At 45.9% G+C, this 71,545-nt stretch overlaps 1 protein-coding gene and 1 long non-coding RNA gene across 5 annotated transcripts; one reads left to right on the plus strand and one right to left on the minus strand.

The window, feature by feature from the left end:
* Positions 1-1,592: 1,592 nt before the first annotated feature.
* Positions 1,593-13,477, minus strand: LOC309348142. The gene is made up of 2 exons (XR_014159231.1): positions 10,709-13,477; positions 1,593-2,253 (listed from the first exon to the last, which is right to left on the minus strand). It is a non-coding gene; the product is annotated as an uncharacterized lncRNA (long non-coding RNA).
* TFAP2A (transcription factor AP-2 alpha) lies at positions 8,087-37,505 on the plus strand. 4 transcript variants are annotated; one of them, XM_081873096.1, is made up of 8 exons: positions 13,549-13,716; positions 18,004-18,030; positions 19,285-19,719; positions 23,508-23,559; positions 26,541-26,772; positions 28,985-29,103; positions 33,549-33,690; positions 35,673-37,505. In XM_081873096.1, the coding sequence occupies exons 1-8, from the start codon at positions 13,666-13,668 to the stop codon at positions 35,959-35,961; spliced, it is 1,347 nt and encodes a 448-aa protein (XP_081729222.1). In that variant the 5' UTR covers positions 13,549-13,665; the 3' UTR covers positions 35,962-37,505. The 4 variants fall into 4 exon arrangements, with proteins under 4 accessions (XP_081729224.1, XP_081729222.1, XP_081729223.1 ...); XM_081873098.1 differs by lacking the exons at positions 13,549-13,716; positions 18,004-18,030 and adding an exon at positions 8,087-8,241; XM_081873097.1 differs by lacking the exon at positions 18,004-18,030 and having other exon boundaries at positions 13,550-13,716.
* The last annotated feature ends 34,040 nt before the right edge of the window (positions 37,506-71,545 follow it).

Consider the following 71,545-nt stretch of genomic DNA (forward strand, 5'->3'; position numbering starts at 1 on the left):
CGACACCCACATGTCGGGTGCAGCGTTTGCCTTTTTCTAGGGTTGTAATCCACCCCAAAGCATGGTTTTGGAGTAACTCTAGTAGAACTCTTACAGCCGGGTTTCAGGGAGATCTCACCAGAGTAAAAGGCTTGCAGAGCAACATTCGTGCCCAATAAACGTCACGGGCTGGAAGGTTGCGCAGGACGCAAAGCGAAGCGCTCGTTGAATCCCATTTACTTCAATGGACGCTTCACATTCCAGTTAAAATCAAAGGGGCTTCAAGGTGGTTTGCTTTTATTGCATAGCTCGAGTCTTTTCGGATTTGTTTTCTTTTTCTTTTACGATTGTGTATTTAAAACATTTTTTTAAATTTTCCTTAGGGGAAGAAAGCAACACTCATACAAAACGGTTGGAAAAGTGTGTAAAAGAGAGGAAGACCCAAGTATAACATGGATTGCATTTTAACATGGCATATAATCTCGCTCTGTTTACTAGCACTGACCTACCTCTCAGGGTTGTCTTGAGGATGACAGCATAATTCACGAGGGTTACTCTAAATGTACATATTATTTATAACTAATGCTCAGATTATATGTTAAAGATAAGTAAACACAAAACTGGATAAGAGAGGGTTCATATACAATACATAGAAGCCTGTTGGTCTTCCCCACTGTAATGTGAAAACCTGGAGGGGTGGGGCGGGGTGTGTATACACACACATATAAACACGCACACACACACACACGTACGTATATCTAGGGACAATTAGCCCTGCCTGAAGGCGTATCAGTTTCCCTTATAAGCAAAAAACCGAGGATTGTTTACTTCCGAGTAAATATGTTTAGGATCGAGCCGTCACCCATTGGTCTTCAGCTCCTCATTGCCTCCAGGTAAGTGGGTTTGTCACTATAACGAGGGCACTAATGTGAGCAACAACCCGTCCTCTCTATCTATCGCTCAAATTACACATCAAACCTCATTCAGTTTAGACCTTAACATGTTCCGGGATCCAGATCCGGTTGCTTGTCTGGATTGCTCGTGACCCAGAACTTTTTTTTTTTAACAACTCATTTCTTCCACTCCCAAATTCATCACGTGAAGTGAACCGACAGGACCACGATCTCTAGCCAAAAGGCAACTCCGGAGGTAAACCCTGCCCTGAGAATCTTTGCGCAGAAGCAGCACTGAGTGAGTCTAATGGGGTTCACAAGCGTGTGCGCCTAGAACCTCAATCCCCTTCGCTTTCTACGGAGGCGTATTTGAGCCTCCCCCGCTGCAACCCGTGGACGTTTCACGACGGAAAACAGTGGGAATTCCCAGCTGAACTCCTAGTCCATTTATAAGGATCCTTGTAGAACAGGGAAGTTCTTTATGGAAAGTATTATTGCCTTCCCTCTGATTTTTGAATGTGATCATTCCGCAACAAAAGGCTAAGGAGTGGACGCTTCTATAAACTGCCTCAAACATTTCCCTATCAGCGCAATCTTATACAACTCTACCCCGAAGAAACTCAATGGGAGTTCAAGGGGCTTCCAGATAAATGAATATAGGATTGTAGATAATGTCTTTCCTTCTAATGTCTTTTCTTATTTTGGGGGGTGAAAATAAAATTACGCAGCAGACAATGGATTTATTGAGGGAGGGCATCTTGCTCCACGGGCAGCCTTTGCCAATATTCAAATACGTTTTAAGTCACAGATGAAGCTGCGTTTTGAAGTGTGTCCTCTGGTCTCCTCGCCTCTTTCTCTCTCCCTGCACAAGTATTTATACGGTTTTTCCTCCAGGGCGGATTAAACTTTTGACAGGACCGATAAGTGGTGATTTCGCCTCCTTTGATGCCGGGATTGCTGTGTAAACAGAAGGAAAATCTCAGGCTGATAATGGCCATGCCTCCGCAGCAACTTGCGAAAGCTTACAGAACAATCCTCCCGCTCCAATTGCGCCGCAGGGGAGGGGGAAGAAACGCGCCCCCCCCTCCGCGCGCGCACTTTGAAAGGATCCACAGAAAAAATAATCTCTGGACAGGGGGTGAGGACCCAGTGCTGGGTTAGTTGTATTTGTTGGCGGATGTAAACCAAAATACTGGGGATTAAACCAGTTTTAATCCCTTGCCCCCATTGGGCTTTAGTTTAACGGAGTTAGATCAGGCTGCCTGGAAGGTCGAAGTCCACGCTTGTTGGCTGCAGCGACTCCGCTTCCGGACAACTGGTTATCTGTTTGGGATCGGGCGCAACGTTCTCTTCTGCGGAGATGGCAGTTCTTAGCCAGTTTCTAGGTAGCAAACGGGAGGGTGCGAGAGAAATAAACCATAAACCAAAGGAGGAGCTGGTAGGCGATATAGTAGTTTTTGCCAATATATTGCGGGTGAAGTGGAGGACTCAGACTTCATACAGTGTACTGGGGCCAGAAAACCCCCTGACACCCTTGTGTTCACGTGTAGGTTACATGAGAGGGAACCAGCGGTTTCAGAGCTGCAATCTAGGAAAACATCAATGAAATCCGAGGAGATTTAGGCAGGCACGACGACCCAGCCAGCCAACTATTTTTATGTTTTCTTGATTTCGAAGGGAGGCAGTGAATCCCCCAGCTGAAGCCAAAGAGATCTAAAACAGTTCAGTGTTGGGTGGATCGTGTCCTTTCTCCTTTCAGTTATATCTGTATAAGTATCAAGATTAGATTTTGGCTAGTCTGCACTGAGTACTGTGGAAGAAACCTACTGAACGCAGCACTTCAATTTTGCTCAATTAATTTTGCTACGAGGCAAGCCCTCCCCTCAAGGCTCAAATCTCCAAGGTGCAAAAGTGTAGGCTCCTTTGAGGTGTCACCTTCAACCTCCTTTCCACTGCCAAAGAGGCGCGTTTATGGTTCTTTCCCAGATCCTTGCTAACTTTTCCCCGCCCTCCTCTTTTTCCTTTTTTTTTTTGCCCAGGGTAGAATCCCACCTTTGAGAGCGGGAGAGAAATTAATGCAACGTCTCTACCTTGCCGGCTGTTACAGTCCGACGACCTAAACGTATCTAACCTCGTATAATGGGGATCGCGTGCTTCCCGGTTCACTCTAACTGCATCCACAAACTGCAGCAGGTCGCCGCGAGGCGCTGGGACTGGGATAAAGTCGAATAGTTTCTGCATGGGCGTGGCTAGGCTGAGAAATTCCCGGGACCATCCATCTACGAAGGTCCGCGCGATTCCCCGGGAGATTGAGGATTCAATCCACACAGCCCAAGGGTATTTTCTGCCTCGGACCCCATCCTAAGACTAGCTTGGAAATGATGTCCTGTTGAATTGATCTTGGCGGCGATCTAGGTGAAGTTATTGACGGCTCGGTTTCCATGGAGCACAGGGCATCCAGGGCTGTAATACGCATTTACCTCCGAGTAAATCCCCTTGGATTTAGTGGGACTTCCTTCGGGATGCATAGGCATAGGATTGAATCTGGCTTCAGCAGGAATAGGGAGCAAGACTAGGACCAGTATGTTGTTCTGACGACGATGACTATCACCCAAAGTCCAGTATTAGCCCAGATTCGTGGTCCCCCACGTAATTGGGGGAAGCCGCAGGGCCTAACCCTATTATTGGCTCTAAATGTATGTTAAACAGGAGCTGCGCGATTCACACGGACTAGCACCTCAGTCACATTTATTTGCTTGGGGCAGATTTGCGCTTAGTTTAGCCCACATACTTCAGGGCTGGGGATTTGTTGTATTTTTGTAAATGCAACCGTGAGGTCCTCCACCAATCAGAACAGGGTGCAAAATAGCGACTCAGTTAACAAGTAAGTAAAGATGTGCCTCTAAGAACACGAGGAGCTAAAGAAGTGTGATCAGTACCAGAATCAAGCTCCTAAGTCATATGACACTAAATAAGTGAGTCAGTCCACTCCTGCTCCCCTCACCCCATAAACGCCCTTCCCCTAGCAAACTAATTTTGCTGCTCTTGGGATTTGGAAACCCTTGCTGATCTAAATCATCCAGAGATCTACCAGTAGATCCCAAACTACCTTTTGCTCATCCTGACGAGAAGCAAGATAAGAAGGTCATAACGTTCTAAGAATGCAGATAAAACTTTTTCCTACTTGTCCCATATACTCAAATGCAACTGATTGGCCGTCAGTTGCAGACTAATGAGATTGCAGCACACCAGAAACTCGTCCGTGTGTAAGCTGCGATCCTATGCCCACGGATTTGGCAGTAAGCCTGGCTGAGCTAAAAGGGTCGCTAGATGTGGCGGTAGCCGTTGGTTTAGACGGCTAAAAAGAGAGATGTGTAGGGGGGGGGGGAGTGTCTATCGCGAGGTTTTCCAAACGGAATGATAATTCAGTGGAATCTCCACTAACAGTAGCAGTATATCTTACTGGGAATCAGCAAGGAAAGGTTGCCAGTTTCATGTTCTAACAGGCAGAAACTGGAAAAGTGGAATATCGGGTAAGTTTCATACATTCTTGAATCAAATTTCCATTGTTGGCAATAGGAATTTATAATCCAAGCAGTTGGTTGGTGGTTCACGAGGTACATCCCACTGAGGACCCTACTGCATCTCAGTAAAGGGTTTGAAGTCCCGCTATATATTTTTTAAAGCAGGTACCCAAAATAGAACACTACAGGGGTCCCAGCCGACTTGCACCCACAACTAATAATAATAATAATAATAATAATAATAATAATAATAATAATATTTATACCCCGCCCATCTGGCTGGGTTTCCCTAGCCACTCTTGTCAGCCTTCCTGCGTTGAAGTTCCTAACGACTCTCACCTGTTGCAGCGCCCTCTGCAGCGCCTACCCTTCAGCGGGGTATTCGCACTATTGCTGTCCATGGAGAGAAATCGGGCAGACCCGGACGCTTCTTTTCCGATTAAACGGCGTCCTCCCGCCCTCCTCAAAGGGTTTAGAGCCACTTAATATAACTTTTTTTAATAGGACGGGCCAGGTGCAGAGGGCAAATGTGATGCCACAGAGATTCGCACATGGGACTGGATCTAATCGGAGATCTAATCCGTTTCCTTTCCTGCTGGTTGATTTTAAAAGCTTGCCAGTGGGCGTTGGTGGAACTGAGACTCACAAGGGATTTCGGCCGGAGACCTTTGAAACCAGCAATCCCAATGGAGAATTGACCAGGGGGGAAATCGGTGAGCTGGATTCAGTCAGAGCATAGCTTGGTTCTGAGCCCTCCTGGCGCTCAAAGCACCGTGATGAAGATGATGCTAGTGTTTGGTGGTGATAGTCATAGGTGGCTGTTTCGTTGCAAATATCTGGCTGGGCCCGGATTTCTACTTCCCAGCCCGCCCTGCAACCTCCGCAGGGATAGAAATCTCGTAATTGCTAATCGGATGAACTCTTTGCCCTTCGGAAAAATAAAGGACGCTCCCTTAAAATAAAATTTAAAAAACGCTTAGCTACCGGAACCGCACTTTAGGGCACGTGCAAAACTTCCCTCCTTTCGGGGAAGGGATAGTTTCCCAGGAAGAAAGAGTCCCCATGAGAAAAACTTGTGTAAAAACTAGGGCCCCGATCCGCAACCCAACGCAGCTGATGTAGTTCTGGTGACTTAAAGGGTCTCTTATTCCCTGCTTAAATTGGGGTTGTTTTGAGCAGCAATGGTACAGTTAGGGCGCTGTGGACTCTGATTCGTGGTCCCGCGAGGAGGGGAGGGCGCGAGTTCCCTTTTTAGACAGGTGAGGTATTTTGCTTCAAAATGTGAGAAGCCGGACCTGTTGCCCTTGGGAAGCTCTCCTGCTCCTTCTGCTGGTTTTGGTGGGGCCTGGATTTCCGTCCCAAGGTCCTGCGCCCTGAAGGCATCACTGGTGAACAGGATCCAAAGAGGGTCTACGACCCCGATCAAGCTAGAGGGCACTTTAGTCTCCCTGACTCGGAGGAGGCATATTCATAAATCTGTTAAGCAGAAGCAGCAAGGTTTACGCCTGCTAGGTTGCATTGCTTCCGAGAAGAGTGTTCAGGATCAGAGCGCGCCTTCAGTCAAATCCTATATACATGGCTAGCTCTCTCTCTAATGCCTTCCTTCCTTCCTTCCTTCCTTCCTTCCTTCCTTCCTTCCTCTTTCTTTCTTTCTTTCTCCCTCCCTCCCTCCCTCCCTCCCTCCCTCCCTGATGTCTCACTCTTGTTGAAACTCAGAAAACGGGACCATGCAACTGTTCCCCCTAATTCTGAAATTGACCAAAGTCTCTCTGTCTACCCAGAGAGAATCACCTCGCGGCTATGCAGGTTCTTTCCTGTCCTTCTTGCCAGGTATTTAGGGAGAGGGCAGAATCTACAGACGCCACTGACCCTAAACTTTTTACGGAGCTACTCTAGAGTAAAACTTATTTCCTAGCCAAAGCGGGCGCCCATCTGGTCGGAGATCCGGCTCATCGCATCGAGACCAGAGCTGAAAAGGAGAAAGGAGCGTGACTCTCTTTTTATTACCGTATTTCCCTTTCCACGTACAAAGTTTCATCTTGATACAAGCACAGTTCCGCGCAGATCTCTCGTCCGATACTTGCACACAATGGCGTCACAGGAAATGCGGCTCCCCCCTCTTTTTTTTTTTAACTCTCGGGAAAAGAAGGCTTTGAAAACTCCTAGACCTTGTCTTAAGATTTGTTATTTATTTATTTTGTGGGAGGAAGTTTAACATTTTGTGGAAAGTCTCTGAAAGTTGGTAAAACGAAAACTACAGCTTGCGGTGATCTGCTCTGGCTCTGCTGCTCGCTCGCCGTAATTAGGTGAAAAATATCCTTTCATACATATAAGCAGACCCAGCTCCTTCTGGAACAATAGTGGAAGCCCCCTTGTTCACTATGGAAAAGTGAAGTCAGACGCGTTTGAAAAGACCCCGAACACTTAAAATATTAAAGGCATAAAAGATGCTGCTTTTAGTTGTCTTATACCCCTTTCCTCCATTCTATTATCACTCCAACAGCTGCATTGTTTCGGTAAACAGAGTCCGTGCAGAATTTAACAACCCGATCCTTAATTTGAATTAAACCCATGAACGGCGACGATTTAACAGAATCGTGCCTCTCGCTGTAGCAACTGGAACCCGCAATTCTGCCGCGTACGCAGCACTGCTTTTACTGCCTCCCGCGCCCCAGGCTTAGTTTTCCAAAAAGTCTTAACTGTCTTGCTAACGGATACCGAACACATTTTAAAACAATCCCCGCTTTATTTGAACGTGAGAGACCCGGTGTATATCATCTCTGCTGCTGCTCTGGCCCTCAACTCGTCCTACAGCCCCGGCTATTTTGCGCCGAAGCCGATCGAGTTCCAATCTGGACTCGACGGGCGCTTCTGCGCAAGTGGGTCGTCTTGGCAAAGGGCCGTTGAAAGGATGCCGCGCAGACAGAGCCGCGCGGCCCGCCAACAGAGCCAGCGGACGGGGAATCCTCGCCAGTCATGTCTCGAAGCCGGGGAAAAGAAGGGGGGGGGGTCTGGAGAGCAATTGCCCTCCGTTGGAAGCGGGGGGGGGGGGTTTGCTTGTCCCAGCAGACAGTCTCTCTCTAGCGAAGTCTTTATTTTCCCCGAGCAACAGGAGACCAAAAGCATCCAAATCTGCAACTGAACCCCTGTGGCAGCTGCTTTTTCGGCACACAACTCCTCGTCTCTCCTTATTTCGGTCGTTGCCCCCGCCCTCCCCCCCCAGCTCAAAATCAGGTTGCCCAGCAGCGCCGGCTCCACGTTCCGGATCTCTGAGGCCCGCGGGAGTTAGCTGCCGGTCTCCATCTCTCTCGTTCTCCTTTTTCTTCGCCCACCCACCAATATACACCCAATTTCACTCCGCTGGCTTTTCTCCACACTGCAGCAAAGCCAAACAATAGGAGGAGAGTGGGGGTGAGGGGAGAAAGGCGACGAGAGGGGAAAGAGGAATCCCAGCAGCTCCTCTGCCTCCCTGCTGTTTTGATCCCCTCCAGGAGGAGATCAGGACGGCTCCCCGGAGGTGGGAAGTCAAGAAACTCCGCTCCAGAGAGCTGCTGTTTGCTATAAATCCATCATCCGCGGAGACAGGTTGCGAGCTCTGGAAGGGAGCTGGTCGAAATGCATTCCTGCGCCAGTGCGCAGGCGCGGGCAGGCAGCACCCTGCCTTTTTTTTTTTTTTTTTTTTTTTTTGACCAGGTGAGCTCCTCAGGCAGGTAAAAGAAGGCTTTGCCTAAAGAGATCGCAGGAGAGGCAGGCGGGCAGATCACTCCTTCCATGACCGGCAGGGACCTTGTGATAGGCAGCCCGGAGCCAGAATGTCACTCCTTGCGAAAATGGGAGACTGGCAGGTAACGCGATTTCTCTTCTCTTCTCTCCACCCCCGCCCGTCTTTGCTTTTCTTCCTCGTTTTGTCTGGGGATAAGGATAGGGAAAACTAAGAGGCTCGGATCCAGACCCAACAGACGAAGAGCGACTTGGGGTTCCTCTCTCGGGACATTTTGGGGAGGGCAAGCCACCTAATAAGGACAATTCACAGCGCGTGAAATTCTTTGCGTAAAGGAGAGCTTTGATGGCTGCTCAACAGGTGGGGGAAGAGAGCCCACGGAGCAGCAAACGGCGCCACGGGCTTCCTCGTCCACGACAATCGCCCCCCAACGACATTTCGAAAGAAACTTGCCGCGTGATCGCTGTTGATGTCAAACCACCACTGATCTGGCAAACCGGTGGTGGAATTCTCCTGTAAACTGGTTCTCTTTATGTTGGGCGCTAAAAACTAGTTTGTGTGAAAGGTTTTTAAAATGGTTTTAATACACCCAGCCTAAGTTTTGCAGGAGTTCTAACTCTTTAAAGTGCTCCAATTCTGAGCACTTTCAAAGGCGAACGCTGCTCCGCGCTAGACTAGGCCTCGCAGGCTTTTACTGGGTGAAAGGTAGGGGCCTTCTTTTCCAAAGGGGATCAGGGTTGGGAAACTCTCCCTCTCCGCGTCGAACTTCCATGCTCAACCTGTGGCCGAACTTGCGCCGCTTCCTTGTGGCTCGCGCCTTTTTTTCTGATTTCAGGACCCGCAAGCAGGGAAAAGTGAACTCGGTGCGCCATTGAAACCGGTGGCTTTTGCTCTTCGGGTAAACGATCCCGAGGAAGTTAAAATTCAGCGCTTACCTTCGGTTCCTTTTATTCCGAATGGTTTTTCAGTACCCCAATTATCCCTTGGGATCGACCGTAAACAGGGAACTTCACTGGAAAGGTTTACCAGAAGCTAAACTCTCTCCAACTGAAAATCTCCAGGGACTTAAGAGTGCTTAACTTTGGCTGAGTCATGGAGAGCAATCCTAAATCTTTAAGGCATTTGCTGGGGGGGGGGGGCACACACCTGACATTTGTTTGAATGGAGCATAATTTACCTATAAGAAACCTGATCCTAAGCACACTTCCGTGGAAAATGTGTCCAAATGAGGCTGGATTAAAGTTAAGGTCTTTTGTTTTGTTTTCCTATTTTGTCCCTATTTAACAGAATGGCATTGGCTTAAGTACAGCTATGCAGATATTGATCGGGTCGCAAATAGTGTATGTATAGTATTCTGAGCCTAACCCCCTCGGACTGATTCCTCCCCCCCCCCCCACCGCGAGACGGGTAGCCATCCAAGTAGATCTTATTCCGGACTAGTCCCAGTTTCATCTTAATCATGCTTTCCCCATAGCGCTGTACAAACACTACAAACAGTATGGGGATTGTCACAAAAGGTGTGGGCTTTGCAGCACCCCTTCCCCACTAATTCTAAGGAAGGAAGCGCCACTGATTTCAGCTCAAGGGGACAGAAGACCCCAAGCGATTGATTAGGACCCCGCGTTTTCCTTACATTCCCAGGGCCGGCCATTCTTTCCACTTACTCCCAAGTAGTCGCCTCGCTTTCGACCTGTGGCTCTGAAGTCAACTGGGACTCATCTAGCCGCTATCAGGCGGGCAACAGAAGGAAGGCGCTGCGAGGGAGAGGGAGGGGAAGGCGACGCGGCGCCTTGAGGCCCTTCGCTCGCTAATCTTTATAGATACGCGCGTGTGATTGCGCGCGTGAGTGTGTGTGTTTAGGTCGGTTTTCTTCAGCCACCTGGTGAACTACTACCACTAGCTTCGGTTCCTGCGAGGGCTTGAAGCTCTGTCCGGGAATGCAATTCCCCGAGTCTTGCAAAAGCTGCACGACTCTAGCTCTCTGTTGGGTTTCGCAACCGCCGAAGTCTTCGGCGGGAGGGAGCACCCAAAGCTTTGCGAAGTTCCCACACGGCTGTGCCGCCAAGGAGGCCGGTTGGACTGATTCCCTCTCTCTCCGGCAGCGGAAGACTGGAGAGGAGCAGAGAGAGAGAGAGAGAGAGAGAGAGAGAGAGAGAGAGAGAGAGAGATCCACCCCCTTCCCGTGCGTCCGTGCAACTCGCAGTAGTATTGAGTTGTGTGTGTCTGTGTTTTTTTTTTGGGGGGGGGGAATCTTCCACTCCCGTTAGAGCCTGGGAGCCCAGTGGCACAATCGCCGCTGGAAGGCGCAGGACCGCGCGCGCGCACACACATTGATCTGCCACCGAGCGCCCTGGCGTCAAGGCAATGGGCGTTTTAGACGGACCCTGGACTCCTATGTATCGGAGGGGTGAGAGGAGGGAGACCGCGCCTTCGTCGGAGTGGCCTCTCTCTCGCCACCTCCCCACAGCTCCCTTGGAAGTGGACCATCAACGGACAGTGCACCGACTCTTTTATTCCTAGGAAGAGCCCAGAGGTGGCGAGGGAGCCAGCCAGGCGCGGTGGTCCTGCAGAATCCGAAAAAGGGGGCTCACCGTTTTGTGGCCGTCCAGAATCTCTGGGGAAACTCGCCGTTTCTTGGATCGTCCAGAATCTCTGGCTCCGTGGCGTTGACTTGTAGATTTCTCTCTCTCTCTCAAAAAAAAAAGAAAATCCCTTACCATCCCGATCTACAAGCTGCTTAAGCCGGAACAAACCTGAGTCGATGCCAAATTCTAAATTCTCCAGTGGACCTTAATCCAATTTCATCCGGTTTAACTGGCTTGAGTTCTCCTTTTGGGGGAACTTCAGAGTCTCCCAGACAGGCGAATCGCAGTGCGTTTCCCGTGCAAAGGATGCCTCTGCCTCCTTGGACCTGTAGATCTCGCTGTGGTTCAACAATAGGAGCGCATCGCGGAAGGTTGGTTCTATTCAGGAGGCTGGTCTCGAATTGCAGCTCTAGGTGGCCTCTTTATCCAGACACGTACAGACCCCAATGAGAATGTACGCATTCTGAATCCGCCAAATGCGACGATTCGCTTATAAAAGGGCCGGCAGCACACCTGCCTTGACACCTGGTGTCTTTTGATCCTGACCTGCAAAGATGGGAGAGTAGGAAAGATGTTGCTTCTTTGTCTCAGGAAGCAGGGTTTCTAGTAAAAGACAGAGGAGGACCCCAGCCTGAGCGATCCGAAATGAATCCGGATTAAAAATCAAAAAGTGTCAGCCAAGGCAAAAAATAAATAAGACCCAGTCCGAAGGGATCTATTATGAAACAGTGTGTTTGAGCTATACAAAGCAAATATAAGAAAGGAATCGGGTGTGCACTCGGGGAGCTGGAGAGGAAGGGGGCGCAGCCGTTCCCATTAGAGCTCAAGGTTGCAGTCCTCACTATATTTAGGGGCAGGTTCACATATGCACCTACCTGTCTGTCCCTGGTGTCAGTGCTGATTAAAACAGCAAGTTCCGAGACCCTAATTGAACCAGTCAGAATGCTCTGCAACCTGCTTTCTAAACCTGAATGCTGCGGGGACAGAGTGCTGTTGAGAGAAAAACACTCTGCACATGCTTATGAGGCACTTTCCTTTCTAGTATGACTTCACATGCTCCAGCATTCGCCCTCGGGTTCCGAAAAGAGAGAGCAGTCAGAAGCCTTCACATAAAAGAGGGTGAGAGTAACGGGAACTGAAGCTGGATCTCGCAGCCCCCAGTTTAAGCTCAGATGGCATCGACTCCGGTGGTACCACTGATTCTCCCTCACATCCTCCATCCGACCCTAAACACTGCAGTCTTCCGGAAGTAAATCCTATTGCCTGTCTGTACTCGTCTGAATGCGGTCTGCTTAGGATCACCGCGCAAAATAGCCTGCGGGCTAAGCGTTTATGCCTTTCTTCATGTGGCTGAGAGAAGGGTTTGCATAGGGTTCAAACAGGTAGAGTAGGAGACCACTCCCCACCCCATCCCCCAACTTCCTCCACTGTCCACTGTCTCTGCCCTCTGATCGGTTCCTAATACTGTACTTCAGTGGTGCCCTCACAGGGCAGGATTGGGGGGGGGGCAGAAGAATTCAGGACTCCACTCAGCAGAATGAGTTGAAGGGCCCCCAAATACGTCAGGGCACATCTTGAAGTAACGATATATCCCCCCCCCCAAGTCCATTAACTCCGGAGTCTACAATTCCCCGAACTGCACCGCCGACTTTCTTAGCCACAGCTCTCCTCGATTTCTGCCGAACTTATTCCGAAATAATTGCGCTCAGGATCCCACGTTTGGACAATACTGGCGCAGTCTAGGATTATTTGCACGAATGTATCTTTCAGCCCAAGCGTCGCTTGTCCTTAGACGCAAAGAAAACCACACAAATACATAACAGACTCTCGGTTGTCCCCACGGCGAGGCGGGGAGGGGGAGAGATGTTAAAAACCCCAGGAAGTGGGCGTTGTTGTTTTCGTCCCCTAAAAGGAGCTGCTGGTTCAAATCTGGTCCTTACGAGGTGGGGGGGGGGAATAGGCCTCAGTTTCGCGAAACAAAACCCAAATCAGAAAAGGAAGGATGGAGTGCTTTGCTGGGAACTCCTAAACGCCTTAGCGTCCTTAAGTCAAAAGAACTGCAACCCTATGGAAAGGAATCATATCGAACTCGGTGAGATAGGACTCACTTCTGGGTAAACACGAACAGGACAGGGCTGCGCGGGTAAAACCTTATCACAATCGGGAGTAAACTAGCGCCACTCCCCGTACACTTGTAAACATGCATAGGATCGGGTTGCACGTTGAGATCCGTTGGCGCCCATGGGAATGTTCCTTTTGACAGCTTTGCATGTAAAACTGCATCTAGTTTAAAGTTTAAAAGTTATTTAAAGAGGAGGGAGAAAGGGAGAGGCAGAGAGCAATTAGATAGCAAAAGTAAGAACAGAAGGACGTGAGAACGAAAAAGTAAATGGACTCAAAGAAGAAGATCGCAAGAATAGTGACTTTAAAACACACATACGCCCCTCCATCACAATAAACCCCTACCCTCCTCTGTCTCACCTCCCTCCCTCTCGCCTGCCAAGAGTCCTGCTGTTTAAAAGTAGCTTAGCCCAACCCAGCCCAAACGCGAGGGTGGCGGGCGTTTTCTTGGCTACCTGAGTCCATTCGCGCGCAGGTTGTTGCGCAGCGGAGCAATTGGCCTATTGTTGCTATGCTAATGAGGCGATTAGGCTGTTGGTGAAAAGACGCGCTTGGAAAGAAAAAAGGGAAAAGTTTCGACCATTAGAGGGAGATCTCCGAGCGGGCACGGGAAATCTCCTCCTCCTGCTGCTCTTCCTCCTCCTCTTCCTCCTCCTCCTGCTCAAGCACTCCAGCGGGCGCGCTCTGCATGCCAGAGGAGAGCGCAAGGCAGGCAGGCAGGGCAAAAGAGCCTCTTCTCTCTCTTTCTCCTTCTCTCTCTCTCCCTCTCTCTCCCTCCCTTTTTCTCTTTCTGACTCTGTCTGTATCGGTCTGTCTCTCTCGTTCTCTCGCCACGCCAATCCATGAAAATGCTTTGGAAACTGACGGATAATATCAAATATGAGGAATGTGAGGTAAGCGCTTTCCCGCGGCTGGGGCACACATCAGAGAGGATCTCCCGGTCCCCCGTCCCCCAATCCGTCCAGCCTTCCCCACCCCCGCTCCACCTAACAAACAAACAGAAAACCCAGCTGTTTTGGGGAAGCACCTTGCAGCAGCTAGCGATGTCGTTGGAAGACCAACTTCTGCGCTAGGCGACCGAGCAGACTTCGCAGACCCCCCTGTGGTGGGTTTATACCTGGGTGCCAGGTGGAGGAGGCTACGCGTTGAGGAAGGAAGGGGGTGCTTAGGCAGGGTGGGGGTGGGGGAATCGACCTCCTCGGCCCAAGGAGACCAGAAGGAGATAGGAAGCGGGTGGGGTGGGAGGAGGAAGCCCAGGGAGATCTTTCTGCACCAGTGCTGAAACAGTTATTGAGGAGAGGAGGGGGAGAAGATGGAATGGATGAGCAAAACGAATGAATGAGGACGATCGAGACGACCCTCGAGTCAGCAGAAGGAGCCCCAAGATGTCCTAAAGAGGACTGCCCCCGACAGAGGTCTTTTTGAGCCACAAGTTCTGCTGAGGCGCACTGAGCGACTTTTTTCTCTGGTTTGGACCGTTGTCACTCCGGCGTCAGATCTTGCTGGCTGCAATTCTTCTCAGCCAGTTGGTGAGGGTTTTAACGACTTGCTGGGCTTTTAAGAGCACGCCTTTCAAACTCCAAAAGCCTCCTCGAAGGCTATTGGGAGATGCTCCTCGCACAGGTCGTGTGGAACAGAGACAGAAGCAGATCAGGGGTGCCTTCTGCGCGCGGTGGTAGAGAAGATGCTTACTCGTTCCTTCGCTTTACAAGACTCTTGATATTTATTAGAGGTATATAAAATGTAACTAGAGATGATGTTGGAGGTTGATGAAGGAGACGGAGTGATGCATATATGTGATGTCTGATGTTGATTATTATTTTTTAAAAGCCAGAGAGGTAGGTGCATAGACAGGCATAGATGGATAGGTTGAACCGCTAGGGTGACCTCAAGGATGCTTTTCAAATAAACGCATCTTAGAGTGGCTGTGTACAAGAGCTGTACTGTTGAATACTTTAAAATATTTGTTTCCCTGGTGGGATTTGGTGCTTCAAAACTCTGTTTTGCAAGTCTTTCTTTTCTATCTCAATCCAACGGTTTGGTGAGCAACACATTATTTCTCTTTGCGCGCACACACAAACACAAATACACGCACACTTCCTTAATTCTGTGCACAGAATAGAATCTGACAAGCGCCAGCCTGGAAGATTAATTAAGAAAACAAATGTGGGTTGGTGCTGAGATTTATGGCTCCTTTGGAGAGGCGAGCCTGTCTACAAATGTCAGAAACTGAGAGTAGGCGGCGTGCAGATCTCATTCTCACTTTCTCTACAGAATGGGAAAGGATGTGTGGTTCCCTCCCTCTTTTTCACCCACCCGTCCGGAAAAAAAGCCGTTTTAGGGCGAAAGGCGTTCGCTTCTCAGTGTCGAAGCGAAGTGCACGTGCGGTTGTGGATTTGCTTGGAAATGGCTTGTGTTGCTTCACATGGAGCTGATAAACAAACCAATCCAGCGGTGAGGCTTCCAGAGTAGGCGAGGGTGGTGTGTTTGGAGAGCTGTGAGTGCTTAGGCGCGATTTTCTTCTGTTAAGAGAAGGTATCGCTACGGTTAGGGCGGTGGCACAAGGCTAGCAGCTCTTGAAATGGACTAGCAACGCAATTCTAGACGTGCGCGCAATCCTAGACGTGCATGGGAGTTAAATGGGGTTTGCTCTCAGGTCAGTCGGTGCAGAATTGCAGCTTATGGCTGCAGGGACACCCGCCCACTTACGCAGAAGTAAGTCCCATTGATCCTAGTGGGATTCACTTCAGGTAAACATACATAAGGTACTGAGTGCTCCAGAGTTCGGAGGAGATGGGCTTGATTTCAATTTTATTTCTAAAGTCTGTCTGTGTGCGGGAGCAGCTTCTGGAACGCGGTAGTGCTCTTGAGCTGGACTGAACTTGCTTCGGCGTTTGCTTAATGCGCTTGGCTTCGGATGGCGCCCCAAATCGCCCATGCAGCAATTTGGAGACATAAGCAATCGTAAGAGAGGGTGTTTCGGCGGTGAAGCTACAGTTCTCCTGCTTTTCTCTATATGGAAATAGAAAGAAGGGAGGTAACAGGCTTACAAAAGCTGAAGGTGCATGCTTCTCTCCCCGCCCCCCCCCGCCCCCTATCCTTCTCCACTCGGCGAGGTGCGCTCTCCGGGAGTTTTGCAGGGACATGCTCGGTCGGCGGCAGAGCGCCTGTTGTTATGATAAGTCGGCAGCAGCAGCAGCAGGAAAAGTGAAGCATGCCTGTCACCTCCCAGGATTCACTGGCTGCGAGTTGCCCAGCCAGTTGAGCGGGTTGGGCCGAGCCTGGGAGCCCCAGCTTGTCCGGGCCAGCCAAGCGCCAGTCGCCTCCCTTTTTCTTTCCCTCCCCTCCCCCCCCCCGACAGTCTTCACCACCCCTTTTCCACGATCCTCAGCCCCAAAGGGGAAAAAAGGGCTCCGCGGGGTTCCTGAGAGTAGCTCCGCCGCCCCGATTCTCGTCCCCTCCGCCGCCACAACCTCTGGGAGAACGGAGCTCCGAAAGGGCGGCGGAGATTCCACGCGCGGAGCAGGGAGGGCCCTTCCCCTCCAGCCCGGGGCTCCGGCGAGGCCCTGTTGTTGCTGCTGCCGCCGCCGCCTCGGGCCCTCGAGCCATGGACGTGACGCAGCAGGACGCCGCCGGAGCCGAGCCGCCAGGCCCAGGAGAGCCGGGGCAGCTGAAAGGAGGCGGCGGCGCCGAGGCAGGCTCCTCCGAGAGCGGCTCCTCACGGAGCAAGAGGGCAGCTGGAGACGCGCAGCTCTTGGCGCTGCCCTTCGACGGCGCGGCCTTTGCCCAGCCTCCGCCGCCCGAGGTGCGCCCTTCTTCGCTTCCCTGCTGCCCCAGGACCTTGCCTCTCTCTCGCTCCTTCCACGATTGCCCCACCGGGCCCAGGTCCCCTCTTCCCCTGCGCTCCTCGTCGGGCCGTCTCTTCCCTCTCGCTTCTTCCTCGTGCACTGCCTTCCTGCCTTCCCCTCTCAGTCTCTTTCTCTCCTTCCCCCCCCTGAGTCCCCTGCTGCCCCCTCCCCAAGTTCACCCCAAGCCCCGGAACCCACCCGAGACCTTTCCCCCGGCCTGCCGCTTCTTTCCTTCCCTTTCCCACGCGCGCTGCCTGTTCCCCTCCTTCTCTACTTACCCCTCTGCCCTTCCTTCTCCTATCCACTCGCCTTTCTTCTCTCTCTCCCCCCCCCCCGCCTGCCTGCCTGCTCCCACCCTCTTGCTTCTGCCTGGCTCTCTCTCTCTCTCTTTCACTTCTTCATGCCCTACAACCTTTTAAAATGTTGCCCCTTTCCTGTGATTCGTCAGACGCAGCGGCGGCGGCGGCGGCATGGCTCTCTCTCTCTCTCTCCCTCCCCCCTCCCCTCGCTCTCTTTTTGTCTCTCCCTCTCTCTCCGTCCTCCCCCCTTCTCTCGCTCCCCCTCCCCCTCTGATTAGATACACTGATTCTTCATTCAATGGACGTCATTTAGAACAGCCTCTGCCTTGAGTTGCTTCCTCGCTTCACGCTCGATTTCCAGCCATTCTTCCCTTATTAAGTATTCGTGTAATATTAACAGTCATGAATATCTGCTATTAGGACTCTCGAGGAAAGCGAGCCGCAGATCTCTCCCTCCCTCCTTCTCTCTTTCTCTCTCTCTCTCTTATTAGGAGCTCACGTGAAGCAGTCGGAGAGGGAGGGGGAGAGAGAGGGAAAGAGAGAGGTGTGTGGGGGCAACGCACCACACACGCACACACGGATTAAGGAACACACACACACACACACACACACACACACACACACACACACACACACACAACTTTGCACCGCAATAGCACCGCCGGATCCGGCTCTCCCTCGCCTTTTTTTCGCCGCTGCAGATCGCCGGGCGTTTGGGTCAAGTTCTGATGGATTTGAGTCGCGCCGCGTCCCCAGTGCTGCTCGCGGACCAGCCTGGGCGTTGGGCACTTGGTGTAGTCACAGTCTAGACCTGGGCTTCTTCTCCTCCTTTTGTGCGTGTGTGTGTGAGTGTGTGTGAGAGAGGAGAGGGATAGGGATAGGAAGAGCGCGCTGCTCGCGTGCCGGAGAGGCAGAGAGCAAGAGACGCAGGCAGCGAGAGAGAGCCCGAGAGCCAGAGCTAAAAAGAGCCGACTTTTCTCTGCCTTTTTGTTTTTCTCCTGTGCCCTGACTTGGTCCCCCCGAATCCGCGCAGATGTTAGTTCACAGTTTCTCAGCGATGGTGAGTGGCTTTCTTAGCATTCTCTTTCGGGGGGTGGCGGGGTGGGTTGGTCTTGCTTGTGCCTTTTCTCAGTCTTGCTTATTATATGTGTGCGTGTTTCACATCCTGCCAGGGTCTGTCTGTCCTCTCTGTCTTTCCTCCTTTTTTATTTTTTATTTCGAGAATAAAAAAAAAACCCAACTTCTTTATTATTGCGTTGGCTGCTGCAAGTTAACTACAGAAATCCTCGTTTCCGCTTCCATGACCGTCTATTGTGTTGGTGTTTTTGTCCTGTTCTGTCCCTTCCCGCTTTCCCCGCTGGATTTCACGTCTTTTCCGCTCCTCTCTTTTTCCCGGGGATCATCACACTCCTTGAGAGATTGAAGTCGAAGGCATTTAACGACATCTTTCTTATAATTCCCAACTGCCGCCCTCGCCCGTCCCCCCCTCCTTTCCATTTCTGTGGCTGTTAATTTCCTTTAGTCGTACCTGTGGGCTATAATTTCATAACCTTCCAAGTCCCAATTGCACGCCGGCAAAACCATTTACATTTTCGTTCCTCTTTCCCTACGCGCTTTATTTTTATTTTTATTTTCTAGTTATTCGCCTTAATTTTTGGACATTTCATTCTTTTATAAAGAATGTGTGTGCATATGCAATATATGTATGTATGTATGTATAGTGTGTGTGATATTTTATATTATATCACAGTTCCAAGTAACAAAGCAGCACATTTTTTATGAGTAGTCAATCATTTTTCTTTCTACAAATAACTTATTCAAACCCACATTTTGATCATATTTATGGACGCGCTTTGAAGGAATAGCAGCTCTTTTGGGTGGCGTTGCCCTGGGAATGCGACGACGATACAGGTCCGCTTCTGCACCATTTACAGTCGTTCCCATTTAAAAGTTCCAGGCAGATGAGAGTCTTTTTCGTAAATGGTGTGGGAACGCTTTGGATGGGTGGGGGTGGGGAGAAAGATAGGCTGAATTTTCGAATGACAAAAAAACCCAAATCCCCTCTAAGATTTCCCCCGCCCTCGGATCTGCCGTCAGCGTACGGATTTGGTTGGTTTTTCTATTTATGATTTTCCTTTTGTTGTAAGGAATTTCAACGCCTTTCCGTTTGGAAGATGCTTGGAACCAAATGTTTGCAAATCGCATCCTTTGTGTGTGTGCGTTGGGTGTATAATGGGGTGTGTGCGAGGCCTTCAAACTGTCTTGATTTTGATCTCCTCTCTCTTTCTCTCCCCCTCTTTTCCTCGTTCCTCAGGACCGTCACGATGGCACCAGCAACGGGACAGGCCGCCTACCCCAGTTGGGGAGCGTGGGCCAGTCGCCCTACACCAGCGCCCCACCGCTCTCTCACACCCCCAACGCTGACTTCCAGCCCCCTTACTTCCCGCCGCCGTACCAGCCCATCTACCCTCAGTCCCAAGACCCCTATTCCCACGTTAACGACCCCTATAGCTTGAACCCTCTTCACGCCCAGCCCCAACCCCAACACCCAGGCTGGCCGGGACAGAGACAGAACCAGGAAGCGGGGCTTTTGCACACCCACCGAGGACTTCCGCACCAGCTCTCCGGCTTGGATCCGCGAAGGGATTACCGGCGGCATGAAGATCTATTGCACGGACCTCATGGCTTGAGCTCAGGACTAGGAGACATCCCCATTCATTCGATACCTCACTCTTTAGAAGACGTACCGGTAAGGAGAACTCCGCGCCTGTATCCTCGCGGCGGCTGACACCAGCAATACCTCGTTCTCCGGCATGCGCTGCGCACATCCCGCGCGCCCTCGGGCTGGTGGATGGGACTTGCGCGGGGCGCACCCAGACAAATGACCCAGAGAAAGGCAGCGAGGCGATGGTGTCTCTCCATCCGTTGGCAACCGGGCCGCTTGAATCGCGCCAGCGTCTCCCCTGCAAAAAATAGAATAATAGTAGTAATATCCAGCACACAGTAATAGTTGTTTGCATCTGTCCCTACCACTGCATTAACGGGGAGTTGAGAGGGAGACGCACCAGGGGAGAAATAATCCAACCAAAATAATCCTTGACGGTTTCCCCCCCATGCCCAATGATAATGAGTGGGAGCTATAGGGAAGGCCGTGCAGTAATAATAATAATAATAATAATAATAATAATAATAATAATAATAACAACAACAACAACAACAACAAAACAACAACAACAACAACAACAACAACAACAATAACAATAATAATAGAATTAGAATTAATGTGATCCTCGGGCCTTGCCTTCGGTAGGATCCTGGATGTCTTGGGAAAGCAATCAGTCGACCTAAACATGCCTAAGGCTTCATGCATTTCTCGGTCGGGAGAAGAAAGGGAGCCTGCAAAATGAATTGCAAATCAACACCAAACCATTAAAAACAAAAGAAAAAAACCACGTTATTCCGGACTGAAGAATTGGCATAGTCTGAAGTGGTTAGCCAGGCGGATGGAAGGAAGAGAATGCATTATTTTTGGGTGGTTTTTTTTTTAAATGAATGTCCTTTATTCGTTGGGGGTGAGAAGGTACTAGTAGTTAACAACAGATAAGTAGTCATATTCTGACCAATAGCTTTTGGTACCCTGAATATTTGCTGCCCACTTTCTGGAGTTGGGCTCTCTTACTCGTTGGGGAAGATTTCTCACGAAGCCCGGCGTTCGGGTCTCGGCCCCTTTGCAAGCGAAGAGGGCCATTGTCCGCGGGGAAGCACCTTAAATGCTTGGCTCCAAAGGGGAACTCACCGTCAGAGGTCCCCTTGCCTTCTGGCTCCCCGGCTGAAAAGAGTATTTGAGTAGGCCAGTAATATTATGCAAGGCTCATTATACCAGGCAAAAAGCATTTGCGGGGGGGGGGGGGGAGCTGGGGCTGGTGGCTGGTAGAAGCAGCTCCTGGTATCTGGATGTGATTTTTGCTGTTGTTGCTAAAACGCCACCCCAAATTACAGGATCAAATATTATAACAATATGTCCACTGACAGTTTAATGATTTACAGTTTCATGTTGCAAGGATAATGTTCCGATGGGTTCACCAATTTGGGGGTCATTTTGGAAGCCTTTTATTCCTTCCCGGTTTAGTAAATCATACTTGGAGGTGGTGTTGAATAGGGGATTTCGTGACATCCCGCCCTCCCTACGAAACCGATTGTTACCTTCAGTTATTTTGCAACAAACGCATGCATTCCCGTGTGTGGGAATTTAGGGAACGGTTGGGGATGAAAAGAACAGAACAATACGCAAAGCACGTTTGGGACAGGCTGCGGTTCTTAAAAATACTTCTCTATATGGAAACGCCTTTTAAATGGCCGGGATCTACTTCCAAGAGAAAGGAGTACAGTTGAAACCAATGGGACTTCCCAACACATGTCAAGATGTAAACGATTTTGAAGCTAGCAGCTGGGGTTTCGGTTCTTGCAAGGAACATGAGCTAAAATATATTCCTCTTTCGGAATTTCGTTTTGTTCAAAGTCTATTGCAAAGCGCAAATTGCATTTGAATGATAAATACATTCCATTTTATTCCCTGCTCTGGCAAGAGATGACTTATCGCTGGCACGTTTTCAGAAAAATCAGTTGCCAGCTAGATTAAATTCCCACTCCTCACGCCCGCCCTTAAACTGAGCCGGATCCACAAGCCAGTTAAGCTGGATCGCCTAGCTTTGAGTTGTGGTTCCATTAAGCAGACAAAAGTGCCATGAAACTGCTTTGGCAATTGAACACACACACACACACACACACACACACACACACACAGAGAGAGAGAGAGAGAGAGAGAGAGAGAGAGAGATCGCTTGTGGGGTTGGTTGTGAATCCCTTTATCAAGAAATGTGGGTCACAGAAAAAGGGTCATTTTCAGTGTCCCCGTTGCTGCCGCAGTTAACCTTTCCTAGGAGCGAGTCCTCGGTTCTGAAGACATGCTAAGTCGAGGGCGAGAATTATTTAAGCATAAATATCTCGGCGGGATTTTAAAACCTAACAGTCGGTGGCTTGCGTGGACTCCATATAGGTAGAGGAATCAGACAAATAAAAACGTTACGCCCCACTACATTTACTTTATGGGTTTGGGGCCTCCTGCTTGAAGGGATCATATTTCCCTATATAGTTTAAAAAAAAAAAAAAGACCCCCAAAGAAAACTGCAGCGTTAGTCATTTCTGAACATTTCTCAATTTAATTATGCTCAAATCCAGAAGCACTTTAGGCAAGTTACAAATGAGAGCATTGAGTACAATAAAACCCGTAATAAAGCAACTTCGTACCATCCACCCGGAATCATTGAGATCAGGCACAATTAACAGGAGCATAAATCCAAGGCAGAATGGAAAATGTTAGGCTCGGTATTATTGCTGGACAGAGACAGAGAAGGAAGGGGGGAAAGGGGGTTTGGGGGTATCTCTGCGCGCCTGTCTTTTGAACGGCGGCCGGTCGCCAGCAATTTTTGCAACGCGGCCGCGAAATGTTCTATATCTCAGCAGCGCTAGTGCTAATTTGTAAACACAGACAGACACATTAGATTGACTGTCAGGTTGGGAATTAGAAAACACGATTTTCATTTTACTTTCTAATCACGTTTCGAAGTCGAGGGCGCGCCTCGCGGGCACGCGGGCACACACACGCGCGCAAATCCATCTGTAGGAGAATTAAAAAGGCATCAGCCGAATCTGCTAGTGGACAATAGAGCCGCGAGCGAGGCCTCATGTTCTTGGGTTATTCAGCTAATATAAAGCTGGCTTCCTTTCCCCTCCAGTTCGTTTCCCCTTAAAAAATGTCCTCACCTCTGTGCCTCCTTCCCAAACGGATTATTCTGCTTCTTCTCCCTGGTTTCCATTGTATTTCCCCCTCTGTTCTCTGTGCCCAGTGGTGGCACAAAATTACCGTTCTGAAATCTCCAAATCACTTTTAATCACTTTTTTAAAAAAATACTGCAAGACTAAGACACTAGTCCTGTGCACATTTCCTGGGGACACAATTGCAACTTACTTCCGAGTAAACATGCATAAGATTCCGTTGCGTGGCTGCAAATAGACGCCCATATTTGTAGCCAGCGGGTGTTACTTGCGAGTAAATATGTTCAGCGTTCCCCTGCACAGGCTGCAATCGTGTGCATGCGTTTTTGGAAGTAAGTTGTATTGAAACCGATGCGGCTTTACTGTCGTGTAAACGTAGCGAAAAGACTGAGCTATTAATTGTAAGATTCCAACAGCCCAGCCAAATGCCCCATCCCGATTAGACCTGGGGGCTGTGGTTAAAATATTGCCCCCTTTTGTTAAATCCTTGCACGATAATGCCTCGAAATGAAACATTTCCGCACTGCATATATATCCATATCTGTTTGTGTGTTTTGGATCCAAGTACCGTAAGGCAGAAACATTAGAAAAAGAAAGAAAGAAAGAAAGAAAGAAAGAAAGAAAGAAAGAGAAGCAGCTTCATAACATGTTTCTTTTGGTATGTTTAAATATTCACATCCTTGTGTATCCCTTTTGTTGCAGCACGTAGAGGACCCGGGTATTAACATCCCAGATCAAACTGTAATTAAGAAAGGTAAGCCATTTCCTTTAACATTCCAGGCATGTCCTCACAAGCTCGGTGCTGTTGCGGAGAGAACTTGATAAAGCCATTGTTCCCCTCCCCTCCTCACCCGCTTCCATGTAATTCACAACAGGCTTTTGAAAGTGGACAACGACATGGACAAGTCCTGGTTGCAAACTACCTTTCACGCGGGCCCAAACGCGCCGTGATTTTTGAATGTGTGCGATTATATTATCTCTCTCGAACGGATCCAGGTTTTAATTCTTCCTAATAATCCCATTCGCGGTTAGGAACTGACTTCGAATTTCTACAGTGAAATTATCTCTCGTGACCAGAACCCCGCACCAACCCTTTCCAGACCCTAGTCTCTCTGTCTCTCCCCCCCCCAACCCCCACGGCGGACTTCAGGTTTATGAGATTGTTCTGAATTGTTTATATCAGTAGGCTTTGTTGTAGCAAGCGAGCTAAGGATATGGGAAGGGGGCTTTGGTGTTGTCTCCGCGGCGGTGGCTTCCGCTTGTTTCTGGAATAGTCCCTTCTGGGGTGTTGTTGCTGCTACTGGTTCTTAATGGTGTGCTGTCGTTGGGTGTCTAGAAGACAGAGTGCTCTCATTCCCAGCCCCTTTCAAATGACTTTGCAAGGGGTTTCATGGGCTTGGGCTTTCTTTTTCTTGATTTCTCAGTGTTGGCAAGGGAGCGAAACGATGGGCTCCCCTTTTGGGTACTGCTCGGAAGACTGCTGTTGGAGAGAGTGAAGCTCTCTCCGGGTTGAGCGCTTGGCTATTATTCGCTGGGAAAGGGGCGCGTGTTTGCCTTCGCTCTAGCGGAGTGTCTGGGTATTTTAGGCACCGCCAGGGTCTGATGCTCTACAAAGCTTTGGAAACCTCAGCACCGCCACAGTGAAAGCTAAAGTTTCACCCACCCCCACCCCCCTCAATCTGGGGAGCTTTTGTCACGTCAAATTAGATGTGCAAGGAATAAATCTTAAAGAGATGCTCTTTCCGAGTCGACATGATAATTGGCTCTTTTATTAGTAATCTCAAGAGTTCGTTTAACTCCTATTGTCTCTATTAGCCTCCCCAGAGCTATTAATGTCACAAGTGATCTATCCAAAACCTAGATATCCCCCCCTCGCTCCACCCTTTAACATTTGGATTAGGCCCACTAAAGTGAGGATGTGAAACGGCGGTGGGATTGGGAACGAGGGGAAGAAGCAGATGATGACAAAAGAGTAAATATTTATAGTGTAACCGGCCTGGAACGTGAGCACAGCGCCCATCGCATGCAAAGGCGGCTGCCCTTATTTTTTCACTTATGCTTAGCCAAGGCTTGCTGAGTTTTGTGCTGGTCCTGGGTATCTCCTAACAAAGCCCTAGATCTTTCTGTCTCTTAAGGGGAAAGATATGAAGGCGGCAGCAGGGAGGTGGTTTGTTTTTGTTTTCTTCCCATTTTGAGAAGCAGCTCTTTAAGGATCTAGGAAGTTTCTCTTTTCCTATTTTGTTTTGGCTGCGTGCTTCTTCTTTTAAACAAAGCGCTCCACTGTCATGTTCTTTTGACGATAGAAACCGCCTCCCTTGTTTCACGCTTCCCAGTGTGAAAAGTTGCACGCAGAGAGGCTGCGACACTCGGCCCAGTTTATTTGAAACACTTGGAGACAGTGTGTGTTGGGGAAGCGGGGAGGCTACTCTAGAACAATGGCACGCTTAGATGTTCCAGAACCGGCTAAGGTGCATTGTTGGAACGTCTCGCTTTTATCTCTAAAAGGATGAATGTAACATCTCTCTCTGTGTGTGATATAGCGAGTATGGTAAGTGTTCATCAGGCTACCAGCTTGAGAACATTAACTTGGCTCCAAGTTCCAGCGAGATCCATAGGACTTATATGCCCCTGGAACCGTTTAGCAGATGAGAGGCAATTCCCCGTAAGCTCCGCCCCCTCCTCACCGCTTGAGACAACCCCCGCTTCTGATTGGCCTTTCCCCCGAAGGGGGCGGGCGGAGAACAAACCAGCCCAGACGCTCGCCTTGTTGGTGTCCCTGCCTCATGCCAGCTCCTTTAAAGAAGCTTAATTCAGTTCAAGGCATAGTCAATATACATCGGGATGCATCCGGCTTTTAAGCCAGAGATTGCAAGCCCCTTGAGCTTTCACCTCCCCACAATGTCTCCCCGCCCCCAGAAACAAAACAAAACGTGGCGTGCTCTGTAAATAACATCTTGGGTTGAGTCAGGTGGTGCAGCTGCTTGTTTGCCTGTTTATTCGGTGGCATTTCAGAACAGGCGGCGGAGTCTGGGCTTTCAGGCCTTCGTGTCGTCGTCCCCCATTCCCTCTCTCTCCTCGCATAGGAGCCAATAAAATATCTGAGATGGGCCTGGCCATTCAAATAGTGTGCATGTGCCGTGTCCTGTGATCGATTATGTGTGGGGGGGTGGGGTGGGGGGGGAGCTAACCTGCCCCCGCTCCCCCGAGTATTTTCTTCGAGTTGGCACCCCTGCCTCCTCCTGTGCAACGTGCGGGAAGGAAGGGAGAAAACTGCTTCTCTCAGCCTTCGGCCTTCAAAGTAAAAAAAAGCGAGGGGGTAGGAGGAAGTGGTGCTTGGAGCTGGGGGGGGGGGGGAGAAAGAAAGAAGCAGCCGCCAGCCAGCCAGCCAGCCGCCCCCGGGGGTTTTCCAGCGTCCCTTGGCGCGGAGGACAGTGCCCGAGGGGGCCCCGCTTCTTGTCCGCCATAGTGGTCGACTAAGCGCCCCCCTCCTCTTCATCCCTGTCGTCTTCCATCTGCCGCCACCTTTCCTGGCTTGTCGTTGTCGTCTTCTTCCCCGCCCCCCACCACGAAGTTTATCCCGAGGCAGCCCCTCCCCCTCCCAGGCGCCCCTCCCCCTCAGGCTGCTGGCAGCTGCTAATCCCCTCAGCATTTGTGCACTAACGCGGCTCTCCCTCCCCTCGCCCTCCCCTCTTCCTCTCCTACCCAACCCGCCCCCCCCCTTCCCGGACTCTGCAGGCCCCGTGTCCCTGTCCAAGTCTAACGCCAACGCCGTCTCCTCCATCCCCATCAACAAGGACACGCTCTTCGGCGGCGTGGTGAACCCCAACGAAGTCTTCTGCTCGGTGCCCGGGCGCCTGTCCCTCCTCAGCTCCACCTCCAAGTACAAGGTCACGGTGGCGGAAGTGCAGAGGCGCCTGTCCCCGCCGGAGTGCCTCAACGCGTCTCTGCTGGGCGGAGTGCTTCGGAGGTGAGGCAGCCCGAGCCGCGGAAAACGAGGCCGGGTGGAGGGGCGGGATCTCTTTTTGGAGGGAAGGGAGCCCATTGGAAGGGACCGTGCGCGCCACTTGAGGTGGGAGCGCCCCGTCCAATCACTTGCTCGCCAAAGGGCGCCACTCCTCCACAGTTCTGCCAGTGCTAAACTCCCAAGCCCTCAGGCACCATTGCTCAGTGTGCATCCCCCTAGGCTAGAAACCTAGGCAGATCCTCCACGGTGCCTTGGGTTAGTCAGAAAGGAAGGGGAAAAGGCTCTTGCTTGTGTTGTCAAAGATGCTCCACACTCTTCAAAAAGAGCCCAGAGCAGGTGCTGCCAACCTGGTCGTTTTAAGCCAAGCTCCACAATTATTTCAAACACAATAAAATAATCGAAATCAATATTTATTGATTGATTGATTGATTGATTGATTGATTGTCCAGTAGCACCTTAGAGACCAACTAAGTTTGTTCTGGGTATAAGCTTTCAAACAAACTTGGTCTCTAAGGTGCTACTGGACAATTTTTAAATTTTAAATTTTAATTTTGATTGCATCAGACCAGCACTGCTACCTACCTGAAACAGTAAAATCATGTCAGCCTAGTCTGCCTTCATGGCCTATGGCTTCATTTCAGGATAAGCTAAGTATCTTTCATAATAAGGATACTTTATAATAGATTTTTGGAGGGAAATGTGTATATTTATATTTCACTTGTTTATTTCCCTCCTTTCTTCCAACATGGAACCCAAGCTGGCATATATGTGGTTCCCAGGCAATCTTTCCATCCAGCCACTAACCAGCCCCAGACTTGCGTAGTTTCATCAAGGTGGTGGCCTCACCTGATTTCCGACAATTGCAGACCTGATATTACTCACGTGTTAAGTGGTTTTGTTCTCGCCTCAGTGCAACCGCAAAGCCCAGTGCCTCTTGTGTTAATATTTGTTCTGGGTTCACAATTGTAAAAAGTTATCCCTTTTGTGTGGATATGTTGTTACATGGGGCACGAGAAGGCAGTAGTTAACCTCAGAACACACCAGCTCTGCAGAATATTTTGAGATCAGAATCTAAGTTCAGTAGTGACCTGAGTGTCTTTAATGAGAGGACATCACTTGCTTTCAAGCCGTTGAACCTGGAAAATGTGTTGAGCAAGTAACTATTCTTCAGCCTTAGTTTGGGGCCTTGAAAAACAACAAAACCCCTCTGCAAAATGAACCACCCATCTCACAGGGTTGTTAATAATGAGATCATGTTACACAGCATCCTGTAAACTGCAGATAGAAATGTGCTTACTGAAAGTGCAGAGATGACCTTAAATATGAAAAAACATCGATTATATCTGCTGTTATTGTTGTGGTTGTTGTTGTATGTAGCATGTGCCACAATCACACAACACTGCCACACAATGCCAATGCATCCAGTCAGCAGCCTCAGCAAGGAGCACTGTCCCCTCATCATAGCAGGGCATGCATCTCAGCAAAACGTCTTGAAAGCTTACACACACCAGCTGAGGGCACTGCCAGCATTGCTTTGCTGAGTAATGCTGCAACAAGCGAGTAATGCTAAGCTACAATACAATAAGGGATATTAAAAAGATTTGATCCAAGTTGCCGGCTACAGGGATACGATGAAGTATTTTCTTTTAAAAAGAAAACCACACCGGAACTGGGACAAAATAGCAGGTATCATTCCAATTTCATATTTTGAGCAAACTGAGTGCAGTTTCCATAATGGAAGACAAATGAACACACTTGACAGTTGTGAATTAGGCTGGTTAACAATGCAAATGGGGTTGGCTTAAGCAAGTCCCCACTGGATTGCAAATGTGTGAAAGCACTAACAGTGCTTATGACTTTGGTCAAGACCATGATAAGGTAAGGGCCACCTGGTGCCTGTTTATGGTTTGCAGTAGACACTTTGAGAATGTAAAGGGCTTAATTTTAGCTGTTCTATCTCCATGGTTATTTCAGACACAAGGAAATATTTCAGGGCATTTCCCTGTTTTGCATTTAATTGTCCCTTTCATAGCATGTCTTCCACACCTAGCATTTCCTGAAATGGAACGCCACTATATCACTTATAATAAGGATTTGTAAAATAGCTTTGGAGGAAAATATCTGAAAGCATTGCAATACGAACTGCTAATACGAATTGCAATACGAACTCCAAGTCATGTGTTAAGTGTTGTTGTTTTTTTAATGTGTGGAACAGGGCGAAATCAAAAAATGGAGGGAGATCTTTGAGAGAAAAACTGGACAAAATAGGATTAAATTTGCCAGCCGGGAGACGTAAGGCTGCTAATGTTACCCTGCTGACATCACTAGTGGAAGGTAAGTGATGGCTTTGGATTTGGTGAGGAGAAGGGCATTCTTTGGGAAATGTGTATTTTTATCGTTTGCTTTTACTACTGAACAAAACCAGAACCTTTTGGAGGCCTGTGCTGAAATGTTTATGGGCATTGTTTAATTTAAATCATTATGTCTGAGGAAAATGCTCATTTTGACCTTTTTGCTTTGTACTTTTTCAAAAGGTGAATTGAAGCTGTCAGCCCAGTCCAGAAACCATTTATGTCAAAATATTTGGAAGCCGGCTCTATTGCAATCTGGGCTTAAATCCCTGTAATGTGGTTAGGATCTGGGTTGCCAGGCCTCATTGAAGTGAATGAAACTAAGTTGGTTATAAATTCTGAAAGTTCAGTTTAACTGGGTTGTTCACTTGCATTAAAAAAAAGTAGGGCTGAAAATATTAATTAAGCATAATTAATGAATTAATTTATTAATCACTGATTGACATGGTGGGTTTTAATTGGATTTTCATCAGTGCAGTCCCCAGTGAAAGGGGCATGGTAGTGATGTGTACAATCATTGTACACATCTTAATTCAGACAACAGGGACTGGGGGTTGTGACGGTTTTATAAACAAGATATGACTTAGCTGGACTTCTTAGTCAAAAGAAGTTTATTTTCGGGAGAAGTGAAACTTAGTGTTTATTAATGAACTGATTAATTGTGCTACTATAGGTAACTGGATTCCAATTCACCAGTCAATATGGGTAGAACTTTTTGTTTTAAATTGATATGTAAAACTGTAGTCCAGTTGCATTTAAACCTGTTTAGGTCATTCACATCAATTGAATGAAGGCTGCTCTCCAAATAGACTTCTCTCTAAATATGTTATAAATGAATTAACAGATCGCAATGACAGTACCATCCTATGAATGTCTACTCAGAAGTAAAACACACTGAGTTCAATGAGACATACCGTACTCCTGGTTTGATTGCAGCCTAAATGTGTTTAGGATCTGGGTGTAAATTTGTTAAAAGCCAAATATGTTAACTTAAGTGCATTGTAGGTCTGTATGTAATCTTCAAATCAGGTTGAATTCAAACATTCCTGTATTGTTAGCTTGTGAATCCAGATGACAATCAGGCACAAATAATACTCATTGCAATACTGAGAGAAAAGTGTATTACTGTTGAAGCCTGTGGTTCTGTTCTGTTAGTTCTGCAGAAATGAATGGGCCTAAATAAGTTCAAAATGACTCTTAATTGTGCAAGAGCTTTGTGTGTAAAATGAGACCCATGCTGCTTTGCTGCTTATATGAGTAGATGCTTGCAGAAAGGACATTATAATGAATTCAAAATGTTAATACGTTGCAATAATTTTTGACCACTTCCAATCTCAAAAAGTCCCATCACCAGTGAAGGCCTTATAAATGTAACAAATATAAAGCTGGACAGAATACTTATTTATTAGAGTTTATATTCAACCTTTCTTCCAAAGAGGTCAAGGTGGCTTATCTGTTTTCCCCAGCCTCATTTTATCTTCAAAAAAACCCTGTGAGATTGAGCCAACCTCTCTCAAACTTAGGTCCCCAGATGTTCTTGAACTACAACTCCCATCATGCTGGCTAGGAATGATGGGAGTTGTAGTCTGACAACATCTGGAGACCCAAGGTTGAGAAAGGCTGGGTAAGGTCACCCCATGAGCTTTATGAGTGAGAGGGAAATTGATCTAGGGTCTCATTGGACCTAGTCCAGCAATCGGACCCCTGTACCACAACAGCTGTAATACATATATCAGGGGTAGCACTAGACTACCAGTAACATCTTGGCCTATTAATCTGTGGGGTGTGATTACTGTTCAGGATTAAATAGCGTATTAAAAGTGTTCTAGTAGGCCGCCTCTCACATTCTATATGAACGGCCTACGTTGAAAGAGTGTATGGCAGTGTTACGCTTCGCTAGGAAGGCCCCGACTTTGCCAGTTGCTGCACCAAGACTACCACCACACCAACAAATTCCAGTCTCAAACAAATTTTCCAATTTCTGTGAAGTTGGGTAGAAAAAAGAAACTTGTTTAGAAATTAGGCCAGACCCTTCTTCGTTTTCATTTGGCAATTTATTTATGTGCTGCGTTGATGCAGTCTAACAGGTCTATCTGACCAGACCATCTTTCAATGCAGATCTTCAGCCTTCCCCCTTCCATTCTCAGTTCATCACTAGGCAGCTTTAAATGCTAGGTGCTGCAGCCACCCGAAAAGAAGTAAGCCTCTGCTGCTTCAAACTGCATACCAGTAAATAATTTAAGTTGTTCTGACATCTGCATTTGAGAAACGCATGACCATTACTTCCTGAATTAGTTTTGGAATCCTTGACCTAAGTCATGATTTAATGGTGTCCTGAAAGCTTCGCAGCCAGCCACTGAACTCCGCCTTTGTTCCCAATTGCTGCATATTATGGGGGGAACCTTCTTTGATATCTTTTCCAATTGTAAAAAGGGGGAGGAAGGACATACTATTCTAACATTAATGAGAGTGCAAGGGCTAGGAAGCTTCATTTAGCCAAATGCCTTATAATGTGGAAAGAAACATATTGGTCCAGCTTTAAGTGGGGTTAGTTTGCCACAGCTGTTGACACAAGGAAGTTGATATGGGGTTGATACTCATGCAACCTTTCTTCTCCAGTGTTTAATTCTCGAGGTCTTTAACCCCGATTTCAATAACTGTAGAGTGTTTTTTAAGCTTTTCTGGACCCCTGGTTAGCTTTGGTTTTGCTTAGAAATAGCCTAATAGTTTTCTTTGCTTTGTGGCCTGCTTTAAAAAATATTGAACGGTTCAAAGATGTAAAGCTGGAGTATTTTAAGAATGCCAGCCACAACTGAAAGAGTATCAAGGAGATTTTCATTTGTCGTTTGTAACTAAAGTATATTTACATGGCATAAGTAACTGATGCGTAACCAAGCAAAGCAAAACAAAGTTTACAAGCAGCTGAAGGGAAAAAAAAGAATTCAATGTATACTGAAGAAAATAATAAAATGGGAAACATACAAAAAGAATTGGCAGGGGCAACTGGCCAGTGCTAATGCTATTGCTATTGCGATGTTAAGTAATATGTAAAAGGTTTAATAGGATCTATTTGCTGACCTCATACTTTTCTTTATAAAGGTTTTATAAAAAATAACAATTGGCTAGGGTTTGATCCACTTATATTAGAGAAAAAACAAAGGAGTAAAGGCTAATGCTCAGATAAACTGATAATAGTGGGCAATTTTTTCCCCTTTGAGAGATAATATACAGTTGTTTTGGCTGTGAGTCCCTGTGCGATGAGGCAGTTTCTAAAGTACTGTTATTGTTTATGATCCGCTCCATTTTATGGAAACAAGCTCACTGGACTGAGGCTTTGAAGCTCTAATTGGCGCATGCGTTCTTCCGGACCTAAAGCTAATGGCAGGAAGCCCTGCAGTAAAAACCAACTGGTTCAGGAAATTAAAACCAAAGATTTGAAAATCAACAAAACAGACAGACTCAGCAGAATGACCCTAAAATTCTTATGGTTAATCGTTTGAAGGGAGGGGGGAAGGGAAGGGTGGATAATTATATGCGATCAAGTTAAATTTTAAACACTTAACTGTTTAATGCAATCCATTTAGGGGAGCTCTAGAATTAATGGTGATAAATAATCAATATTAATCTCTACTGTGTGATAAGAAATAAGAAGAATTAGCATATTTTAAACATATGCTTTTGCCCAGGCATGTATATATATATTTTCTTCCTGTATATAAGGCGTGAATGGATCTCCTTAAGTGTACAAACACAAGCTCACTATTCACTTTGCAGAAAATAAGTATTCCAGATAAATTTTGTGTATTTTAAAATAAAATATATTGCGGTATGATTTAACACTGAAAGAGTTTAGTGGATTAATAAGCAGTTTAACCAAGGTGTTTATTAATCACAGTCCCCTCCCACAGCAAATTTTAACAAACTTTAATATGATCTGTTGCCCGTGAAGAGACAGTGTTCAGTGTTAATGTTCATTATCTAAACAATGCCCATTGCTTGATTTTAAAACAAGATTTTAAAAAAAGCTGTGTTTTCCTAATGCAGCTAATGAGGAACTGATCATTTCCTGCAGGAACTGCTTACAAAATATTCCTTGCGCTGAAATTTTACATTTATAACAATCAGGTGTTCTGATTAATCTTACACCAGGGTTTTCATAGTACTTTCTTTAAACCACCTTTTTTTTTTACTTACAAATTATACATTTGCAGATTTTTTTAGTAGTTTGGGGTCTTCATTGTCTGGAGTGTATGTTAAAAGTCCAAAGGTGCAATTATACACCTAGGGAAGTCAACTAGAAAGCTCCCATTGATTGTAATGGAGTGGGCTAGTTGCTCAACCATGTTACTAAGTTCTCCTTCTCAGCCCTGCTTGAGCTTTGTGTATTGATTAGCTTTGTCTTCCCACTCCACCTACCCCTCATTTCAGGAGAAGCCGTTCATCTAGCAAGAGATTTTGGTTATGTCTGTGAAACAGAATTTCCTGCCAAAGCAGTAGCTGAATTTCTCAACCGACAACATTCCGATCCAAATGAGCAAGTCACAAGAAAAAACATGCTTCTAGCTACAAAGTAAGACATTTACCTTTGTGGAGTATCACTGAGCTGTAAGGAAGGCTTTCCATTGCTTGCTTGCTTGTTCTGATATTGTGTGATTATTAGTTTTCACATTTATTAATTGTGGGCGATAGCTTTCACCATGCATACAAGATTCACATAGTATAATTAACTTTATAAAACATGCATTCATTCAAGAGTATATTATTACTGTCCAAACCAAGTTTGTGTAGATGACTGAGAAGGACCCTTCCACATGCCCCCCCCCCTGAGATTGTGATGTCTGCAAAGTGATGGTTAGATCTGAGCTTATAAATTCAAAGAGGAAGGATATTCCATTTTTTTAGCAGTGAAGTAAAAAAGGCTCATTAAGTCTGTAAGCCTCTGCACACTTACCTTGAAAAAGCCCCACTGAACACAGTGGGACTTACTCCCAAGTAAACATACATAGGATATCAGAATTCTGTGTTCACTTATTTGGGAGTAAATAGGATTGATCTCAGTGGAAATTGAGATACCCAAAACACGTATAAGTTCAGACAGACTGCATACTAGATCTTAAGAACTGGCAACATTTCCCTACCCTTTCCCCACAAGTTTGTCCATTAACCTGAAGACATAATTGAACCTACAAACTGCAAAAATGCCAGTGGGGGTTATTTTAGCAGAAGGATATGTGTTTGTAAGTCTAGTGGATAAGAAAACCAACTAGACTTCCAGGTTGGGTGGGGTGGGGGAGGAAGAGAGAGAAGCCCCGGCTGGCTGTTGTGCATGATGTGTTTGCTGGAAATTAAAAGCCTTGTTTAGCACTCCTTAATTACCGGTGGTGATGTCACCAAAGGGCACTGCGCCAGAGGGCACCCACCAGCTGAAGTTGGAGGTAGTTTATGCCTGGGAGATATTTAACGCTGGCCTTTAGAGAGCCAAGTGTTTCAATATGCCACTTATTTTTCTGCTGTATCCCCCCCCCCCAAACAATTGGCTCAGATACTGTTCTGAATGTGAGTTCTGCTCAAGACCCTCCACATTTCACCTCCAGGGAAAGTAGGTCTTACTTCTGTCAAAGGGGAAGTCCTTGGGTTGATAAGCCTAGCAGGACCCCATCTCTTTAAAATCTTACTAGGGTGTAAGTGTTATTGCAGTCACTTCAACTTACTTCCAACAAATAATGGCTTTTAAAATCACGCTATAAGCTAACTGCTGACTTGAACTTGGGTATGGTGTTTTTAAAAATGATTGAAAGGGATGTATTTTGTGTGGGGGCGGGGGGAGGAACATGTAGAGAGGAAGTGAAAGAGAAATTGTGCAGTGAAGGGGTGTGCCTGTGTGGTTTCTGCTGTATTTAGCGTGTGTATGAAGATGCACATCTGTTTATGAAAGTGAGGAGTTGTGTTAAAGGGAGAGAGACCTGTATTGTGTGTGAGAGAGAGGTCTTGTGTGTCTGAAGTCAACCTGAGTGCCTGCAAGTGGAGGAATAAATGCTAGATAGTTTACATCTGATAGCTGTAGGGGAGTAGGGTTGAGATTACTTTATTTATTAATAGCATTTGTATGGTGCTTTTGTAAGGTTTTGTGGGTGGCTCAGTAAGATTATTGAGACAGTGTCTTCTTGACAATGTTGTTGTTGTTAGTTAAAGTAAACAGGAACCAAATATTGTTCTTAGAAGGAAATAAAGGCACAGCCCACTCCTTCAGGCAGACTGCCTAGGAGACTAGCAGAAACACAAAGGAAAGCTGGCCGAGAATGTGTGGGTTGCATACAAAAAAAAAAAGGTTTCTTCAGTTTAAAAATGCATAGATGTGTTAGAAAGCAGAAAGGAAAATATTGCTCCTGGAAAAGAAATGTGCACATGGAGGTGTGTGTGTGTGTGTGTGTGTGTGTGTGTGTGTGTCCCCGCTGATCTCTGAAGGCATTGACTCCTTGGCTTGGCTGCTTGCTGACAAGGCTGGCTCATTTTCCTCCTCTTCTCCTTCTCTCTGCTCCATTTGTGCTGCAGACAGATCTGCAAGGAGTTCACCGACCTGCTGGCTCAGGACCGATCTCCTCTGGGGAACTCTCGGCCCACCCCCATCCTGGAGCCGGGCATCCAGAGCTGCCTGACCCATTTCAACCTCATCTCGCACGGCTTCGGCAGCCCTGCTGTGTGCGCTGCAGTCACTGCCCTGCAGAACTATCTCACCGAGGCGCTCAAGGCCATGGACAAAATGTACCTCAGCAACAACCCGAACAGCCACACAGACAACAGCACCAAAAGCGGCGACAAAGAGGAGAAGCACAGAAAATGAGGATTTTTTTGCTTCTCCAACCCCCCCTGCCCAACCAGCCAGCCTGGCTCTCTCTGCATTTTCCTTTCAGTCTCTCCCTCCTTCCCTCATCAGCCCCAAGGCTACAGCAGCAGAAGCCCAGAGATCTTCTACCCCACGTAGTAGTACTGGAAACCCACGGCCCTCCCCACCAATCTCCTCCCTCCCTTTCTCCCTCCTGTACTTCCCAGTTCATTCTCAGTTGCTGCCCAGTCTGGAGCCTAGGAAGATGAACAAGGCAATGGAGCCAGCCTAGGATTTTTATTTTTTATTTCTGGTCGACTCAGTTTGTGTGGACTTTCCTTTTTTTTTAAAAAAAAAAGCAAAAACAAACAAAAAACGATGAAAAATTCAAAAAACAAACAAACAAATAGAACTTTTTTCTAAAAAAAAAAAAGACAAAGTGTGAGTGAGAGAGAGAACTAAAACAAACAATTAATAAACAATTAAGTAAATGTGGAGAAAACAAATGAGTTTCATCGGACTGAATCACCATCTTCCCTTACATAAACTTCCGTTTAAGATTGTAGCCATATTTAAAAGAGAGAGAGCGAGAGAGAGACAAAAAGGATGATGATGACATTTTATCAGTATTGTGAATAAACTTGAACACAAACCACATGCAGTTCCATGTCATGTCTTCAGTTGTAGAACTTTTCTCCTGCCCAAGGTAAAGCGACCAATTTGAACTTTCTTATGGTAACACCAACCCACAGTTGTTCTAAAAGGGGATCAGTGTTCATGTATGTATATATTTATTTATGTGTAATTTAATGGGAATTGTAAATATGGTGAGTCTGTTTGAAACTTTTTTTTTTATTTATCTGGTGATCTCGTTTGCCTCTTGTTTAGTGGGTTTTTAAATCTTTCCCCCTCCTTAGTTCCATCACTGTGGTTCATGGTTACTTATTTAGAAATCAAAAAAAAGGGAGGGGGAAGCTTTTTTGGAGGGAGGGGGTGGAATTTTTCTGGGATTCATCACTTCAGCCCTGTTGTAGCATGTTTTTTAAAAGGAAACAATAAAGCAGCTAAACAAATAAAATAATCTGGATTTAAAAAATATATATTATTAGTATGACCTTTAGTTTCTAATGGATAAAAGCGGAAAAGGACCCCTAACCACCACCTGAAATGATGTTCAGTCTCCTTCAGGACAGATTTTTTCAAGTATTAGTAGTTTCTAACAACCCCTTATGTGTTGTGGCTTAAAAAGAAGGGGAAAAAATTAACAAAAAGTTTATATCCCGTGTTCTTCTACTGAAAGCATCATCAGAGCAATAAATTGATATTGTCTATTCAGATAAAGGATTTAGGGATGTTCTCTCCCCCCCCCTTCATTTTGAGTTGTTTTTTTGATTCAAAGAACTTCCATACATTTGGGACCACCTGGTATCCTCTATTTCCACCAGCCATATTGGAAGCAGTTATAGTTGTATTGTATTGAGTTGTGCTGGCAGTAGTTTCCATGCCTGTCAATGTATCATAGTCCTTTGTTGCCCAGATAAATAAATATTTGATACGCTTTATGTCGATTTTTTTTTATTCAGTGGCTGTCTTTACCCAGGCGTATTTTTGTTCTTGGCAGTATTTTTTATTCAGTATGGTTACAGTAATTGAGTTTAACTCTCCCTTGACAATTGCTCCTTGCAATAAGCAGCTGAACCCATTGTTTCCCTCAAGTATAATAAAAACTTACTTTCAAGTTGGAGTTCAGAGCAGGGTATCATTTAGATATTCCACCGAGTCTGTATTCAGACAAATTACACAATAAAACACAATGTACTCTTTTGGATAAAAAAATTGTACTGTTAAAGAAATGGCATACTTTTCTTTAACTGAAAGGTACTTTTATTTTTTAAAAAATAAAGTTTTATTTTATTTATTTGATCTTTAGGTTTTTATTCCTGCTTCATAATTAAGGATCAGTATTACTTATCATAAATGTCTGACATAATCTTAATTTGCATTGCCTTTTAATCTCTATTAGCCAGTTGGGGAGGAAGGGGAAAGCATATACCTGGTTAAGGATAATTGCAAGTGTACACATGCAAATGCTTGCACACAACTTTTAAATAATGGATTTAATGTGTGACTATAGTATATAATGGTATAAAGGTATACTGAAGCAATACTTATTGTTCATATTTTATAATAATTGTGTTTCAGTTTATATATATATCTGATGTACATATTTATTCATAGATTTCAGCATATTTTTTTCATTGTTTTGGATGAGGGAGGATGTGAAATGTGTGGCATCCCAGTAATAAATGTTCTAAATTATTATCAGTGCAAAGTAAATATTGGATATAGAATATTCTCATATTGTGCAGATCTCGGCTCCAGTCAGAATAGGTATTCAGTGGAAACAGATACTTGCTTGTTTTTAACCAGCTTAAATGGTCTCAGAATGTAGACTTGTGGAAAAAACGCAGTTAGCCTCATTGTTTCAGCTTCATTGTGGTGTTTTGTGGTGCAGGGTTGTCTATGCAAAGATGGCTTTGATAGAACAGAAGTGGAGGTGGGGCCCCCCTCCAGGGCTGTCCTTAAGATGTTCTCCCTGTGGTAACTTTGAAAAAAACAACAACAGCAAAACAATTTGCTTACAGTGCTTATTTGGAATGCTAAACCTGAAGCGTCTGAGTGAGCAAAACATTGTGAAACTTAACTCCCAGTGCAATCTGGTTGGCTCCATCTTGTATTTCGTGAAGCGTTGCAAAATAGGTGAATGTGTGATGGTATTTATGAGGCAACTTTGCACTGTGTGTTTTTGGAGGCTTTCTATTTCTTGGGCAGAATTGAGAGAGGTTAGCAAGCTTGATGCATGTCTCAGTGTATCTTCAAAGAGAATTGGGCCTGCTGCTTCTGTGATTTTCCTGTTGGTAGGTGGGTGAGGCCAAACGCATAAGATAAAGCACAAGATGTTCCATTCTCCCAGTTTGGTAATCTCATTAGGGAAGGCAGTAGAAAACCAGTGTGGTCAAGCAGAGGAAGGAGAGCTGGTGAAATTGAAATGCTATTTTTACAGCGACAGACTGTTGGTGAAATGGTGTGTGTGTGTGTGTGTGTGTGTGTGAGAGAGAGAGAGAGAGAGAGAGAGAGAGAGAAGATCTTCTGCTTGTAAAGATGGCATCATTTTGAAAATGCTTATTCATTTTTCCTCCCCAAGATACATTGGTTAACTGTAAAGTGGATGTAACAAAATAATGAGGTGAATGAACCCTAACTGTACACGCAGCCTTGACATAAATGAAATGCACAGCGTTGTAGCAGGTGAAGTGAAGCATTGTCTATCTGGGCTGTTTTTGTTGGCTGCATCACAGATTGTGTGGGGGATCCTAACCTCAGGCACAATGGCATTCATAAACAGCAATGCGCACACTGCTGCTCTTTCTCCAGCTATGCATAAATACTCATTTTTAAATGAGTAAAAACAATCTTATTAAATACCATTCATTCATATCTGGTTTTACAGATGCTTGTTACTTTTTTTTTTTTAAAGTCTGCCTAATCGTTTTAGGCTGTAGCTGGGCAATGTATAAAAACAGACTTAATCTTGAAACACAAGGAGGTCCTAATAATTTTAAGGATGTGGCTATAAAATACAATTTAAGAAATTAAATGCAATGAATAATATTGCATATTTGATACACTGCAAACAACTGTTTTAAGATGTTTTCATGATTGTGGCCTTGTAACATTATTATACAAAGTCAGTGTAAAGAATGACTAACATTTATACATAGCCCAGATATAATATTAAAAGGTGTATTATATATAATTAACCAATTGATTTTAGACTTCTATATTTTTAAGACTACTATCTAGGCCTAGTGAAATCAATTAGAGATTTGCCATTGCATTTTATGCCCCACCCCCCACAATCCAATGTTAAGTAGCTTTACTTCAAAGTAAAGTCAATTGAAATCAGTGGGTCTACTTTGAAGTAAGTGAACATTATAACTGCTAATTGATAGTTTTCTTGAAATTTACTGTTGATATATGCTGACTTCCATTGCACTCAAAATAAACTGAATAAGCCTGAAATGTATTTTCAGTGCAGTGTAGCTGTTTAGATCCTTACCTGAACACAATCTCATTCATTTGCATTTTCAGTGGAAGTAACCTACTTAGAACTATGGTGTTGATTATTGGTAAGGTACCCTCACTATTTCACTTTGGAGAAATTGAATGAAATTACTGAATAATTTCTATCCTACTATTATTTCATTTTGTTTACGATTTTTTAAAAAACAACAACAAAGGGAACTGGTAACTTTTGCCTGCGAAATTAATGGAAATGCAGCTCATTGAAGTTTGGGGCTCATCTGCTGTGACCAAAGTGCAGTTACCAAATCGTGTTAATTACTTTCACATTCTTTTTTTGGGGGGGAGGGCGGTATTTTACACATTGTAATCAATCATTGTTTCAGCTTTTCAAATTCTAGGCCATGCTTTTAGCTGCTAACCCTAAAATGTTTTTTTTCTTTGCTCTTTAGATTAACTGAAATTAGGATGAATGGTTAAATGTTAATGAGTTATAGCTCAGTTCCTTCATGCTATGCTAATTTATGCATTTTTAAAAATGTAGCACAATGCTTCTTCGAGTTGAATGGTTACCACCCTCCTCTGTAATAAATCATCATCTATCCCTCCTCCCTTCCAACCTCCAAAATCGAATATTAATATAATTTGAGATTTAACTGGTGGAACAGCCATCAGGACAGCAATGCCCTGCAGCTGAAATAATATTTAAAATAGAAGAGATTTGACATTTGATAAGTCAGTGGCTTGAAATACCCAGTTGTACTTAGCTAATTCAGTCCTTAACCTCTGGTTTCAAATAAATCAATTACAGTCGATTCCACTTCAGTTCAGAAGTGCAGGAGGTTTTGAGTTAATTGAATACATTTTATTCACTTGCTACGAATATTCATTTATCCAAATCCTTAAATATAAAGGAGATTTCTTTGATTGCCCATGTTAAATCTAAGTGCATAATCAGATCAAGCCTTTGCTTGTTTGCTTGGAATCGCTGTAAATTCCATAATGGGTATATCTCGTTTTCTCTCTAACACACACACATACATACACAGGCAAGCTAAGATTTCGCTGAGTTCGACTTAAAACAACTATGATGCTACATCACAGAATGTGGATTAAGTTTCATTGAAACCGGCTGAACCTACTCTTAAGTAAATGTGTTTCGGGCTGAAGTTCCAAAACATGTATAAGATGAAGTAGAAAATGTGCTTGAATCTTCAGTATGTCATTCGTTAGCTGGGCTGCCACTTAACTCACTGCCAAAACCAAGATGAGGATAATGTATATCTCACGAATAAACTCTGCCAAAATAAAGAAGTGCCATCGCAAAAACCATCGCCCCTCTCAACTTGGAGTATTAACGCCCGAAGGCTTTTTGCCATTAACAACCAAGGCTCCAGTCCTATAAGGGGGCGAAGGCCTGATGAACTCGATGAGACTTCTGGGCGCGCAGGTACAGGATCGGACTGTAAGGATACAATCCTATCTGAAGACGGTGAGATTTTCCTCCAGATCAGCATACATAGGATTGGGCTGCACGGTCGCAATTCAGCTCTTCCTTGAAGCCAAAGAAACTGAATGAATGAATGCATCCCATTGATTTTAACGGAGGAAAACGACAGCCTAAATAAACAGCTGAATATGCATGTTTCGAGGGAGTTTTTAGAAGAAAACCAGGAACCCTGTTTTTGGCGCAGCAGCTCGCTTAATGGAGTTAAAGAGGCGGGAAACGATCGTTGCCTTGAAAGACCTCCCTTTCGACACTTCCTTCTTTAGTGCTGAGCGTTGCATCTCTCTCCACGTACAATTTAGACAACTGCCAGCTTCACTACTAGAATCATGGAATCATATAGCTGGAAGGGAACCACGAGGGCCATCTAGTCCAACCCCCTCTTCAATGCAGGAATCTTTTGTCCAATTTGGGGCTCGAACCCACCGCCCTGAGATTAAGAGTCTCATGCTCTATTGAGCTATAAGTGGAGGCATTTGCGCAGCACTGCGTGAGCGCTCATCCATTATGTGACTGGTATTTACAACAAGCCTGCGAGGTAGGTCCGTTAATTCTTTTTATCGCCACATTACAGCCAAAGGAGGCAAGGATGCGAGATAACCACTTGTCCAAGGCTTATCTAGTGAATAAATCGAGATTTGGACCAGGGGCTTCAGCCGCAGCTCTCCATTAGCCTCGTCATAAGGAACGCAGTTTGCAGCAGCAGCAACATCTGGCTAGATCGCCCATACAGACAAAGCAGCCCACGGCACACGCGTCGGGCTTACGAATCCATCACACTATCAACTCGTTTGCGCGCTTTTCTACTGGCCGGGGCCCCGGCTGATCTCTTCCTCTCTATGGATCTCATCACCTCCATCTCTTCGCGCCGTCATCCGCCCAGCCAGCCCTGCTCTTTCGGGATGGAAGGGGCCTCCGCGACGAAGCGTCATTATCCATCATTCCCGCTTGCCTAACGTGTCCAAAGAATAATCAGGTTAGACAAGTGCTGGAAAACCAACATCTGCTCCCCTTCCCACACCGACCCCCAGTTAAAACCCCTTCCCCTTTATCGGCCCATTATAGGGGGAGATGCCGGAGAGTCTTGGGCGCAGGGGTCAGGGCCATAAAGCAGAAGCAGATCGTTAGATCACGACTGGGGGTGGGGGGGGGGGAAGCGCCGGGCATGACAAAGGACTTTCCATCATCGCCGCTGCTGCTGGAGTTGCGACTGGAAGCGAAGAGGTTCGGAATTACTAATGCCCCCCGCCCTCTCTCTCTCTCTCGCTTCCCCCCCCCACCCAACACCCTTCCACCCTGCAGAGGTGTGATGTCCCATCCCCTCACACCTGATTTCTTACTACAAGCTAGAGGAGTAGGAGGAGTAGAAGGACCGAGAGGAGGACTTCTTGATAGTTTCCGTGAGTCACGCTCGGTGGCTCCCGTTTAAAGAATGGAAAACAGCCCCCCGTGAAAGAGAAGACTGGACCGTGTGCTTGTGTGTGTGTGTGTGTTTCCCACTCGCACGCCTAAATTTCTAGGAGAAGCGAACGGTTATTCGGACTCAACCTCGCTTCACCCGAATTAGCTGCTCTTTTGAACGTTCAGAAATGCTCCGGAAATCCCTCCGAGGAACAAACACCCCCCCCCCGCTCCATCTCATTTCCCCAGAACGATGGGATCCAGATTCCAGTCCTCATTCGTGCTTTTTGAACATTGAACCACCAGGCAGGTCAGTTATTTCGGATAAACGAATCCGGAGTCAGATACCTTACATATGGGGGGGGGGGGAGGCAAGAAGCCTGGAATCGGTTTGCCCAGGATTTGCGCAGCCGTTTTTGGAGAAAGGTGCACGAAGCTGTGTATAAACAACGTGATTTGTTTCTTTTGCGAGGCCAGCGAAACCAGCAAGTTCGAAACAGTGTTTCTTCTCTGTACGCAGTAAAATAACTATGTTGCTTATTTCACTTCCGTCGCACCCCCGGGAACCTCCAATCCTAACTATGGGTGCAATTACACACCCCACGGTCGATTTAAACCGGAGTTGGACTCGCTTTGAGCCTCTTCTGTTATCCCCAGGGCTCAACCCACTGAGCTCAGTGCGACTTGCTTCAGAGTAAAAATACGCCAGGATCAGTGGTGCATGTCGTTTTCGGTTCGAAATTTCGATTTCACAAGTCTATGGATCCAGCCAAACACCCCTCCCTCCCTTAATATGCTGGGGCTAATAATCTTGCCCCCACCCCCTCGAAATAGGTCCCCTGTGATGCAGAATGGTTGGGTTGGGGTCAATGCCATAAACTCTCTGCACACAACAAGATTAGATCGCAGCATCTCTGGCAGGTTAGTCTATTTTTAGTGGTCGGCGTGCCTCGTGGCCCAGATTGCTTTCGCTCCATAGATTATGTCAAAGCACTCTGCACTCTATCCTAGGGTACCGCTGCTCAGCGGCACGGCTCACCTTCTTGATGCAGGAATTCCCAGATCTAGTCCTTAACATCTTCAATTCAAAGGACTGGATGGTGCCGTTGAGCCTCGCCTGAGACGCTGGAGAATTGAAGCCAGTTCAAGTAGGCTATGCATAACAGCCTGACTTGGGACAAGGTAGGCGAATGTCGTGAAGGATTTGGGTCGCCAGCTTCAGTGTTTAGTGAAATCTGCTGTCGGACAGAGAGGGTGCAGCAGGTGCAGCATGGAACAGGCTCATGCCAGAAGGTCAAATAAATACCCAACTCCATTCTCACTTAAGGAAACAGGACTTTTCACATGGTCCAAGCCTATTCCATTCTCTTTGTGCTGCATCTAAAAGAAGAAAACCATCAGCACGCTTAATTTTGAACAGGAAATGGCCTTTATAGAACTGTTTCCTTAAGGTCTCGGAGAAAAACAAGGTCTGGAGAATAGCCGGGCTGCAGATACTTTTAGAAACGTGTTTTATATATTTAATCACAAGCCCTAGAAGAAGGAAGAACTTCAGAGATCCCCTACTTCGAACTACAGAATCTCTGAAAATTTTCTTAGACTGCTCTCTGCATTACGTGCAAACCTTACATTACATTAAGATTAATTTTAAAAGTTTTTTTAAAAAAGATTTTAATGGGAGTGAATTTCTGCCACTGAAATCAGTGGAACTGGAAGGGACTGCCACCCTATTATACACATTTACCTGAGGAATTCTGGGTAGACATGCATAGGATTGCACTGAAAGTGGTTAACTTCAGCTGGATCCTACCCTTTCTTTGTTGTTGACCTCTTTTTATTATCGCAGCAGACACTCATTAATTCTGGAAGGTTGCGCCTTAACAAATCTTCCTGGGTCAGGTTACCTCGACCACACTTTAACCACACTCTATTCTTCGCAGCTGTTTGAAATAGCACAACCCAGCCTAAATTAAGCACCTTTTAAAAAATGTGAAGAAAGCCAATGCAATATAGGTGCTTTCTTGTGTCTCTGGACTTTGATTCTACATATTTCATCTTTTCCTTCCGGGCTGTAACGCAGCTGAAAGAGGAGTGGAGGAGAGCACACTACGTCTGTAACCATAACTGGGCATCATATTCACCAATTTTAACCCTGTCTTCCATATACAACCCTAAAAAGGATTAGAGCACTGTTGCAAAACACTCCCAGCTGGCAATTATTTCGGGGATAATCTCACGGAGGTCTTGTAGAAGACATGGGAGTATTCTCTGGGATTAGTTTCCACAGGTGATTCCAAGCAGACGATCGAGGGTTTCCCACTGTAACTTCGATGGCAATTTATCCGGACCCCGCCCCCCCCCCGGTAATCTTGGAATGTTGTCCAGAGCAAGGAGATTCTCTGCATTGTTTTTGGTCTAGTAGTATACAGGTTGTCGGGCTATTTATTATTTCGCTCCGCCCAGGGAAAACAGACTTGATTTGGGACTTGAATGAAAATAACATACAATTAGGGAAAATTGATCTGCACTAGGTTCAGAAAAGGGTTATCTGTACCCAGGACGCATGGAGAGAGAGGAGAGATAATTTCAACAAGCACTTCCTGCCCAGGCATTCAGAAATCTTTGACACCCCCCCTCAATTAATTGTTCACACTCATGGATAATTGATCAAGTATATACATCGCCCAACAGCATCGGGCAGTTTTTAGGAGAGGCAGCATGGAGGAGTGGTTAGAGTGTTCAAAACTGCACTCCCCATGAAGCTCACTCACTGCCTGACCTTGGTCCAGGTCCTAGTCTCTCCGCCTAACCTACCCCACAGGGTTGTTGTGGAGATAAAACGAGGAGTTTGAGAACAATGCACGCAGCCTTGAACTCCTGGAAGATAAATAAAATAAAAAAGTATTATTAATAATTATTAAATATTATTACATATAAGTAGCATTGTTACGTTGTTATGGCTGGGTTTTTTTTGTTAGTCCTACTAGTTTCAGTGGAATTCGTTTCTTGGGCATCCTTCTTGATTTTTTTTATGCTCAACATTCTAATGGAATATGGAATATTGCTTTATTGGATACAATCGGTTTATTTTAAAGTTATGTTTTTATTATGACTTTTTTGTATTGGATCAGATTGTTATTCGGTGTGTGATATTTGCTGTCTGTTTAGTTGTTTCTTCAGCTTGTAAACCGCCTTGTGTTTAGTAATATCAAAAGGCGGTATACAAATTAAAAGTGAAATGAAACTGGAGCTTTGACCGCAGCTGAACCAGGAAAACTCTAGCCTGTATTGAGTTAAACGAACGTCGGTTTTGGCCCCTGAATCTAGCCGTATCTTTTTTGAAGGTGTCTTCTCTGATCTCGACTTCCCACACAGTGCAAGATATTTTCTTAGCAGATCCCTTGTGGGAGATACTTAAATAGCCGACACCCTAAAGGAGACAAGGAGTGGCCGGTCCACGCGAGGACTCGCATCATTCGCTGACTGGTGCGTGAACGCAGCGAGAACTTTCAACTTTCCTATGTGCTTCGACAGGGCCTCCTGCAAAGCCAGTGGGGTAAGGTGCAGAAATCAGGAGGGGAGCCTTCGAGGGCGAATCAGCCTGCTGCCTTAAAGATCATCGCAGGCAGGAAGAGGACGGTGGGAGAGAGGAGATGCTCCAAATAATCAGTTTCTTCCACCTGGTGGATCTGCAAATTGAACAGCCCGAAGGTGACCCAAGAGAGAAGAGCCCTTTGGGGCGTCTTGGTGACTGACGCCCTTCCAGAATGTGGCTTCTTTTGCACAATACTGCCAAAGGATTTTTGAAAGCTCACTTGCGCGCAGAAACCAAATCTCAGGAAAAGATCCCCAAAGAATAAGTCAAACGAACCAACTCACTGAAAGACAGGAGGAGAGTGGCACGTGCGTGCGTTTTGCCCTAGCGACATACAACGTTTCAAAAGAGACGCTTGCAAATCCAGCGTGCGCTTTATCTGAGTGAGGAAATGCAGTCAGGCACAACACAAGCGAGAACTGATCTGCTTCTGAATATGGGCAAGATTTTTGGTTGTTGATGCTGCTGCTGGAGAACCAGATCTGGGCAGTAAGGAGCCCAGCAAAGACTTGTCCCCGATCCCTCCATTTAGGGCCGGCTTCTGGGGAATGAGATTTGGAGACCGGCTGCTTATTTGTTCCCATTGTCATTTTCAGGGCGATGTTCACCTCTGGCCCCTCTTTCCCTTCCCCTTCGGCGGGGGCTGCGAGCGCGCTTGCCTGGCCTTCTCCTAGTTTGATATTCCAGGTTCAGCCTTTTCTCTCTCTCTCCCTCTCTCTCTCCTTTCCCGGCGCTCATTCTCTAAAGCCAGCCAGGGGGAGAGTCGCCCCAGGCCAAACATATGCTTCTTTCCATAGCACTAATCCACCTTTAGCGTGGAGGAATAATTGCTCGAGTGGCCATGGATTCTGGGCGCTTTTGTCCCTCGCTGGCTCCCATCCGCTTGGCACACGCCATTTCAATCAAATTCTTTCTCTAATACTGTCTGCTTTTATCAAATCCCAGCCTCGGCAAATGAGGAGAGAACATTGGAGAGGAATTGGGGTGGGGGTGGGGGTGGGGAGACAGATACAGAGAAGAAAAGAGAAGGAAAAACCACACACCCACACAGAGGCAAAATCCAGGGGCATCCTGCTAACGTGTCATGGGGACCACAGCAGGGTGAAGAAGGCGATTTATGGCAGCTTCAGTCTCAAACAAAATGGATCTCTCTCTCTCTCTCAATAAAATCCACCAAAAAACCGAGCCCTTCGCAGGAGCACAAGGTTATCAAGCCCTTCCAAAGAGGGACACAAACACACAGCATCTTTTATTCCACTCACTGCAAGATCTATAACCCAATTACACAGAAGTCCTCTCATTTGGTCCCATTGATCATCAATGCCACTTGGGAGTGGGGCGGGGGGGGGGAGGTAATCTCTCCCACCTTCCATGATTCAGAACATATGCGATTATGCCTTTCTTCTGTAGGCGCAGCTATATCTCTGGCTGGTTTTTTTTTTAAGAGATATGAAATGTAACTCCAGAAAAATGCTCTTAAAAGGCACAGGGCTTGTGGTGGGCCAGATTGCTGTAGGATGCAGCTGAAGGTATCTAAGAGGGGGAGCTTCCTGCAAATCTTGCATCTCCCTCCCCAGCTGGAAAATCTCTCTCTCTGTCAAAATCCTAAAGTGCCACCCCTCTTCACAAAGCACCCATTGTTACTGAACAATTAAATGGTCTTGCGTTCTACTTAAGTATGTGAACGGGATACAACATTTCCCGTAAGAAAAAAAAACAGGGTGAATCGCTTGATTTGTGCTTACAGCATTGCTATGGGGCTATTATGTGATATAAAAAGGAAGGTTTCAAGAAAGGCTCTTAAAACGCTGTGAAGTGGACTCTTGACTACATCCAAGAGTGAACTCTTAACTCTCTTGCTCAGAACTGTGCATCTCTCTGCTGAAATCTCTTGTGCCCTGTGCCTACTGAAATGACCTCCCTGCCGCCAGTGACAGAGAAGTGGGAAGAAATTGCCTTGGGTGTCTGCTTAGAATGATGACATAGCTGAGAAGGAAGCCTGCTTAGAATGATGACACAATCCATTGCTTGTGCAGTGTTTGGGTTCAAAATTATTCCATCAAGGTAACTAACACTGCAGTCCCATATACGTCTACTCCCATTGAGCTCAATGGGACCTGCTCCTAAGTAAGTGGGTATAGGGCTGCAGCTTTAAATAGTTTTCTGTCTAACATCCAAATACTTTCAATATACTAGCACAAGTACATACTGGAGCAAGGAAGCATGCTTCTTTAGCAGGTTGCTTTCAATGTTCCATTTTCTGCTTCATAGAAAATCAGGTTCTGAGTGGTGGGGAAAACCTTCTACCATAAAACCTACATCCTCAGTGCATTAGGGGTAAGCTGAATTCCATCTATTTCAATTAAAGTTGTATTTATGACATTGATAGTCCTTTCTTGCAAAAAAACTCAAGGTAGCAAACATAGCCATCACAACCTATTTTGTCCATCATCACCTATTTTGGTTAGGATAACAGACAGTGACAGACCCAGTGGGGGTTGGAACCTGTCTTCAACACCATGACCACTCCACTAGTCTGGCACTTTTGTTACAATATACACTAGGTTGAAGACCAGGCCTTTAGTTCACAAAGTTATGAACAACAGAAATGGTTGCAACTGGACCTAGGACTATAGGCTATGATCTGAGCATCGCAGGCCTATTTCCTACAAACAGCAGCTGAGGTGGTAAATCTGCGCCTGGGATCTGCCCTTCATAACCATAGGTAACTGCTCACATGAGGGAAGGTTTGCATACAAGATTATCCCTATGCATAGAAATCTATTGTGGCTAGACTAGAGCACAGGTCTCCCTGATGCTTCCTTTTCTACTGCAGGGGATTTTCATGTACTATTCAGTTGTGTACCCTTGCAATTTGAAACGGTACAGTCCAGACACAGGGTAGGGTTTCTAGGGATAAGTCCTTACTTGATTCTGTGTGCTTGTTTGTTTAAATATGATAATAAACCACCCTTCATCCAAAAATCTATTTCAGGGTAGTATGCAAAGGTATATACAACCTACAAAAATACAGTAAAAGGAAGAGGAATAAAACCATCCAGCTAGCATTATCTTCCTCATCTTATCTGCTGTGGACCAAGAAAGATTTGAGTTGGTTTTCTGTTCTCTTCTCAGTGCCTGATGTTTGCTTTAGCATTGCTAAAATATTTGAAGGGCAGAGGGAGTTTTACCCTTTGATTTCTCCAAGACTCCTGCAGCTCAGTCTAAGCGTTGTCCTTTGGAGAAAACAAAGCAAATCGCACCAATGCCAGATTTTGTTTTTACAGCCTTCTGTGAGTGACTTCATGTTCATTTGCATGGCAAATTTTGTTACATGGTCAAGAAAGAAAGAAAGAAAGAAAACCCCCAAATAAGCTTCCCCAAGTCCCTTTAATAATGGATTTACTGGGTTAGCTCTTCTTCTCCTCCCCCCCAAACCCCCCATCCAGGCTATTTTGGGGAAAACCTATCACTTTGCCCTGTGAACTCAGTCCTAAATCCATTAATTTGTGTATAATCCTGTCCTCAGGCTTCTGGTGGGGGGCGGACGGAGGCGGGGGGGGGAAAGCAGAACTCAGGAGCCAATCCAGCCAGTTTCAATTTTATATCACACCTTTATATAGACACACTCTGGGTTTCCCTTGCTCTCTTTTCAGCCCTTACACATTTCCTACTTTTTATTCGAGGTATTTTTATTTATTTGTCCCACTCTTCAATTGACAAAGCTCCTAGAGCAGCTTTCATAAATCCAGTACCCGCAATAAAAAAATCTTTAACAATCATTTCAGCAATCAAACCCAGAAAAGAATTATGACATCAAGCAGCATTAAAATCAAGAAGAGGGGGGTGGTAGTAGTGACGATTTCTAGCATAAAATGCATATTGTATTAGAAGTTTGGGGCAAAATAATAATAATAAAGTTTTCACCAGATACTGAAAATAAAATAAAGATGGCACCAGGTGACTCTCTTAGGGAAGGTAGTTCCATAAATGGAGTGCTACAACTGAAAAGATTAGGCTGGGCTACATGTTACTCATGGACTAAGGATGGAGAACCCATGTGGTCCTCCAAATGTTGTTGGACTGTAGCTCCCATCATTCTTGGGCATTGACCATGCTACCTAAGGTTCATGGGAGATGGAGTTCAACAGTGTCTCTGTCTCACCTGGAGGGTCTCAGGTTCCCCATCCCTGTCGCACTCACTCCCACTCTCGGAATGTGGGTGACCGGCTGGCATAGGAGTGGAAAGTGAGATACCAGAGGTGGGGCATGGTAAAATTTTGCAGAATCCATGAACAGAAAGCACAAAGAACCCTGAGTGAAAAACATGATCTAGACAGGGGTTGGCAGACTTCGGGCTTGTTGAATCTACTTTGCTTTTTACTTAGAACATCAATATCTATTATCCTGTGCTAACTGCAAAAGAACAGCTTAATTTTATAGTTATATTTTTTTTTATTAAAAAAAAAAAGGATGCTTCATTCTGAGCCTAGGAATTTATTTTCAAGACCAAAATCCACTCTCTGATCAGCTTTCTTTTTTTCAGCAGCCTAATGGGGAGAAGCCATTTTGTGGTTTCAGTTGTTAAATAATTTAGAAACCTTTGTTGATCTGCTGCAAAGAACCCAGAGATCTACCAGGAGATCAGAATCTACTATCTGCCCACCTCTAGTCTAGAGAGTGAACAAGTGGCCCCTGAGAAGCCAGGTGTAGCAAACTGGATGACAGGAGACAAGTAACAATATCCACTCAGCTATCTGTTGACTGCACCCTAAAGAGGAGTCATTCAGATTAAAAATGGCAAGATTTTATTAACAAAGAATGGATCAGGCTGCATAGCATAACACCATTTTAGGTTACTTTGAATCACAAGAATACATTTTAGATTATTAATTTGAATTCCAGTAATTTATTATTACAACACATCACTTCAGCCTTCTATTTTGCACACATGACATTGCTTCCTTCTCAAACGCATGGTACAACTACAGTAGAGATCACCAACAAATGTATATGGTTTTACAAACAAAAGTAACAACAGGGAACCATGGCATATACACAGAATCATAGTGCTGGAAGCAATCTTGGAGGTAAACTAGACCGAACCCCTGTTCAATCCAGTATTTTTAATGCAGGATGACCATTGACTTGACTTCCAAAAGTGAAATTGAGATGATCAGTGAACAAACTGCTCAGCAACAGGATCCAAAACTCAACCATGGAGCCAACGTTCCATTAAATGCTAATGATGCTATCATACCATCTGAGTATATGTGTGTACAAATAATGGCATTCAAATGCTAGGCATCCTCTGAAGTCAGGCTGTGTTCTTCCCTCATAACATCTAGTTGGGTGTGTTCTGTTGCTGGTTTGAAGTGGTACCATCAGGACAAGACTTTGGGAAAGATGTCCAGAGCCCACTAGGCAGAATGCTCTGGAAGAGCACAGCAAGACTGCTAACCACATACCTATGTACATAGTACCTTCTTTTTTCTTTGGTGATCACTCATAGCCAAATGAGAGAGTCTTTAAACCTCTTTGTTGACCACCAACATTACACTTTCCATTTTTAGGTTCGGAATAGAGTAGCTGCTTTGATGTTGATGTTGAAGTACCATCTAAAGAGGAGCACCTGCTTGCCTGCATCATTAAGTCTTCCGCCCCAAAATTTTCACTGATTAAGCTCAGAATCTAAATTATCTAACTGCATCACTGCCTGGCTAAACTATTGCTTCTTTCTGAGCTCCATCTCAAGATGATCTTCAGGATCATCCCCTAGAAATGATTCGGTGTCCTCTTCTTGTATCTCAGTTTCTGAGAGCAGCCTTGGATGCCTCCAGGAAGTATTTAGAAGAATATCCAGAGCCTGGAGGCCTGCTGTGGCCTGTATGGTGTAAGTCACACCCTTTCTGACCTCTAGATGACTCCACAGGGATGACCACATATGCATAAACCATGCAGGTTGCAGCAGGCACTAAGGCTTTTCAGCCCTTGCACATCCCAGTAATATCACAGGCACATCAGGGCATTGAAAGCACTGGGTAGTCCTAGCATGTCAGGGATCCTGACAGGCTGTGCTATATAAACTTTTTGCTTTGCCATTCACTCCCATGGAATAATCCCCCATAAGAATCTGATGGCAGGAATTGTTTTCAGCAGAGATTAGTGAACTCACTCGGAGAATTCTGTATAACAATGCAGAATTATCAGAGTGGGTTTCACTAATCTCTGCTAAAAAGTGCCAGAGCTGCATGTCTCAGGAGAAGATTTCTGGGCCCAACCAATACTTCTGGCCTTTACTTTTCCTGACTGATAAGAAAGTGGCCTCACCCTCTGGTAATTTGGACAGGAAGAATTCTCCTCTCACTATTGGGGGGATAGGCATATCCTGTCCCAGAGATGAAGGCCTACCAGTATGCTAGACATGGCAGAAGGTGCCCTGGATTGCCCATACATAAAAGATCATGATCATGCAATGATGGTGATAGCGATTTTGCAAGATGATCTGTCTAACTGCTGCTCTTATTAAAGGTAAAGGGACCCCTGACCACTAAGTCCAGTCGTGGCCGACTCTGGGGTTGCGGCGCTCATCTTGCTTTACTGGCCATTTACTGGTCATGTGGCCAGCATGACTAAGCCGCTTCTGGCAAACCAGAGCAGTGCACGGAAATGCCGTTTACCTTCCCGCTGGAGCGCTACCTATTTATCTACTTGCACTTTGCTGTGCTTTCGAACTGCTAGGTTGGCAGGAGCAGGGACCGAGAAACAGGAGCTCACCCCATCACGGGGATTTGAACCACCGACCTTCTGATCGGCAAGACCTAGGCTCTGTGGTTTAACCCACAGCGCCACCCGCGTCCCGCTGCTCTTATTGCCTATGTGTAAAACAAGCCCAACACTCAAGTAGCCTTTGGTGCCAGCTCGAACTGGACTCAAACAACCTCACAGAATCATAGAATTGTAAGCAGCAAGAATATTGTTAGGCCAGAGATGGAAACAAGATGAGATGCCAACGAAAGAAGAATGGCAAACAAAATTAATAGACTGCAGAATTGGACAAAATGACAGGAAGGATTCAAAACCTGCGGGACCAGAGATTTACAGAAGATTGGAAGAAATATACGAATTATTTGAAGAGCAACTGTAACTAACAAATTACTCTAGTAGGATTACAAGAAGCTGTGTAAGGAAAAATGTATGGAACACTGCAAATCAGAAAAAGAATAGGGATATTAGTTATGAATTAAATGTAACTGAAGAAGTGGGGAATGTGTATTTAGAGCTTAGATTGGAAAATTCTCAGATGAGATTGATGGAAGTCAAAAAATTGTCTAAGATGTCAAAATATGTTTAATGACTGTTGAAAATGCTATGTGAAAATTAATAAAAAAATTATACCAAAAAAATAAATAAATCCTAGAGTTCGGAGGTACCTGAGAGTCATCAAGTCCAACCCCCTGCAATGCAGAAATTTCAACTAGAATACACATGACAGATGGCCGCTCAACCTCTGCTTAAAAACCTCTGCCGCCTCTCATGGGACTCTGTTCCACTGTTGAACAGCTTTTACTGTCAGAAAGTTCTCCCTGATGTTTGGTTGGAATCTCCTGTTTTAGGATTTTGCCTCGGCCTGCAGAAACAGGACGGGAAGTTATCAAGTATCTAGCAGCCCAAAATATATTGCTGGTGGACAGAATTTGGCTTGGTGGGCCTTAGCATAGATAGATGCCAACTTTTATCAAAGCACTGCTCCTGTGCTCTCAACAAGTGCATAGCAAGCTGAAAGATAACAACAGCTCTTTTCTCTAGTCCACATGAAATGGTGTAGAAAGCTTCTCTGGCTAGATTTATTCCAATTTTATAACTGTTAAAGTCTAGAGGAGCACAGCCAAGAACAAAGTTGGCAGTCTTGTTAGTATATCTTTCCTGTGTTATTACGGCCCATTTTCACTAAAATGAGGTCTTTTCCTATGGCTGTTAAGAAAACCCTACTTTAAAAAAAACCCTCCTCTAGGTTTAAATGTAACCACAACTCCCACACAAGCTGCCTTATGAAAACCAGACTTTTCTATGAAAAGAGTCTTCTGGCAGCAATTAGTCTGGCTTTCTTTAACAAAAATCTTTGTAATGTCATTCAGAATGGAGGGGGTGGGGAAATCTCCAGGATAATTTTGATTATCCAGTGTTTGGTGGGTCTTTTTTCTTTTCTTTTAAGGAAAACAAAATTAAAAAAATGCTAACATGCTATTTTTGAACTGGAAAAGACTTTAATTTTCCCATTGACTGGGAACCTGCTGAAATATCTCCATGAAGACATTATTTCAATGAGAGCAAGCTTGTTCGTTTAATATGGGAGGAATGGCGTTAAAAGGCATTAACATACATACACAGCCCCCAAAGTATTTCATGTGGCTTACCAAAGCCATTTAGCCTAACCCTGACTGTATTGAATAAATGGAAAAGAGGCATAATTATAGAACATCTGAGCTGAAAAGACTTCTAGTGGCAAACACATCTGAACATTGTAGCTTTTCAGATAGCTTTATGGCACTTCCCTTTGTGGAGAAGTGCATGATAGGGTGGGGGAAGAAGAGAATACAAATTCCTTTCTTGTTTTTAATCACCGGGTAGCTTCTCCTAAAGTAAAGAAAACCCATTCAACACAATCTTATCTCTAGTTACATATGATGAGTAAGGTTGCCAACCCTCTACCTGCATCATGGTAGCTGTATCTTCACCAAAGGTGTGAGATTTGGGAACTGGATATCCAGAAAGAGCAGTCAAGTCCAACATTTCCCGTTTGCTAGAATGGGCGCTCAGAGGAATGTGGGTCCAACTTCCTGTCAAACTCATATAAAAGGTTGGTAACATTGCCATCTCTCTCGCTCTTACTCTCGTGCCTCTTCATCTGCTTCCTGCGATCTCATCTCTCATGCCTCCTCCATAACAAAGGATGTAGGCCCATGTTCTAAGTCTGAGACTTAGGTAAAGGTAAAGGGACCACTGACCATTAGGTCCAGTTGTGGCCGACTCTGGGGTTGCAGCGCTCATCTCGCTTTACTGACCATGTGGCCAGCATGACTAAGCCGCTTCTGGCGAACCAGAGCAGCGCACGGAAACGCCGTTTACCTTCCTGCCGGAGCAATACCTATTTATCTACTTGCACTTTGATGTGCTTTTGAACTGCTAGGTGGGCAGGAGCTGGGACCAAGCAACGGGAGCTCACCCCGTCGCGGGGATTCGAACCACTGACCTTCTGATTGGCAAGTCCTAGACTCTGTGGTTTTACCCACAGCACCACCCATGCCAAGACTTAGCTCAGACTTAATCTAAACTTAGCTGAGACTTAGCTCAGACTTAATCTAAACTTCAGTATGTACCTGTAACTGCAACCTAAGCTGGCCTCCAGATTGCTACTAAATGTCAACTGTGAGTAAAGCTATTCCTATATGGACAAATAGTGTCCCCTGCTAAGTGCTGTGGCTCAAGCTACTCTGAGAGGCACAGTTTTGGGGACCAGTTGACATTTTCCCAACCCTAACAACTAATCACCTAATACATTTATCATGCCTTAGATTGTGTGGTAGATCCTCAACGACATGAAAGGGCACATTTAGCCAGTTCCATGACTTACTTGATCATGGTGTGGATGTGAAAGTGTGAGGATACCTACATCCACATGCTTCCGCACAGCAGATATTTCTTGCTGGATCACAGTGTCTGTTACTACTAGAACAACTCCTCCTCCTCCATTTCTGTATTCTCACCCTCCAGGATAGTGGAGGCTCTAGATCCTGTATTTGTCACCCCATTAACCTTGCTTGCCAAGAAGATTAACTCAGCCACTGGCAGCTGGGGTTAAGTAGTTTATTCCTCTTCCAATAAACCCTCCTGCCTAAGGGCCCTCAGTCCTGTGTTGACTGACTAGCACTTCTGAGTGGCGTGATGACTATTAGGGGGAATAGAACTCATCCTACTGCAGGGATGGGTAATGTCTGGCCTTCCAGATGTTGTTGGACAACAATTCTGACCACCCCTAACCATTTGCCATGCGGACCGATGGTGTTGCATTCCAACCCAACAACACCTGCAAGCACCGCCCCCCACAGTTCTACAGCCAGTTGGGTGTGGTTAAAGTGTTGGGCTAGGAACTGAGAGACCAGCCATGAAGCTCATTGGTGACTTTGAGGTGGAGAAATGGTGACTGGCCTACAGTGTTGTTGTGAGCATAAAACAGGGATGGGGAGAACCATGCACATACCTTGAGCTCCCTGGAGAAAAGGTGGGATATGAATGTAACAATAAATGGACAAATATGTAATAAAATGTGATCAGATATGATGTCTCTTCTGGACTAAGATCAGAGGAGAGCTGCAATCTCTCCTGATATACCAATATTAGGAGAACAGAGGTCTTTCTGAAGTTGTGGCCTTGTGCTAGACCTCAGAACCCAAAATGGAAACACCAACTCCAGCTCCAGAACTTTGGGTCTCTTCCACTCCCCACCCTGGTTTCCCCCTTCCTTGCTGTAGGTTATCTCTGGGGGTTTTCCTAGTATGCTTCCATGGCCAAGCTGGGTGCATCAGCAGAACAATTTGGTCTCCTGTTCCTTGCCTTTGTCCCTGTCTATTCTTAGCCACCAGTGGAGTAAAGTCAGATGAGTTGTTAGCCTAGCTACGTCTCTTTTGGCATGATCAGGAAAGAATCAGAACTAAGAAAAGGATAGAGGGACAGATATAGTCTTGGCTTTGAGCCATTGTTTGGATGGCAGGGCTATGAGACATTTACTACCTGTACACTCTCACCTTTCTTCCATCATTCTTCTATGGTTCCCAGGCAGTTACCCATCCAGGCACTGACCCCACCCAGACTTGCTGGGTGGTCTCCTGTGTCTTTACATCAGGACATAGCTGAACACTGATTTACCTACATCTCATAGCACGGATGAGGAACATGTAAGCCTCCAGATGTTGTTGATCAGATTCCAGCTAACATGATCCCTGCTCACATGATCCATGCTCAGGGATGATGGGAATTGTAGTCTAAGAACATCTGGAACACACATATCTCTTTTATGACTAGACTTGCCAGTTTTTCCTTCCTGGCCTTGCTCCTGTACCATCAACACCAGGCTGACATACAGCATTTAGCAGGCAGAGCTTTCCCCATTTATTTATTGCCATGGGAGGAAAAGATTCTGATTCTTGTGTTTGTCATGTCAGGCTACTTAACAGGCACTGAAGCAGCGGGGGGAGGGGGGGAGGGAGAGGGGTGGTTGTGTTCTTGTGAGAAAAGATCTCTGCACTCCACTGGTGTGGGTTGGCTGAGCTGTTTGAATTCATGACTAAGAATGCAACCCTAACAGAAATGTCCTATTGAATTCAGTGGGGTTTGTTTCTGAGTAGACGTATGGAGCAGAGGTGGGAAAGCTTTTGCAGCCTGAGGATCACATTGCCCTTCTTCCTGTGGTACTTACTATGGAGGACTGTGAGATCACTTCCATCTTGTGCCCTGATAGGAAGAGGCATAGTATATACTACTTCCTGCTTGAGCACATTCTCTTTTCCATCATGTCTGCAACATGAGAGCACCTGTAACTCCAGCTCAGGCTCCATTTTTAAGCGAGACTTTAGTATGTGTTATTAACTTAATTGGCATTTTAAGCCTGCCTACTTCAAGCTGCTGTATCTGCTATTCTTGAAGACATAGACTGAATGAGTAAGTGTTATATCTACCTTTTCTCAAAACCGTCTGTGATTATTATTTCAAGGGGGAGAAAAGGGGCATAATGCCAGGAAAATCCAGTCTGCTTTAAAGCTTCCTGGATTATTATAATACTAAAAGGCTAAAACAAGCCTATCCAAACTTCCCTTTAAACTGCAAAGGGATGGCACTCTGCTGAACTCACTAACCTGAAGAAGGAAGGATAATATCTAATAAATACCATATATTAGATCTCCTAGTATCAAGTCAAATCCCAACAATTTTTACTTTGTACAGTAGGCTTGGTTTCTACAGCACATACTCCTCTCTATCCTCTATTACCAAGGACACATCCCAGCCAAGCACAAACTCTCAGGAGGATGTGAAGCAACATCAGAGAGGGGTGTGGCCTGTGGAAAGTCCCAAGGGCCAGGTAACAGAGGCCTGGAGGGCCACATTTGCCTCCAGGGCCTGGGGTATAGGATTGCACTATAAGGCTCTGTGATAGGAAGATGACCAAAGGAAGCACAAGCCTTGTCAACTTCTGGTTTCTCAAGAGCCGCTAGCCAGAGCCTAGACTGCTACACACACACACACACACACACACACACACACACACGTCGGAAAAAGAGCGCTCCTGTCTCTAGAAGCAGAAGTGGTCCTGCTGGAGAGAAGCTATCCTTTCTCATTTCACGCCAGAGCAGAACCTTGCTTAAAAGATGCTCTCAGATCCTCGGGGTGCGCAATAACCGCTGGCTGGGTGGGGATCTTTGACTCGGGCGAGGAGGGTGCCGGGACCCCTTCCTCTTTCTCCAGGCAGCCTAGAGGAGCAAGCAGCTCCCCTCTCTCCTCCCCGATTCGGAGCCTGCCTCCCCATCTCTGAGATGAAGACGGGCGCGCGCGCTTCACCGCCTGCGATCCAGCGCGCACACAAAGAGAAGTAAGCAAGGAAACGGAGGAAAGCAGCAGCAGCAGCAAAGCTCACCCCCCTTCCAATTCCGTTTACCCGTTTTGGCTCGGGCTCAAGAGCAACAAAACCTGCGAAGAAAGTGATTTTTCTTTCGGTTCCCTCGGGGTTCCGTGGCGTGCTAAAAAACGAAAAAGGAAAGCATATTAAGATTTCAGATCTTGGCTTTAATTAGGCGAGCGACAAGTCTTCCTGGCCCAGAAACACACACCGCAGCGAGCTCGTAATAACCCGCTTAATTGCGAGGGGCGAGAGGCGAGAGGCAACGTCATCCTTTGGAAGCAGGCGCGAGTCACCGCCCGGGTCTGTCGGCAGAGCGCAGCGCTCTCCCCGCCTCCTTCACCTGGGAAGGATCCCTGGGCAAAGAGTGTCGTAGCAGCTGAGGAAGCACAACCTTGGGAATCCCCCCCCCCCATCCCTCAGTTCCTCCTCCAATCTCGGGTAGCAGAGATCCTGGCTTGAGGCTGCCCGGCCCTCTCTGCCACAGTAGACTGTGGAAGAAGCGCAACTGGACTCAGTTGGAGCGGCTCCCGAGTAAGCACAGCTTGGGGGTTAGCGTCTGGATCCAGGGTTGGGATCGTCTGCTGCACGCTCACTCGGGAGTCAAGTGAGGTCGAAGTCAGTGGGGCTGACTTCGGAGTAACCACGCAGAAGCTCCCGTGGCTCGTTTGAGATCCTGACTTTCCTGAACGAACAGCGGGACCTGAATCCAGAGCCTTTGCCTAGTTACTCTGAAGTCAGTATTTTGCTCCCCGGGGCGGGGGCGGGGGGACCCGATTACAGATCTTTGCCTACAGCAAAGGATGCAAACAGCTGGGCGGTTTGGTCCAGCCATTCGCGTGATGTTAACCGTAGAAGATCTCTGTGTGTTCTGCAAGCTGCCAACCCTGAGGCACACTGATGAGCGAAAGCCGCCTTCCGCTGATTGGGATTTACTTCCCAGTAGACATGCGTCTGAATTGAGCTCCGAATCGATTAGATTTCACTCGGTTTAACAGTCTGGCTAGGATCCCAAGGAGTCGGTTCCGGGGAAGTAAATTATTAAGAAATTATTAAGGCTGTCGATTTTGTCCCACGATAGGGCTTCTGTATCTTTCAGCGCTGCGTGCTAGGGAAAGCGTTTTGACAGAAGGAAAACGGAATCTGAAGGCCTCAACCACTGACCTGGGAGTAAACTACTTTGAAGCTAATGGGGCATTCTCCTGAGTTTAGGGTTGCACATCACTGTTCTGTATTGCAGATGGAGAAGTACAGTCGCTTTGCTCAGGCCCGTTTCCTGGAAGCCAGTTCCCATTAACATTCATTGGGCTTACTTTCGAGTAAACATGCTTGGGCCGAGCGGACAAGCGATTTTACTAGAAAGTAAATCCCACAGAAGTCAACGTGCAGGGCTGGAAGAGTAAAAGTCCACAGCAGGCCAAGGCTTACTCTAGAGCAATCCAGTTTAAATCAGCGGGGCTATCCTCGAAGAAAGGAAGGTGATTTGCATTTAGGATTTGCTGTGCGGGTAATCTGAAATTCAAATATTTTGCCTGGAATTCCTGGTGAATGCGACAGTCTGCGAGATAACTCACAGACCAGTGTTAAACGACTCCGACAAATCTGCTCTAAACTTCGGTTGTTATTGAAGTGCACACGTACACACGTGAACCATTTGTTCTCTAAGCTGTAAATGGCTCTACATTTGAAAGCCTTCTTGAAAATAAAGAGACAAATGAGAAAATGTCTATAAGGGTGTATTGCAGGGTATGTGAGGGAGATGGGTGTTTGATAAATAAATAAATAAATAAATAAATAAAAACAAACAAACAAACAAACAAACAGGTATCCTTTGAAACGCGTGTTTAATGTTCACACAAAATGAGACACGTGTCGGCGAGTCAGTTCTTCCATCCTGCCCGGAAACCAAGTTAAGATGTCCATCCTTGGAGTCACAGCATACACTGAAATCGCACATCCACGAATTCACAGAATTGTAGCTTTGTTAACGGCGTGGGAATTGTAGCTCTGTGAGGGATAAACTAAAAAGCCCCCAGGATTCGGGCGCAGGGTCTATGTGTGAGTTAATTGTATGGTGTGTACTTAGCCCATATTTAAAAACCCCTATCCGTAACAATGGACGATCAGATTCAAAGGAAGACAGGATAACTACTCTTGTACATTTAATATCGAATAAAAAGAAGAAACCCCATTTTTTCCTCCTCCTCCTCGTTCCTGCATGATTATCTGCACTCGCCAAGATCTCATGTTCCACTCGACTAATAAACTCAACAATTCCCGTCGTGCATCTGAACCCTAAACCCGTTTCCCATTAGGGTTGACAACTCTCCCCCTCTCCCGCCTTAATCGCTCCTCTGCTTTGAAGACCTTCAACAGGGGAGACTTCTCCCGGCCTGAGAACGCAGCGAGTACAAAATCTTCTCCTGCAGGCCCATGTGAGAAATGCCGAGGGGCAAGTGACTTAATGGCCACTCGACTTCCTTGGCGTTCAGTTCTGTCCGAAAACCCACTTCTTCATCTGACACCCCCCCGCCTTCTCCCCCCAAAAGGCCAGGGCTGAGAGCAATGCCAGACACACCACAAAGACATCAACACTTTTCATTTTGTATTTATTTAGGACCTTGGGCCAGGCAATATCTCTCGGCCCAACCTACCTCACAGGGTTGTTGTGACTGAGTAAAGCTGTGGAGAGGGGGAGAGAACCACGCAGGGCGCCTTGAGCTCCTTGCAGGAAAACTTGGGATGTAAATGATGAAATAAATGAATGGAACTTCTTTCTGATTGCAATAAGGCTGTATCGTCTGAAATCCTGCAGAGCCACTGCCACTCGGTGTAGATAATACTGAATTTGATAGATCAACTGTATTGTTGTTGTTGTTGTTGTTACTATTATAATTAATTTTATTTGTACCCCGCCCATCTGACTGGGTTGCCCCAGCCACTCTGGGCTGTTTCCAACGTATATAAAGCAGTTTCCTGCGATCCTACCTCGAGATATAATTTCCAGATATATAATTGCCCGGATATAACTGGGCATCGGGACAAAGCGTCTTTTGCGGACTTGAAACAGGGCGACAAAGGTGCCAAGCAGGACAGTGTCTTTAAAGTGCTTTTAAATAACTGGCAAAGAAGTTGTGGGCCAAGGCTGCTTGTCCCATCAAAGAGCACCTTTCAGAATTCTCTCTCCTCTTCAGTTCTTTAGAAAGGAGCTCAGCTCTCCTTTCCAGCTGGTCGTCCTTATTTGAAAGGGAAGATCCATTTTAGAAACAAACAAATAAAATAAATAAATTTTGTCTGCCTTTCGTGGGGGTGGGGTGGGGGCGCGCGCAGAGGTCTGTTTCTCTGATCTGTAATGGCAAAGAAAGAACCGAGGCTGGGGGTGGGGGATGTCGGGGGCGGGGGCTGGGCGAGGAGGGAAGAGGCTCCTAATGTGTCGCTCAATTAATAAACATGGCAATTTCACACCCACAAGAGAAGGCCATTATCCCCTCCCCGGCGCTTATCGGCTCCATCACAAAAAGGGTCACGGCGCAGCTGTGGCAATCCCCGGCGCTATTATGGAGGAGGCTGGCGGGAACCCGCTTGCCATCCCCAGTTCATACCTTCAGGCAAAGTTTGGCTGCGGGCGCAGCCGGTGCCACCTCGTGATAAAGGACTTACTCACCGTGGAAGGGAAAAGGGAGAGGAAATAATCGCCTTGCGCGCACACACGCACGCCTAGAAATAAATAAATTTATGCAGCCTCTTCCCCCTCGCTTCCTTTTGTGGCTCCCCGCCGACCCAAATGTCTCTTGATCTCCAGGACATTTTTATTTTATTTTATTTTTTGGAGCTGGGAGATTTCGCTCCCAGAGAAGCCCGGGTTTCCTGCGCTCCCCCTTAATCTCTTAAAAACAATCGCGCGTTAAATGAGCCTCGTTTCACCTCTGGGTGATTTATTTAAAGCGTTGGTGGCAACCAGTGATTGGGGTCTCCTGAAAGACAAAAGGCCGGCTAGGGGGTCGAGAGGGGCTGGGGAAAGAGGGGAGGGTTCGGATTCTCGTAGGGAGAAGAGAACAGAGTCTGATCCGAAGCAGGCATGTGCGAGAAGGAAGGTCCCGTGTGGACAGCAAAGCGGGCTGACTTCCCTCTGAGGAAGAGTAGTGTATATGTGTGCTTAGCAGGGTGTTGGAAAAGTGCTTAGGGCATCTTGGGGACAGAAGGGTTAAAAAGAGAGAGGGAGATGCATTTGGTGAAGTGAGTTTCAGACACCCCACAAAAAAACAACAACACAAAATCTGATAGTTTTCTACGGACCTGGAGAGGATTCTGTCGTTATTTGTTACGACAGTTTAAAGTAGCAGAGCTCGTGGGTCCAGAGAGTTCTTCCAGGTGTGACCTTCGCGAGGGAAGATACTATGTTGGCCTTCGCCAAGAGGCTGATGGGAGTTGTGGTCCCCAACGTCTAGAGAGCACAAGAGTGGCAAAGGCTGTTGGACTTCAATCTCTGTAGAATTTGGCCTGAGAAAGGGAAGGAGGGCTTCCCTTCCTTTCCGAAGCTTCGATGACGGCATCCATTTGAACCCGTGCTCACCCCTGAAGCCGATTTAAGAGGTTTTGAGCACATACGAAGTGCACTTTCTTCCCTGCTCAGTGACGGATACAACAGACTATTCCCAGAAAAACTGGAAGACTTGAGGAATCACCAGTTAGAAGCTCCCAGGAAAACCCCCACCATCATTCACTTAGAAGTGTTAAGTACCATTGATTTCAATGCAATCTTGAACTGATTCATAGACACCTTTGATCCTGCAAAGTTAGGATGTTGACTCATGGTATCCCTGTGCTCAGTTAAGGTCTTTGGGAATGTTAGCATTGCTTGGCATTTGGAGTTAAAACGTTCAGCAGAACTTGAACTTAAGACTGTATCCCTGTTCCAGGAGGACACTTCACACTGAGACTCTGAGTTGAGGAAATATAAGAAAGCTCCATTTATTACAGGAAATGCGTGGTTGATAAAAAATAATAATGATCCATTGTTTTCTCCCTAAGGTGGAGATGCCTTCAAACATAGTTACTCCTGCATCTCAGCAGGAGAGACACAAAAGATGTCTCCTTTCTCAATGTGAGGATGAAGTAGGAAGTAGGAAATGAGAGTAGATAGAGTGGTTCTCAACCTGTGGGTCCCCAGATGTTGTTGGACTACAACTCCCATCATCCCTGACCACTGGTCATGCTGGCTAGGAATAATGGGAGTTGTAGTCCAACAACATCTGGGGACCCACAGGTTGAGTTCACGGTTAGCAACCCTGTTAGCACTAGAGAAAAGGTATTCTCTCTTTAGCATCTGCATAGAGTTGTTGTTTACAACAGAGACCTACGGTTTGCTTTGGTTTTTTTAATCCTTCCTGGGTCATGACCTCTCTTAGTTGCCTTGAGTTGCCATCCCATTTCCATCTTTTGACACCATAGCTATTGATGATCTACATGTAGCAGGGTGCAGTGGCGTAGCGTGGGTTGTCAGCACCCGGGGCAAGGCAAGTAATTTGCGCCCCCTAACCCGTGGATTTGTGCCCCCTAACCCGTGGATTTGCGCCCCCTAACCCTAACCCCCAGATGTTGCGCCCGGTGCAGCCGGCCCCTCCAGCACCCCCCCACGCTACGCCACTGGCAGGGTGACTTGGATGATGACCGGTCTTATTTTTCTAGAAAAAGAGGTGTTGGAGCTCACCATGAACTTTCCCCTTGTTCTCTTAGAATGGCAATGGTGCCCACCTGAGCTCCAGTGAGCTCTGGATGAAAAAAAGCCCCGATGATGACTAAGGTTGAGTTTACAGGTGTACATTGCTCGTGGGAAAGAGGACCACCACTTAAACACCCTGGATAAAGTGTCCATATCATTTTAATGGAACAACCCCTCCCCCATAACAGATAACTTTCCCCTGCAAATCACTGGGCATCGGGGACACTGAATGTCCTGCACCCATGTGTGAATCTGTTTTTGTCTGCAAAAACATTTGATGAACCCAAAAGCTGGCCTAAATGATCGGTCATAAGTTGGAGGCTCAAACCTTGATGATTTTTGTCCTTTCCAGGTTCATGCAAGTGAGTTATCCCGTTTTAGAAGAGGAAACAGGATCTTGGGGGATGGTGCATATAGCCACGTGAACAAGGTGCTTCTGTTGCCGAATCTGAAATCTGAATTACCCAGGCCTTTGGCTAATTAAACAATCTATGGCCTTTTAAATTGTGCGTGTGTGGGAGGGGAGAGAAATTATTGTTTTTGTTTCTTACTATGCTATGTCTTTCTGTGCTTTTATATTGTAAACCACCCTGTGACCCTCTGATGAAGGGTGGGATAGAAATTTAATAAAGAAATAAAGCTTGCAGTGAGAGAAAAGTTTGTGGGAAAGAGAGAGAGCACACAATCCATGGTTTGAGAAGTAATGTAGCTGGTTCCTTACTTTGTGTGGCTGCAACAGTTACTTAAATGCTCCACCTTTCTGGCCTCTGTTGTCCTGGAGAAACCTACTTATCCATCTGACGTGTAAAATGATCATGTCCAGCCTTGCTGAGGCATGAATATGAATGATTTATACCGAAACGCTACTTCATTTCATCCCTCTTTTCTCCAAATGATGATGATGTGCACACCTGTGTTTTGGGAAGGGAAGCAGAACATCAGAAGTGGGATCTGCGACAAAAAGTTGCAGCGTGGAGAGAGCGCGTGTTCAAGGTACCAGCCAGCCATGCCCTCTTTAAATCACCCCCGACAACACTCAGCCTTTGGGGCTGTTGCAGCATGCCTGCCTACTGAGCATGCTCAGTCCTTATAAGGCTATTTTGGACTCGCCCTCGAAAAAGAAAAGCTCAAGTCCTCTCTTTCGTGCATGGCATTGTTCCGAGGCCAGGCTTACCAGCGGAAAATGGAACAATTTTCTCTGCAGACAATTCAATCGACTCATTCAGGATGTGAATAAATAGGGCACAGTGAACCATAGCAAATAACTCGATCCAGAATTCAAAGTCAGCTCACTTCCTGCACAGCCCTGTTTAATTCAATTTTCTTGAACGACTAATCGGAAGTTTGTAGACATAACAAGGTGCCTCACGAAGGATTCCCTCAAACAGGCTCATTCATTCATTCAGCGACTGGGGATGTCGGAGATAGCTCAGTCGTTAGAGCATGAGGCTCTTAATCTCAGGGTCGCAGGTTCGACGCACATGTTGGGCATTGCTTGGGGTTGGACTAGATGACCCTCGGAACCCCTTCCAAAACGAAAGTTCTGTGATTCCAAAGCTGCAATCGTAGCTCCACTGAATTCAGCAGGGTAGACGTGGCGAGGATTGGGCTGTAAATTTGCAAGCTGCTTTACCGACCTCCTGTTGAAACTCTTTGGCAAACGCTCGCACGCAAATGTGTGTTTAACAATTTCTAAAACAGCATCTCAACTGCTCGCCCTCGGCGCGCGCACCCACCCACCCCAAAAAAGCGTCCGTGTTAGACATTTGGAGATTCTGCAGCGAGCGAGAGAGCAGCAACACCCCCCCCCCCAAAGCGTAATTACATTTTTAGAAAACAAACACTAATTAGGCGTTTCAAGCGGTCTAACAGTAAACGGAGCCCAACAGGCGTACTTGGAAAGAAGCTTCGGCTGGGCAGAAAGAGAGAGAGAGAGAGAGAGAGAAACTGAGAAACTGACTCAGCATTTTCCCAAACTGCTCCCAAATTATTCTCGCATCGGTTTTCTATAGCGCAGGTTCCGGCGCGCTCCTGTTATTGGCTTTTAAATTAAAACAGATCTTTCTGAGCGTGGCCATATTAGAGAGGTTTCCCTGGGTAAAAAAAAAGAAGGAAAGAAAGAAAAAAATCCGATGACTGTAACGAGAAAATATTGCATAAACCCTTGCTTCCTATTTATATGCAAAACAGAGGAGCCAGAGAGAAAGAGAGGCGCTCCCGGGCTCGCTCTTTTTCTCTTCTCCCCTCCCTGCTCCACGGTGATTTAGCAGCCAGAGGGAGGGAGATTTCGTCCCTTGCATGTTAATTTCTCCAGCACCTGTCACCTGGAGAAGCTGCGCGTCCGCACGCCCCGGGGCGTGGAACTTCACACCGGGCCGCATTTATTGTGCCAACGATCGGGGCTGACATCACGCCTCTTCCTCTGCCTCTTCCCCTTGAACAAACATCCAGGAACACAAGGATAATTCAGGCTCGCTGTCCTCTGGATTATGAGATGGCAACATAATGCAAATGTTTATTCAAAGATAACAAGTTTGAAAAGGAAAGAAAGAAAACCTATCCTGCTGAGTACAGCGCTGGTGCACTCTGGTCCTAGGCACATTTACTTGGAGGTAAATCCCATTGTGTTCAATGGGACTTGCTCTCAAGTAAGAGTGCTGTAGAATTTTAGGCTTAAAAGAAAGTTGCCATCACCCTATTTGGATAGGTTTTTGTTCTGCTTCATAGTTGATAAGGATTATTTAATGGACAATGAGGATGATGACTATGTTGGTACCCCGCCCATCTGTCTGGGTTGCCCCAGCCACTCTGGGTGGCTTGCAGCATATACAAAAACATTAAACATTAAAAACTTCCCAATAGAGGGCTGCCTTCAGATGTGTACCATAGTTCTAGTTACAGGTAGGTAGCTGTGTTGGTCTGCCGTAGTCAAAACAAAATAATAAAAAAAATTCCTTCCAGTAGCACCTTAGAGACCAACTAAGTCTGTTGTTGGTATGAGCTTTCATATGTGTGCATGGTCTCTAAGGTGCTACTGGAAGGAATTTTTTTATTATTTTGTTCAGATATGTAGTTATTTATCTCCTTGACAACTGATGGGAGGTTGCTCCACAGGGTGGGCACCACTACCGAGAAGGCTCCCTGCCTGGTTCCCTGTAGCTTCACCCCTCACAGTGAGGGAACCACCAGAAGGCCCTCAGAGCTGGACCTCAGTGTGCCGGCTGGACGATGGGGTGGAGATGCTCCTTCAGGTATACTGGGCTGAGGCTGTTTAGGACTTTAAAGGTCAGCACCAACACTTTGAATTGTGCTCAGAAACGTACTGGGAGCAGGTGTAGATTCTTTAGGACCTGTGTTATAGTTTCTGAGTCACCTTCAAAAGTAGCCCCAATGTGGAGCACATTGCAGTAGTCCAAGTGGGAGATCACCAGAGCATGCACCACTCTGGCGAGAGTTCCTTCTCAAAATACTCTCATGCTTGGTATGAGAAGTTGGACCATGCTGCCTTAAAGGGAAGTCATTGATGGGGTGAGTCTTGCCTGGAGACAAGACCTTGCAAGCTGCCTTGACACCATCAAACAGTGCCCTCTCCCAAGATGCTGTTGAACACCAACCCCCCTCATCCCTGACCATCGGCCATGATGGCTGGGGCTGTTGGGAGCTGGGAATTCAATGGCATCTGAAGGGTCACAGATTCTCCATGTTGTCTATAGAACTCCTCTTCCTCGAATCAAGCTCAATACCATGGAGAAGCAATAGACCAAAGTTGTAAAGGAGCAAAATTGTAATTGACAAACATAGGGATCCTGGCTTGGCAAAGGAGTGCAACATTTCACTCACAGCAAATGTGGTGATTCGGTTGCCATTGTTTGGTGGAAATACCTCTTCAGTCCTTACCCTTATTTTGTGTGTGTGTGTGTGTGTATACAATGGTACCTCGGGTTACATACGCTTCAGGTTACATATGCTTCAAGTTACAGACTCCCCTAACCCAGAAATAGTACCTTGGGTTAAGAACTTTGCTTCAGGATGAAGAGAACAGAAACTGTGCTCCGGCGGTGCGGCAGCAGCAGGAGGCCCCATTAGCTAAAGTGGTGCTTCAGGTTAAGAACAGTTTCAGGTTAAGAACGGACCTCCGGAATGAATTAAGTACTTAGCCCAAGGTACCACTGTGTGTGTGTGTGTGTGTGTGTGTGTGTATAGTGGACTTATTTGCATTGTGATCTATGACCGAAGGTTTTCAAGTGAGGGCTCTTCATCAGCTTGCTAGGTTTGAAAACAAACATGATTGATTTGGGGCAGGAAACTCCAGACCAAAGTGACAAGGAAAGCTTTTAAAGATTTGGGAATGCCTTTCGGCTTTCAAGAAGAGAGCGCCAGGGGCTTTGGAGCTTTCATCCCCATTGGCCTCTGAGGTGGGCAACCCAATAGGGAAAGATACTTTCCCAGCCCTGCCCGGCGAAGCGTTTTGTAAGCATCAAAGGGAAGGTGAGCACTAATCCGAAAATGACCACTTTTTAAAAGCTCCTCAGATGGTTGCAAACTCATGGCTACAGCAGCAGAACTCAAGTCAGACTCCCCTTCTTTCTTTTCCTTTCCTTTCCCCCTTCACCACAACAAATTCCACTTAATGTCATAATAACACTTACGAAGCAAGGGCGAGCAAGGGCTCTCACACTGGTTTTTCTGCATTCTTGAGTCTAATTAACGAGGCAGAAAAGAAGGCAAGATGGTTTGGGTCAAAATCGGTATCGGAGTCACCTTGTGTCAGGCTGTGGGGCCTATAATTACCAGATTAGAATCCTGAATCTGTAGCTTCCCCCTCCTTACCTTTTTGCCTTCCTTAGATTCCGAAGAAAGAAGCAACCCAGACTCCCACCCCCTGCAGATGGCCAGACAATATAGGCTCCAGCTCTCCTTCAACCCAGAATGCAGTGAAGGACACAATCGTCTTGAGCAACTCCACTGTGTTTGCTTCAGAAAGGAAGGCAAGGTGCAGACACCAGACAAGTGTGGAAGAAAGGCAGTGCCAAGCCCTTTAACGTGGAGTGGGGTAAATGGTACACAAGATAGGTCAATAGCGTTGCCTTATAACCAGGGTTGTCAGCTTTTTACTGGTCCTGCACCTGTGGCTTCTTTCCATACAATTTTTACCATGCCAGAAAAAACAACAACAACCTAAGCCCACTTAACTTTTGGGCTTCATGCTTCTGTTAAAGGCAGTGTCTGTTTAAATAAATAAATAAATAAATAAATAAATAAATAAATAAATAACCAAAACAAAGGTAGCAAGTCTACACCTTCCTTCACCTTTTACTTGGTATATACAAAGCATATTATATAACTTGCAAAAACACTTTGTTGAAATCTCTTTCTGGATTCCTGTGAGTGCATTTATTTTATTATACACAGTCCTGTATCAGGAAGCTTTTAATGTCTGGTGTATCGTGTGTTCTTTATATTCTGTTGGAAGCCACCCAGGGTGGCTGGGGCAACCCAGTTGGATGGGTGGGGGACAAGTTGTTGTTGTTGTTGAATATGACCTTCACCTGAAGGTCCCAGGGCTGAGAATACACAAATACTAAAACTACAAGTTAACAATATAAAACTGAGCAGAATACATATACACTGCCAATAAAAATGCAATAAAAATCACTGCAAAATCGCAAGATCCAAAATCAAAAGGCCTCAGTTGCAAGGCAAAAACATTATCCATCCTCACTGCATCTCCCCCTTTTGCAAAGACCTGGGATCTTCATTTGCTGATGAAATAAGAATAGTGTCTGGGCATGACACACCTCAGAGGGGAGATCATTCATAGGCTCAGAGCTGCTGAGGAGGCATTTCCATTCCAGTTTCCCATGTGACAGAAATGGGACCAGTATGGATGGCACTTGTCAGCTTGTTTCCCTGCCTTTGCTTTCCTGTATTGGCTACAGTGTGCATTTAGTTGATATGGCTGTCTTCTATTTGGGATAAGCAATATCCACATGGGAACAGAATGAGATTGGTTTCCAATGTCAGTGTGAAAATGCCTTCAGCACTTGGGGTCGTGACTTCAGATCCAAGCTTTGAGCATAAATCTGGGGCCATGTTTTTTGGTGTGTCTTTTGAAATATATGCATGCTGTCTTGGACTCTATATGCTATTCAAACGATAAGAGAACTTTATTTTGAAGAGAAGGTGCATGACCTCTGCAATGGCTTCTAAGGGTTTGCCCTCCCTGCAACTTTTCCCCATCTCCCTTTCAAGACAGAGATTTATTTTAAAAGGTCTAGCCTGCCTTCAATCTATCTATCATCTATATCTATCTATCTGTCATCTATCTATCTGTCATCTATCTATCTATCTATCATCTATCTATCTATCTATCTATCTATCTATCTATCATCTATCTATATCTATCATCTATCTATCTATCTATCTATCTATCTATCTATCTATCTATCTATCATCTATCTATCTATCTATCTATCTATCTATCTATCATCTATCTATCATCTATCTATCATCTATCTATCTATCTATCTATCTATCTATCTATCTATCTATCATCTATCTATCTATCATCTATCTATCTATCTATCTATCTATCTATCTATCTATCTATCATCTATCTATCAT

Source organism: Podarcis erhardii (genome assembly GCF_964252035.2).
Source record: "Podarcis erhardii genome assembly, chromosome: 8".
NCBI classification, from domain to species: domain Eukaryota; kingdom Metazoa; phylum Chordata; class Lepidosauria; order Squamata; family Lacertidae; genus Podarcis; species Podarcis erhardii.

Coding starts and splice junctions, on each gene's coding strand:
- TFAP2A (XM_081873095.1), top strand. CDS start 16,431: ATGGACGTGACGCAGCAGGACGCCGCCGGAGCCGAGCCGCCAGGCCCA. Junction 26,773..28,984: donor CTGGGCGGAGTGCTTCGGAG/GTGAGGCAGCCC, acceptor TGTGTGGAACAG/GGCGAAATCAAAAAATGGAG. Junction 29,104..33,548: donor GCTGACATCACTAGTGGAAG/GTAAGTGATGGC, acceptor CCCTCATTTCAG/GAGAAGCCGTTCATCTAGCA.